Source organism: Plecotus auritus (genome assembly GCF_963455305.1).
Source record: "Plecotus auritus genome assembly, chromosome: X".
NCBI lineage: Eukaryota > Metazoa > Chordata > Mammalia > Chiroptera > Vespertilionidae > Plecotus > Plecotus auritus.
In genome coordinates this window covers 139,074,396-139,145,216 of record NC_137784.1, presented here as the reverse complement: position 1 = coordinate 139,145,216, position 70,821 = coordinate 139,074,396, and the positions used below count along the sequence as shown (strand labels likewise).

Sequence of the window (70,821 nt, the reverse complement as noted above, 5' to 3'; positions counted from 1 at the left end):
TGCCTCCTTTGTCAAATATTAATTGAGCATAGTGGTTTGGGTCGATATCTGGATTCTCTATTCTATTCCATTGTTCTATATGCCTGTTCTTGTGCCAGTACCAGGCTGTTTTGAGAACAGTGGCTTTGTAATACAGCTTGAAATCTGGTATTGAGATCCCTCCTACTTTATTCTTCTTTCTCAGGATTGCTGTGGCTATTCGGGGTCTTTTTTTATTCCAGATGAATTTTTGGAGAGTTCTTTCTAGGTCTGTGAAATATGCTGTTGGTATTTTAATGGGGAGTGTATTGAATCTATAGATTGCTTTGGGTAGTATGGACATTTTAATAATGTTGATTCTACCAATCCATGAACATGGTATGTTCTTCCTTCTGTTTATGTCTTCCTCTATCTCTTTTTTCAGTGTCCTGTAGTTTTCTGCGAATAGGTCTTTTGCCTCCTTAGATAAGTTTACGCCTAGATATCTTAATTTTTTTGGTACGATGGTAAATGGGATTGCTTTTTTAGTCTCTCTTTCTGTAAGTCCACTATTGGTGTATAGAAATGCCATAGATTTCTTGGCGTTAATTTTGTATCCTGCTACATTGCCAAATTCATTTATTAAGTCTGTTAGTTTTTCGATGGAGTCTTTCAGGTTTTTTATGTACAATATCATGTCATCTGCAAATAAGGACAGCTTTACTTCTTCTTTTCCAATTTGGATGCCTCTTATTTCTCCTTTTGTGTAGTTGCAATGGCTAATACTTCCAGTACTATGTCAAATAGGAGTGGTGAGAGTGGGCATCCCTGTCTTGTTCCTGTTCTTAGGGGAAATGGTTTTAGTTTTGCCCATTGAGTATGATGTAGGCTGTGGGTTTGTCATATATGGCTTTTATTATATTGAGGTATGATCCTTCTATTCCCACCTTGTTGAGCGTTTTTATCAAGAAAGGGGGTTGGATTATGACAAATGCTTTTTCTGCATCAATTGATATGACTATGGGATTTTTATTTCTCAATTTGTTTATGTGATGTATCACGTTAATTGATTTGCAAATATTGTACCATCCTTGCATCCCTGGGATAAAAGCTACTTGATTATGGTGTCTGATCTTTCTGATGTACTGCTGGATCTGATTTGCTAGAATTTTGTTGAGGATTTTGCCATCTATGTTCATGAGGGATACTGGCCTTTAATTCTCTTTCATTGTGTTGTCTTTATCTGGTTTTGGTATTAGGGTGATGCTGGCTTCATATAATGAGTTTTCAAGTTTTCCTTCCTCTTGAATTTATTGGAATAGTCTGAGGAGGATGGGTTTTAGTTCTTCCTTGAATGTTTGGTAAAACTCCCCTGTGAAGCCGTCTGGCCCCGGGCTTTTGTTTGCTAGAAGCTTTTTGATGACTGCTTCAATTCTTTCCATAGTTTTTTTGTAAAAAATATTTAATAAATTTTTATTGTTCAGATTATTACAATAGTTCCTCTTTTTTCCCCCATAGCTCCCCTCCACATGGTTCCCACCCCACCTTCTGCCCTTACCTCCCCCACAGCTGTCCTCATCCATAGGTGTACGACCTGTGTCCAGTCTCTTCCCACACCCCCCACACCCGTTTACCCCTGAGAATTGTCAGTCCACTCCCTTTCTATGCCCCTGATTCTAATATAGTCACCAGTTTATTCTGTTCATCAGATTTTTTATTCACTTGATTTTTAGATTCACTTGTTGATAGATATGTATTTGTTGTTCATAATTTTTATTTTTACCTTTTTCTTCCTCTTCCTTTTCTTAAAGAGTACCTTTCAGCATTTCATATAGTACTTGTTTGGTGGTGATGAACTCCTTTAGCTTTTTCTTATCTGTGAAGCTCTTTATCTGACCTTCAATTCTGAATGATAGTTTTGCTGGGTAGAGTAATCTTGTTTGTAGGTTCTTGCTATTCATCACTTTGAATATTTCTTGCCACTCCCATCTGGCCTGCATAGTTTCTGTTGAGAAATCAGCTGACAATCATATGGGTGCTCCCTTGTAGGTAATTAACTTTTTTTTTCTCTTGCTGCTTTTAATATTCTCTCTTTGTCTTTTGCTTTTGGTATTTTAATTATGATGTATTTTGGTGTGGTCCTCTTTGGATTCCTTTTGTTTGGGGTTCTGTGCGCTTCCTGGACTTGTAAGTCTATTTCTTTTACCAGGTGGGGGAAGCTTTCAGTCATTTCTTCAAATAGGTTTTCAGTATCTTGCTCTCTCTCTTATTCTGGCACCCCCATAATTCTGATATTAGTACGCTTGAAGTTGTCCCAGAGGCTCCTTTCACTATCTTCAAATTTTTGGATTTTTTTTTTCCTTTTGCTTTTCTGGTTGAGTGTTTTTTGCTTTTTTGTATTTCAAATCTTTGACTTGATTCTTGCGACCCTCTAGTCTGCTGTTAGGTCTCTGTATAATATTTTTTATTTCTGTCAGTGTATGTTTAATTTCTAGTTGGTCCTTTTTCATATCCTTGAGGGCCTCGCTAAATTTATCGGCCTTTTCTAGGAAATTCTTGAAAAACCTCATAACCGTGGTTTTGAACTCTATATCCAGTAGTTTGCTTTCCTCCATTTTTTCATTTGTGATGTGTTTCTTTGTCTCTGCATTTTCGCTGCTTCCCTGAGTTGGTAGAGTAGCTTTGTGTGCTAGGTTTCCTATATGGCCCAGTGGCTCAGCCTCCCCAGTTACCTGAGGTGGACACTCTTGGTGCACCCCTTTGTGGACTGTGTGTACAGCCTTGTTATAGTTAAGTCTTGATTGTTGTTGGTATCACTGGGAGGAATTGACCTACAGGCCAATTGGCTGTGAGGATCATCTGTGTCTATGCCGGGAGAACTTATGTGCTGGAGACACTCTTATGAGATAAGACTTGCAAAATTGCAAAAGCCTCTGTGCTCAGCTTGGATGGGCGGAATCTCAGGGCGGAGCAGACAGTCTTGGCTTCCCTTCAGCCTTGCCCTAATAGGCCCCTGGGTCTCACTGTCCCTCGATAATCACTGCAAGCACCTCTGAGAAAGCTGCCCTCGAGTTTCACCTGCTGCCAGACAGTCCAGTTTTTCCCCCCAAAGAATCTGCATTCCCAGATTCTTGCCCATAACTGGAGTTCAGCGCTGTTGGGAGCTTCCATCTTCCTCCAGCTAGAGAAAGCCAGTGGCACACACAGCAGTCAGTCCTCTCAGCGCACAGTCACACGTGCGCCTCCAGACCTCTGCCTTTCGCGGCTCCCCTGAGTTTCCGTGCGCTCCTCTCTTTTCCTGACAGTCCAGATTCCCCCTGTATGGGTCTGGGACCCCAGGGTCTTGCCCAGAACTGGGGTTCAGTGCAGTCGGAACTGGGGTTCAGAGTAGTCGGGAGCTTCCGTCTCTCTCCCACTGGAGAAAGCTAGCCAGGCACTCCGCCTCCAGTCCTCTCCACATGCGTGTCTCCATACCTCAGCCTTTTGCAGCTCCTGTGAGTCTCCATGTGCCCCTCTCTTTCGTTCTAGCTGTAGAATTTCCATTCAGCCAGCTTTCCTGTGGTTCTGGATGATGTCCGTTCTGTCTTTTAGCTGTAGTTTTGAAATTGTTGTGCGAGGCAGTAGTTCGGGTGTTCACCTATGCCGCGATCTTGGTTGCTCCTCTGGAGCTGCCATTTTCATTTTTTCCAATTTCTTCCATAGTTATTGGCCTATTGAGATGTTAAGATTCTTCCTGATTGAGTTTTGGAAGGTTGTATTTTTCTAGGAATATGTCCATTTCCTCCAGGTTGTCCAGTTTGTTGGAATAGAGTTGTTCATAGTATTTTTTTAACAATCTTTGTATTTCTGTGGGGTCTCTTGTTATTTCTCCTCTTTCATTTCTGATTTTGTTTATTTGGGTCCTCTCTCTTTGCTTCTTGGTGAGCCTAGCTAGAGGTTCATCAATCTTGTTTATCCTTTCAAAGAACCAGCTCTTGGTTTTGTTGACCTTTTATATTGTTTTTTGGTCTCAATGTCATTTATCTCAACTCTGATCTTTATTATTTCCTTCCTTCTGCTTACACTGGGCTTTTTTGTTGCTCTTTTTCTAACTCTTTTAGTTGTAGGGTTAAGTAATTTATTACCATTGTTTCTTGTTTTTTGCAGTAGGCTGGTAGAGCTATTAACTTCCCTCTCAAGACTGCTTTTGCTTTGTCCCATAGATTTTGGATTATTGTGTTTTCATTGTCGTTTGTTGCCATGATGTTTTTTTATTTCTTCTTTGATCTCTCTGGTAACCCAGTCATTGGTTAATAGCATGCTATTTAGTCTCCATGTGTTTGATTTTTTTGGATTGTTTTTATTGTAATTGATTTCCAGTTTTATGCCACTGTGATCTGAGAAGATGCTTGATATGATTTCTATCTTCTTGAATTTGAAGAGACTTTGCCTGTGACCCAATATATGGTCTATCTTTGAAAATGACCCATGTGCACTTGAGAAGAATGTATATTCTGTGGCTTTGGGGTGAAATGTTCTGAAGATGTCAATTAATTTCATCTGGTCTAGTGAGTCCTTTAGTTTTTAAATAAATCTTTATTGTTCAGATTATTACAGATGTTCCTCTTTTTCCCCCCATAGCTCCCCTCCACCTGATTCCCCCCACTATGCCCTTACCCCCCGCCACTGTCTTCATCCATAGGTATAAGATTTTTGTTCAATCTCTTCCCGCACCCCTCATGCTCCCTTTCCCCCAAGAATTGTTAGTCCACTCCCTTTCTATGCCCCTGATTCTATTATAGTCACCAGTTTATTCTGTTCATCAGATTTTTATTCACTTGATTTTTAGATTCACTTGTTGATATATATGTATTTGTTGTCACTTTGTTTTTCATAATTTTTATCTTTACCTTTTTCTTCTTCCTCTTCTTAAAGAATACCTTTCAGCATTTCATATAATACTGGTTTGGTGGTATTATATGAACTCCTTTAGTTTTTTCTTGTTTGTGAAGCTCTTTATCTTACTTTCAATTCTGAATGATAGCTTTGCTAGGTAGAGTAATCTTGGTTGTAGGTTCTTACTATTCATCTCTTTGAATATTTCTTGCCACTCCCATCTGGCCTGCATAGTTTCTGTTGAGAAATCAGCTGACAGTCGTATGGGTACTCCCTTGTAGGTAACTAACTGTTTTTCTCTTGCTGCTTTCAAGATTCTCTCTTTGTATTTGCCCTTGGCATTTTAATTATGATGTGTCTTGGTGTGGTCCTCTTTGGATTCCTTTTGTTTGGGGTTCTGTGCACTTCCTGGACTTGTAAGTCTATTTCTTTCACCAGGTAGGGGAAGTTTTCTGTCAGTATTTCTTCAAATAGGTTTTCAATATCTTTCTCTCTTCTTCTGAAACCCCCATAATTCGGATATTGGTATGCTTGAAGTTCTCCCAGAGGCTCCTCACACTATCTTCATATTTTTTTATTCTTTTTTTCTTTTTGTTTTTCTGGTTGGGTGTTTTTTGCTGCCTCACATTTCAAATCTTTGTCTTGATTCTTGGGGTCTTCTAGTCTACTGTTGGATTTCTGTATATTATTCTTTTTTATTTTAATAAATCTTTATTCAGAATATTACAATTGTTTCTTTTTTTTCCCCCCATAGCTCCCCTCCACCCAGTTCCCACCCCACCTTCTGCCCTTACCTCCCCTCCACAGTCCTCATCCATAGGTGTATGATTTTTGTCCAGTCTCTTCATGAACCCCCATACCCCTTTCCCCCTGAGAATTATCAGTCCACTCCCTTTCTATGCCCCTGATTCTATTATATTCACCAGATTATTCTGTTCCTCAGGTTTTTAATTCAATTCATTTTTAGGTTCACTTGTTGATAGATATGTATTTGTTGTTCATAATTTTTACCTTTACTTTTTTCTTCTTCCTCTTCTTAAAGAATACCGTTCATCATTTCATATAATACTGGTTTGGTGGTGATGAACTCCTTTAGCTTTTTCTTATCTGTGAAGCTCTTTATCTGCCCTTCAATTCTGAATGATAGCTTTGCTGGGCAGAGTAATCTTGGTTGTAGGTTCTTGCTATTCATCACATTGAAAATTTCTTGCCACTCCCGTCTGGCCTGCAAAGTTTCTGTTGAGAAATCAACTGACAGTCGTATGGGTGCTCCCTTATAGGTAATTAACTGTTTTTCTCTTGCTGCTTTTGATATTCTCTCTTTGTCTTTTGCTTTTGGTATTTTAATTATGATGTATATTGGTGTGGTCCTCTTTGGATTCCTTTTGTTTGGGGTTCTGTACGCTTCCTGGACTTGTAAGTCTATTTCTTTCACCAGGTGGGGGAAGTTTTCGGTCATTATTTCTTCAAATAGGTTTTCAGTATCTTGCTCTCTCTCTTCTTCTGGCACCCCCAGAATTCTGATGGTGGTACGCTTGAAGTTGTCCCAGAGTCTTCTTACACTATCTTCAACTTTTTGGATTTTTTTTTTTTTTTTTTTTTTTGCTTTTTGCTTTTTCGGTTGAGTGTTTTTTGCTTCTTTGTATTTCAATTCTTTGACTTGATTTTTGTGTTCCTCTAGTCTGTTTTTGGGTCTCTGTATAATATTTTTTATTTCAGTCAGTGTATGTTTAATTTCTAGTTGGTCCTTTTTCATATCTTCAAGGGTCTCATTATTTTTATCAGCCTTTTCTAGGATATTCTTGAAAAGCCTTATAACCGTTGATTTGAATTCTATATCCAGTCGTTTGTTTTCCTCCATTTCTTTCGTTTGTGCTCTGATTCTTTGACGCCGCATTTTCACTGCTTCCCTGATTTGGTAAGGTAGATTTGTGTGCTAGGTTTCCAATATGGCCCAGTGGGTCTGCCTCCCCAGTTAACCTTAGGTGGACACTCTTGGTACACCCCTTTGTGGACTGTGTGTACAGCCTTGTTGTAATTAAGTCTTGATTGTTGTTGGTATCACTGGGAAGAATTGACCTCCAGGCCAGTTGGCTGTAAGGATCAGCTGCGTCTATGCTGGGAGAAGTTCGGTGCTGGAGACAGCCTTATAGGATTAGACTTGCCAAATTGCAATAGCCTCTGTGCTCAGCTTGGATGGGGTGGAGACTCAGTCTTGTCTTCCCGTCAGCCAAGACTTGCGCGCACCCTTGCACGCACGTGCGCGCCCTCAGACCTCTGCCTTCCCTGGCTCCCAAGTCTCTGCCCGAGAGTCCAGACTCCCCCCACAAGAGCGTGGGTCCCCAGGGGCTCGCCTGGAACTGGGGTTCAGTGCAGTCAGAACTGGGGCTCAGTGCAGTCAGGAGCCTCCGACTCCCTTCCACTAGGGAAATCCTGTGGTAACCTCCGCAGCCTTTGTGCGCACTGGCATGCGCGCACCTTCAGACTTCTGCCTTCCCCAGCTCCCGAGTCCCCCCCAAGAGTCCAGACTCCCCCAGTAAGAGCGTGGGTCCCCAGCGACTCGCCCGGAACCAGGGTTCAGTGCGGTCGGGGGCTTCCTTCCCCCTTCCACCAGAGAAAGTCAGCCCGGCTCTCAGCCGCCCTTCCTCTCTGCGTGCACAAAGACCCTTTGCCGTACCTCCAATTCTCTGTGAGCTTTTCTCTTTCCTTCTAGTTGTAGAATTTTCACTCACCCACCTTTCCTGTGGTTCTGGATGGTGTCCGTTCTGTCTTTTAGTTGTAGTTTTGAAATTGTTGTGCAAGGCAGCAGTTTAGGTGCTTACCTATGCCGCCATCTTGGTTTCTCTAGTGTATATTATTCTTTATTTCAGACAGTGTATACTAAATTTCTGACTGGTCCTTTTCCATTTTTTTGGCATTGTCATTAAGATCCTTGAAGGTCACACTAAGATCCTCAGAGGTCTCACTAAGTTTCTCCGTGGTTTCTAGAAGATCCTTGAGTAATCTTATAGCTGTGGTTTTGAACTCTATATCCAGTAGTTTGCTTTCTTCCATTTCTTTCATTTGTGACATGTTTCTTTGTCTCCACATTTTGGCTGCTTCCCTGTGTTGATGGAGTAGCTTTGTGTGGTAGGTGATCTATATGGCCCAGTGGCTCAGCCTCCCCAATCACATGAGGTGTACACTCTTGGTGCACTCCTTTGTGGGCTGAGTGCACAGTCTTGTTGTAGTTAAGCCTTGATTGCTGTTGGTACACTGGAAGGAATAGAACTTCAGGCCAATTGGCTGAGGATCAGCTGTGTCTATAATGGAAGAACTGCTGTGCTGGAGACACCCTTATGGGGAAGGACTTGCTTCACTGGGGCTTTGATGCTCACTGAGTCTGCCTCTTGAGTGTGTCGCTTATGGATGTGAAGAGTTGAAATCTTGTGTCGTCTCACACTGACCACTAGGTACACTGGCTCCTGGATCTTCAAGGAGGTGCAAGTCAGCTCCTGTCTGAGGCCACCCAGCAGGAGCTACAGCAAGATCTGCAGATTTCTCCTCTTTGCTTGGGGTTTGGAAGTTTTGGAGCTGACCCAGCTGCAGTTTGTTAGGTTAAGCTGTGATAGGACAGGCCATTCATATGCAAAAGCCTCTGCACACAGTTTGGGTGGGTTTGTAGATTGGGCAGGGCGGGGTCTCAGGGAATCACTAGGGCGTGGCAAACAGCAATAGCTGCCAGTCAGCCATCTCTGTGTCTCCACGTTTCCCCATCCCTGAGTCCCAAGCCACAGCGCAGTAAACAATTATTCCTGCGCACAACTCTGCGAGAAAGCCACCCTCACTTTCTGACCCGATTCCAGACATTCCAGTTTCTCCCCGTAGGACTCTGGGTCCCCAGAGTCTCACTGGAAACTGGAGTTCAGAGCAGTCAGGAGCTTGTGTCTCCCTCCCGCTTGAAAAAGACAACCGCGTCCTCAGTTGCCAGCCCTCTCCGTGCGCCTCCCTACCTCTGCTTTTCTGCAGCTCTGCACCTCCTACACAGACTCAGTGTGCTTTTTTCTTTCCTTCTAGTTGTACAATTTCCACTCAGCCAGCTTTCCCGTGGTTCTGGGTGATAGTCATTTTGTCTTTTAGTTGTAGTTTTGGTATGGTTGTGAGAGGCAGCACGTACAGGTGGATACCTTATGCCGCCATCTTGGTTTCTCTAGTGAGTCATTTAGGATTGATATTTCTTTGCTGATTTTTTGTTTAGAGGATTTGTCCAATGGTGATTGTGGAATACTAAAGTCTCCTACTGTGATTGTATTGCTGTCAATCTCTCCCTTGATATGCTCCAGGAGTTTTTTTATGTATTTGGGTGCTCCTGTATTGGGTGCATATATGGTTACCAGAGTTATTTCTTCTTGTTGGATTGCTCCCTTTAGTATTATCAAGTGGCCTTCCTTATCTCTTTTTATGTACTTCACCTTGAGATCTAACTTGTCAGATATAAGTATTGCTACCCCAGCTTTTTTTTTCATTTCCATTAGCCTGAAAAACCTTTTTCCATCCCTTCACCCTCAGTCTGTGTGCATCTTTTTTTCTGAGGTGGGTTTCTTGTAGACAGCAGATATATGGGTCATGTTATCTTATCCAATCTGTTACCCTATGTCTTTTGATTGGGGCATTTAATCCATTTACATTTAAAGTTATTATTGATAGGTACTTGTTTGTCACCATTTTTATTCTTTACCCCTGTGTTCCTTCTGTGCTTCCTATTTCTTTTTTTACAGCAGACCCTTTAGCATTTCCTGCATTGCTTGTTTGGTGGTAATAAACTCCCTTAGTCCTTTTTTGTCTGTGAAGCTCCTGATTTCACCTTCAAGTTTGATTGATAGCCTTGCTGGGTACATTATTCTTGGATTCAGACCCTTCCTTTGCATGACTTTGTGTATTTCATTCCATTCCCTTCTGGCCTGATGAGTTTCTGTTGAGAAATCAGTTGCTAGTCTGATGGGGGTTCCTTTGTATGTAATTTTCTGTCTCTTTCTTGCTGCTTTTAAGATTCTTACTTTGTCATTGGTGTTTGCCAATTTAATTATAATGTGCCTTGACGTTGGTCTTTTGGGGTTCATTTTGCTTGGGACTCTGTGAGCTTCTTGGATTTGTGTGGGTTTTTTCTTCCCTATATCAGGGAAATTTTCTGTCATTATTTCTTCAAACAGGTTTTCTATTCCTTGCTCATCTTCCTTTCCTTCTGGTACCCCTATTATGCGGATGTTGTTTTGTTTCATGTTGTCCCAAAGTTCCCTTAGGCTCTCCTCCTGCCTTTTAATTTTTTTTTCTAGAAGTTGCTGTACTTGGGTATTTTTTCCCATCTTGTCTTCTAGCTCACTGATGCTGTCCTCTGCTTCTTCCAGTCTACTCTTGATGCTTTCTATTGAGTTCTTTACAGCAACGATGTCCTTTTTCATTTCTTCTTGGTTCTTCTTCATTTCCTCTTGGTTCTTGCTCATATTGTCAAATTTGTCTTCCATTCTTTTCAGCCACCTTATGACCATTTCTCTGAATTCTTTCTCTGGAAGGTTGCTTGCCTCCATTTCGTTTACTTCCCTTTCTGGTGATGCCTGCTTTTCTTTCATATGCGGGCTGCTTCTTTGTCTCCCCATGGTCTCTCTTCTCTGGATGTCTGGTTATGTAGTTCTCTCTCTCCTGCATTGATTTAAAGGCACAAAATACAGCACTACCAGGTACAACACACAAGGCACTGAACAGAAATGTATTCACGATATTAATAACCTTTAATAAAGGTGACCACCAGAGAAAGGCAAATTAGGAGATAGGAGAGAAAGAACAAGAGGAAAAAGAAAGAAAGGAAAAAAAAGGAGTGTCAAAATGAAATTGGGAAAAGGAAAAAAAAGTAGGAGAGACAAGAAAGAGACTAAGAGAGAAAGGGGAACAAATTATATATATGGGGCTAAAACTCCAATAGAACAATCACTAATCCCAGCAAATGCCAGCAACAAGTACCTGGGGATTAATACAAACTACAACACCAACTAATATTGAGTGAGGCAAGGGAAAACAGAAGCACAAAACAACAACAAAAAATAAACAAACAAAAGAAGAATAAGCAAAACAATCTCACAAAAAAGCATAAAAATTCGATATAATCAACATTCAAGCGAACAACAACTAAAGGACAGAGAGAAAAACAATTTTTTGGATAGTTAAGACAGCGAAGAAAGAGGTGTGTATGGACTTGGAGCAGGGGATTGGAGATTAGATATGTAAGTAGGGTGAAATTTTAACAAGGGGTAAACAGAAAGAATAGGGAAAATCTAAAGCAGGAAAGGGGTAAGATAAACAGGACACCGAAAAGGGGAAGTTTAGGAAGAGAGTGATGGCATAAAGTTAGAGTTCAGATAGAGTAAAATGATGCTAAAGGAACAATGAAATTAGAATGTAGAACACTAATCCCAAAGTAAAATGAAGAGAAAATAAAATGACACTTTAAAAAAAAAGATAAAATAGCAGTACTAATAATATGGATTGAAAATAAAAATGTAATAATTAAAAAGGTAAAATCAAGTGAGGGAAAAAGAAAAAATAGTTTCTTGAGTAAAAGATGCAAAAAATGAAAATAAAAAAATAAAAAATAAAAATAAAATGTGGAGTAATGAAGGTCATTCACTTACTCTGTTGTTCTGTTTGGCACACCTGTTTCTCAGTCCGGACAGTATTGCAGTTCCCTGTGTTCCACTGCTCTTCAGTGTTGTAAGCCAGTCCTGATTTTAAGCAGGCTGTGTGTCTTAATTTCTCGTATTTCTTTATTTTTGATTACACAAGAGTCAATTTGTGATTCAGCCCCTGGGTGGCAGTGTTTCTGGATTGACTTCCAGGTCTATCTATGGCCTCTCTAGGCAGTGTTAGAGCCTTCTTTTCCTGTGGCACGCACTACTGGTTTGTGGGAGTGGGCTGCCTCAGAGCTGGCTCTCCGATGGTCACTCCATGCTCCGATCCCCAGGTTCCAGAAAAACACTTTCCCCTGCAGTCTCCCAGGGTATCCCCAACTGGGTGATCCTATGTATTGGGCTTAGTAATCAGAAGCAAGGATTTGAAGAGGAAAAAGCCCAAGTGTGCGAACTCCGGGGCTGCGCGTAAGTCTAGGTAGCCAGCACACCTTTGAAATTCTTAGGGTGTCCCTGCACGTCAGATCAAAATGGGTTGCTTTTTAGAGAGCCCTCTGTTAGCAGTTCTGAGGACCCCCTTCCACATTCACGGATCACACCACCCCAACAGTCACGGAGTTTTCTAGGCACAGACTTCCCTGGTCCTCCAGCTCCTGCAAAACGCGCGTTGCTCTCTCCTGCCGGGACCAGAGACCTCACCTTATCCCAGGCAAAATCTGACCTTTCCATGGTGGAGTGTAGAGCTCCTCTGAATCCGTGTGTTTGCACCAATTGGGGACCGGTGTTCTGGGGCTCCTAGCTGTTCCGTGGGTGCCGCAGTTGTGGATTCTCAGGCTTCCGATAAGCTTCACTTTCCCATTCAAGATGGCGCAAACTCCTCGTCTGAGCCCATAGCTCCAGGAGGGGACGCAGCCACAGTGGGAGCTGCCAGGTCAGGGGAACCCTGTCTATCAGTGCCCCACCATCTTCTGGAGTTTAGCTGTCCCTTAACTTGCCAACAAACACTCCTCGTGCGACCCTCAGCTGTTCTTTCTTTCTGATCCGGGACAAGGCTCGGAACACGTCTGTCTATTCTGCCGCCATTTTTTTCTCCTCCTCCCATAGCATTTTTTATTGTAGCTATATCACTTTTGATTTTTTCCTGATTTTTGCATAGGTTATTAATTTCCTCGTTCATCCAGTTTATGAATTGTATGACCATTACTCTGAATTCTTTTTCTGACATATTGCATGCCTTCGTTTCATTTAGTTCCTTTATTGGCGATTCCTCTTTTTCTTTCCTCTTGGGATTTTTTTGTCTCCCCATTCTAGCTATCACCAGAAGATCCAAGCACTGAGTTGCAGGGGCCGGAGCTGTCTGCAGTGTTTGCATCATGGCACCTGAGCATCACTGAAGAGCTCAGACACCAAGATATGTGGCTTCCATGGATCGGAGAGAGTTATGTGCGCCGAGAATCAGAGTCCCCAGCACTCAGTCCAGCCTCGTGCGCACACCTAGAATCAGGGTCCCCTCATGCATGCACTGAGAAACAGAGTCCCCATGGGCATGTGCCAAAAATCAGAGTCCCCAGGCATGCTCCAGGAATCAGGGTCCCCATGTGCATGCACCAAGAATCAAGAATAGGAGTCTCTGGCACTGGTGCAGCCTCCTGCACGTGCTAAGATTTGGGGTCTCTGTGCATGTGCACACCGACAATCGTAGTTACTGACACTCAGTGTGCACACACTGAGAATCAGGATTCCCATGTGCACACACGACGAAAAACAGACTCCCTGCGTGCTCGTGCCAAGAGTCAAAGTCACTGGTGCTCAGTGCAGCCTCGCACACAGAGAATCAGGCTCCCTGGCCTGCTTGGGGGGCCAGGTTGCACAGGAAGCCTGCTTGCATGCTGTGGGTAGAGCAGGCCATATGCCGCTGTGGCAGGTTGGCGGGGAGGGGGATGCACTCTGTGACTCACAGAAATCTGCGACTGGGATGTCTAGATTGTCAGTATCTGTGGGTCTGCAGCTGTGGTCAAAGGTCTTTGTCCAGAGTGGCTGTAGGGTCCCATTTTGCATCTGAGGTCAGTCTGGGTGGTGGTGAAGCTAGTATCTTAGTTGCAGCAGTTCTGCCCTTCAAGATGGTGTTGTTTCTGTGCCAGCACTGGCTGCACTGGAGGGTTTGCAGTGGCAGCAGGGTCTCACAGTCTAAGCCTGCCCCATCTGCCAGCCCCTGAAAGTCCTGCATGATCTAACTGTCCCTAGCTCGCACCCACACACCACCACACACCACAGACCACACACATAAACACACTCCTCCTTCGCTCCCTCACTCTCACACTCTCTCCCTCCCTGCCTTCTTGCCAGTCACCATCTTCCTCTTCTGCACTATGCTTCTGTAGTTTAGCCTTGGTTGATTATGGTGTCACTGGAAGGGATTGCCCCTAGGTCAGTGGTCAGCAAACTCATTAGTCAACAGAACCAATTATCAACAGTACAACGATTAAAATTTCTTTTGAGAGCCAAATTTTTTAAACTTAAACTTCTAACGCCACTTAATCAAAATACACTCACCCAGGCCATGGTATTTTGTGCAAGAGCCAGATTCAAGGGGCCAAAGATCCACATGTGGTTCGCGAACCACAGTTTGCCGACCACAGCCCTAGGCCAATTGCCTTGGAGGACCAGCTGCCACTATAGCAGAAGAGCTGCTGGACAGGAGCCTACCCTATGGAGCAGGACTTGTTTCAGTGGGGCTTTGATGCTCACTGAGTCTGCCCTTTGTGTGTGTCACTCTTGGAGGTGGTAGCGTTGTAATCTGGCATGGTCAAAGCTGACCGTGGATACACTGGCTCTGCTGATTCCTGGGAAGTGCAAAGTCAGCCACTGCCTGTGCCCTGCCTGGGGCCACCCAGCATGAACGATAAAGCGATCTACAGATGGAGGTGCTACTGGTGTAGGGGTTGGAGGTGCCCAGGAGAGGCCAAACTCTGATCCGAGGTGGTCTGCCACTACTGCCAGGCCTGGGGCTACTTATTTAGAGGTTCAGGGCACACTGAAGGCAGTTGCTGCTTGTTTGGGAGATTTTAGTAAAATCCAAAGCTTGAGGCAAGAGAGGCCATTTGTATGGAAAAGCCACTGGAAATGGCTTGGATGAACCTGCAAGTAGGAATGGGCAGAGTCTCAGAGGATCACCAGGATGGGTCAGAAAGTGTGAGCCAGATGATAGGACTCAGATATGGTTCCCTGCCTGATGGCTCTGTGGCTGGAGGGATCAGAAGAGGAACAATGTCCTCTACCGGGATTTCTGTCTGGGAGAAAGCTGCTCCTCCAGCTCTCGTCCTCATTTCAGGTAAGTTACTTTCACCACGAATGTCCCAGGTTCTTTTCAAGATGCTGCCCCAGTGCTGGAGCTCACAGGATCCAGGAAAGAAGAGACTAATGCCTGGCTTGGCAGGCTGAGGGAAAGAAAGGACCATGTTGTATACAGAGAGATCAGTGACCCAGAGGACGATGACTAAGTACGTAAGTGGCCTTTCCTTCCAGCCCACACCACTGCAAAACACACTGTTCTCATAGTCGCACCTTGTCATTCCTCCCCAAAATCGTTCCTTTGCCAAGACCCTTGGAGTGCAGCATTGAGACTAAATGACCAGGCTTCCCTCCCTCTTTCTACTCCCTGCTCTGTGGAGCCAGGGATCTCCCTACCCAGGATGCCCTGGGCCTCCACCCCCTGGTCGGCTCCTGAACTCTAGGCCTCAGCTGCCTCTAGCCTAGGAACTCATACAACAGGTGAGAGTCCCTGTGGCATGAGCACAAGATTTGCTTTGAGGAGCGTTGGGCGGTGCGTGCACAGCATGAGGTGGGGAGGAATCTGAGTGCTCAGGGTCCTGCAGTCAGATGAGGGGTTGGGTATTAACCATCAAGCAACGGGAGATCACTGCCACTTATTTTCCTTCTCTCTCCTTGTCTCCACCTCAGGGATGTGCCAAGTGCCCATGAAAAGAAGCAGAACCTGGTGGCCCTTCATGACCATGAGCACGACTGTGAACTACTGGCCATCAGGGGTGCAGCAATTAAAAGAAAGAGTTCGCAGTAGTTAAAAGTTTGTTTCTTAATGTGTGACAAATGTTCTGTTAGATGTTAGTTTTGTAACGTGTAGTAATACCTGTAATTAATGCATGTTTCTGTCCGTGTCTCCATTCCTTTACCTCGGGAAACAGCACTGGCAGGTGTCTCTGAAAAGAGGAACCCTACCCTCCCTCTCCCCAGATGTGACTTGTAAGACATTCCAGGAGTTGGATTCCAGATGTTTTTCTCTGCATTTGTACCCACACACCCGGGCATACACACACACAAACACACACACACACACACACACACACACACACACACACACACACACACACTAAAGGCTTGACTATGAGCATCTTCTATTTGCTTTCTCTGCTAAGTGGCCTGGGCATGTTCCTCTTGTTCTGTTTCCTGGTCTGAAGTTGTTCTGTGTTGCCAACCCCGACTACTCATTTACCCTGTATCAGTTACTGTCAGTTAATAAACAGAAGTTTTTTTCTCAGTTGTTTCTTCCTCTCCTTCTTGTGCACAAACCCTGTGCACATGTGTGAGTGGTTCATTTGCACATAAACTTAGTACTGGAATTGCTGCATCAAAGATTTCATTTGTTCAATAAACACCTAAGAGCCATGTACTGGGTATTGAGTGCTGTCCATGGTGCTGAGGAGACATTAGGGAACAAGACACAAATATCCTTGCCCACCTGACCTTGACATTCTTCTGGGGGATATTTCCAGTTTTTACGTGTTGAAACTCTTGTCTTTACTAACTCTGTCAGATATCAGGTTCAGGAGCTAGGATAGTCTATTGTGGAATGTGTGGGATGAGACAGAGGTTCTCTGGACTCTGTCCCAGAACTCAGGGGAGAAGATGTGGAATCATTTTCCCATGACTGGGACCTCCAGGGCAGAACATGCAGAGAGGGAGAGGCAGTGTCCTGGTGATAGTGTGGGCAGGGGAGGACACAGATGCACAGGGTGTGTGGGAGAGTGCCTGGCATAGAGGCAAGGTAGACCCAGGACCCAGTGTGTGCTATCACAGCCATGGAAAGGAGAGGGTGCCAGGAAGGACGGTGTGAGGGGTCAGCATATCCAGGACTGAGGTCCGCCAGAACTAGGAGCACACTTGGGGTGGCGCAGCAGTGAGAGGGGAATCCTGCCTGGGTCAGAGAGGATGCTGCCCCTTTACCCTAATGTAGCGCTGTGTTCCTCAAATGCAGTATTCTGATATTACACATTCTTGTGCATGTGAAAACAGAAGAGAATCCCCAAAATAGATCCTGAAAGATTTCATTTCTCTTCCCCCCTGGGAAGATGGACCCACCAATGGATGCCCAGCAAGGGAGACAATTGCAGGAAAGTTAGGCTTGAAAACACTTAGCAGTCATGAGAGGGAATAACTTGCCTTTGGTATCAAGGTAGATAATGCTTTCCTCCTCCCCTGCTCCATGAAGCAGATCCAGATTTTGAGATGTCAGGAGACTAGGGTTTTGCCCAAACCCAGAAATCACCCTGTACATGGCTCTAAGTCCACCCCCAATTAGCCATGTCCCCCACAAAGCCTGATGCCCTATGTGGATGCATATGCTCTTCTGATGACCTCCTAAATGACTGTTTATACCCTCCTGTCTGTTTTGTTTGTGTTTCAATCATTTTTAGGCAGGTCTATAGCTAATTTCTATTCCCAGGAAGGAACTGGAAAATGCAGGGATGTGCGAGAAAGAGCAGTACGTGCATCACAATAGGTGCCTTCTGAGATTTCTTCACCAAGACCCACAATACACAACACATTTCGCAGTGACTCTAAGCCACATGCTCCATGAAACCATACTGACCCTTTGCACATGCGATACAGCCTGGTATTTTCTATTCTGTTCTGCAATGTGCTATGTTCTTCCATTGTAATTCATTAAAGACATGAAATCCTGCTCTAGTAACATACAGCATTCCATTGGCCTGTTCATGAGTTACAACCTGCAGCTTGGAAAGCCCTTCTAAATGGTCCGTGTGTGTGTGTACCAGGTGACTCCCTGCTCTGAGTCCTGTAGAGAAGGTGAAAGAAGGCCTCATTATTTTTCTCTAAGGCAGTTTCTTGGTAAATGGTGACCGTGAGACTTATTTCTCCCCTGGGCCAGGCCTGACCAGGGGTGGGGTGGATGCGGGAGGCATCCCTGGTGTCTGGGCAAATACTCCAGTGTTTCTTCTTTAGTGTCACCCTACTACCACAGTCAGAACACTTCTGGCTTTTCCCTCACACTAACCTATTCTCTAAAACATCATCATCTGTGTGTTCCACAATTCAATTCAATCCTGACACTAACCAGAGTTAGCTCAGTGCCCACAAGTTAAGGACTCAGTCCTACAAGTCTTCTCCTCCCAGCCCAGATGCCAATTGCAAGTCCCAGGTTGTCACCTGTATTCTGAAAAACTGGCTATAAATCCAAGGTTTCCATGACCCCGCCTCCAGTTCAGTCAACTGCTAAAACGTTTACAATAAGGAATATGATAAAGGATGCAGATGAACAGCCAGATGAAGAGATACATAGGGTGACATCTGGAAAGGTCCAAAGCACAGGAGCTTCTGTCCCCGTGGTGATGGATTTTATTACTCTCCCAGCATATGGATGTATTCACCAACCCAGAAGCTCTCTGCACCTCATACTATTGGGATTTCATCTAGGCTTCATCATGTAGGCAAGATCCATCATTAACTCTATTTCCAGCCCCTCTTCCTTCTCAAGAGAATGGAGGGTGAATCTGAAAGTTCTAAGCTTCTAATCATGACTTGGTCTTTCTTGTGAACAGCTCCCATTCCGAGGCCATCTCAGAGTTGCCTCAATAGAACAAATAGTGCTCTTATCACTTAGGAAGTTATAAGGGATTTAGGTGGTCTATGCCAGGAACCGGGGGAAGAGGCTGGCAAGTGTATTTTTTATGATTTCATACCAGGGTTTATTCTGGTGGGGAGGGATATGGGCTCAGAGCCAACTGGGTTATGCTGAAATGACAGACAACCACAGTTTATTACTTGTGCTTCTTGTCCATCTCAGCTGAACTGGGGCTCTCCTCCACATTATCAACACCCTCATGTCAGGACCCAAGGACACAGAGCAGCCACACAAGTGGCCTGGCATAGAGAAAGGAGAGTGTGGCAAAGCATGAACTGGGTCATCAAATGGCTAAGTCTGACCATAAGGGTGAGATTGTGCAGTCCTCTGGGAGAAGTGGGGGCTAGGTTATAGGTTATTTGTAAACATTCTAAAATCTGCCACAAGGGCAATAAAAAATAAAATCAGTCACAAGGAGGATGGCAGGGGGGAAAGGAGTGTGGATTTTACACCCCCCGAGACAACATTCAACAACCCCCTCCCCTCTGACACCTGTTCTCTATCTGAGTCTGGAGGTGAGTGAAGTTACTAGCATCTAGTCGGTAGATGCTGCTAAACATCTTACAATGCATAGGACAGCAACCCCCTCAAAGAATTATTGGACCCAGAATGTCAGTTGTGCCAAAGTTGAAACCCCTGGCTAAAGGAGTATTTAAATTGAGTGATTTTAAGCGTCAGACAGGAGCTCTCTCCGTGAGGGTAGGCAAGTAGAAGGATGGTACAGTTTCTAAGTCAATCCATTTATCACAAGGCACTTATGAGGCTTTGACTGTGCGCAGAGCTCTATAGTGAAGGCAGATAGGATGAGAGACTGGGTTTCTGTAGTCATCTTAAAGGAGAAAGTTGACGGTGCATGGGCCCTTTTGTCCCCACTACTCTGGGGACCACATCAGCTATATGTAAAGAGTTCCTGTATGGGGGTCTGTTTCTCTGCTTTTTCTTCTGTCTCAGCATGACCCTATGTCAGGGACTGCAACTCCATAATTGACTGATTATCCGGAAAGAAAGTCATCCCACTCCGTCCTTCTTTAGGCCCTTTGCCTCTTCATGTACATTTTATTTTATTGAATTTTTTGGGATGGCATTGGTTAATAAAAGTATATAGTTTCAGGTATATAATTCTATAATATATCATCTGTGCATTGTATTGTGTGTTCACCACCCCAAGTCAAGTCCACTTCCATCACCATTTATCCCCCCTATACACTCTTCTACCTCTCCCCCACTCCCTTCCCCTCTGGTGATCACCATGCTGTTGTCTAGTATGTCTATGAAGGGTGTGTTTTTTCCACTTAATCCCTTCATCTTTTCCATCTATCCCTCCAGCCCCCTCCCCTATGACACCTGTCAGTCTGTTCTCTAAGAGTCTGATACTATTTTGTGTGTTAGTTCATTTTGTTCATTAGATTCCACATATGAGTGAAATCATATGGTACTTGTCTTTCTCTGACTGGCTTATTTCACTTCGCATAATGCTCTCTGGATACATCCATGCTGTTGCAAAAGGTAACATTTCCTTTTTTATGGCCGAGTAGTATTCCACTGTGTAAATGTACCACAGCTTTTTATTCACCCATAAGGTACATTTTAGAATCTGCTAGTCAAGCTCCATGATTTTTTAAAAAACTCTATTGGGATTCTGATTGGAATTCCTTTGAATTTATAGATCAATTTGGGGGATAATGACATCTTTACATTGCCAAGTCTTTCCATCCAAGAACCTGGGCTATGTCTCCATTTTTAAGGTATTTTTGTGTTTTCTCTAATGTTTTATTATTGGTTGCATCCACAGTTTGTACATTTTTGTTTGATTTAGTTTCTGTTGTTAGTCTCTATTTCTCACAAGAACCTATAAGGGTGGTGGGGACCTGAGGCTCAGAGACGTGCTCAGCCCCTACTATCCCACTGACACCTGAAGGAACTGTTAGAGAAAACAGATCTTCTGTTTCTCCATTAGAGGCAGAGGGCTTGAGGGGCACTGCTAGGGGTGTATGACTTTTACACTGAAAGTCAGCCAACCAACCACATATGAGAACCACAGTCATCATGACTTTTCTACTTTTGATGGAACACTAGACTTTAGAAATCAAGAAAGTACTGGATGGGGGACAGAGGAAGAAAGGAAAATGGGAGACAATGAGAAAACTACACTGGCTTCATAATATTGCCTAGATTTAGTCCAGTTCAGTTCACTCTGCTGGCTCTATTAAGTTTATTCTTTCTTAGGGAAACATGTGCTTATGGGAACATTGTTTTTGCACCAATTACATAAGCCAATGGTGCTTTGGGCAACATATTACGTGTTTTATAGTTTTATATGAATATTATATTCATAAAATGTATGAATCAAGGTATCACTGTATGGGACCTGGTTCAGACACTATATAAGGGGGTAGGACACGCTGACCATCCTCTTTTCTTTAGGGTGATTAACCAGGGAACAGATAGGCTGAAGTAGTTCCCTCTCTACAAATGTGCTTCTCTCCTTCATTATTACTGTGATGGGTTGAGGGTACCTCAGACCCTGATGTTCTCCTTTCTCGGCATTACCCACACCCATCTTAGAGGGCCCTTCCTAAATAGTAGGTAGGAAGTTCAGTCATTAAAGGTTATTAGAGTGCCACCTGCTGGTGAGAGTGTTGTAGGCCCAACTAGCCCTTTAGTTCTGGGGGTAGTTCTTGCTTTTTCCATCCATTTATGCTCTGCTTTGAGTTTCTCTGGATATACTCTTATTTTCTTAGGTGATTCCTCCTGCTTATTTTGGCTTCTGGTTCCCTTCACCCTTTTATATCTTATCTGAACTTCTTTCTTTTTTTTAAAGGAATTCTTCAGAATTTCTTATTTTCTAGTACAGATGGTTTCCCCACTAATGATGGTTCAACTTACAAGTTTTCAAATTGACAATAGTGCAAAAGCAATATGCATTCAGTGGAAACTGTACTTCGAATTTTGATGTTTTCCCAGGCTAGCAATATCTGATACAGTGCTCTCTTGTGATACCGGACAGTGGCAATGAGCCACAGCTTCATCAGCCACACAATCATGAGGGTAAACAACTGATACTCTTGTACTGTGTTTTCAGGGTGTGTTTTTTACTGTGTTTTGTGTTTACACATAAATTACATGATAGTCAAAACTTTACTATAAAATAGGTTTTATGTTAGATGATTTTGCCCAACTGGAGGCTAATGTAAATGCTCTGAGCAAGTTTGAGGTAGGCTACGCTATGCTATAATGTTCAGTATTAAATGAGTTTTCAACTTATGATGGGTTTATTGGGGCATAGCCCCATTATAAGTCAAGGAACATCTGTACTTCATTAATTCTTCTGTCATTTCAGTGGATCACTGGGGAGGTAGACAAGTTGGCTCAAGCAGCCATCTTCAGATAGACTTTAAGGATGTTTTATAAAAGTTCCTAGTATAAAATGTTGTTTTAGTTTGATTATATTGTGTTTAGAAAATGTTCCTTACATTTTTCTACGTTTAACGGGGTTCTCAAGGTTGTATTTGTGGCCTATTACATGATCAAATGTTTTAATGTTCATGGTTATTATACAGAAGGTTGGGCAGATAGATTGTTCACTTTCGTTAAAGAACAATTCTTGGAGTTTCATTATAGAGGAGAAAGTGGCAGCTTCTAGCCAATCTATGAGGTGCTGGAGGAGAATCTACAAATGAACTTTTTAAAAATTATTTTATTTTGTTTTATTTTATTTTATTGTTGACAGTATTACAGATGTCTCTGATTTCCCCCTTTTTGCTCCCCTCCACCTAATAACTTACCTAAGGCCCACTCCTGCTCTTTCTCCTTTTTCTTCTTTTTATTCTTTATTGATTAAGGTATTACATATGTGTCCTTATCCCCCAATTCCCTACCACCACCTCCCAGTTCATGCCCTCACCCCCCTGGTGTCTGTGTCCATTGATTAGGCTTACATGCATGCATACAAGTCCTTTGGTTGATCTCTTCCCCTTCCCCCCACCCTCCCCTGCCTTCCCTCTGAGGTTTGACGGTCTGATCGATGCTTCTCTGTCTCTGGATCTGTGTTTGTTCACCCGTTTATGTTGTTCATTATATTCCACAAATGAGTGAGATCATATGATAGTTATCTTTCTCTTACTGGCTTATTTCACTTAGCATAATGCTCTCCAGGTCCATCCATGCTGTTGCAAATGGTAGGAGTTCCTTCCTTTTTACAGTAGTGTAGTATTCCCTCTTTCTCCTTTTTCATTCTGAGATTGGAGTTTTTTATTTATTTTTTTAATTTCTTTATTGATTAAGGTATTACATATGTGTCCTTATTCTCCCATTACCCCCCACCTCCCATTCATGACCCCAGCCCCTGGTGTCTGTGTCCATTGATTAGGCTTATATGCATGCATTTAAGTCCTTTGGTTGATCTCTCCCTCTTACCCCCACCCTCCTCTACCTTCCCAGAGGGAGATTGTTTTTTAAAAAGACTGTTACAAAGAACAGCTCTTGCCTCTGGTGATTTTAACTGCAATTTTGTCTCCTTGGATTTCTCTATCAATTTGATTCCACCTTTCTGTCTCCCAGGAGTGCCTCAGTATTTCTGGTGGCCCACCAGCACCTTTTCTTGTTTTCCTGTACTGTTAAAAAATTATCCTTGCCTGGCCATCGTGGCTCAGTGATTAAGTGTCGACCAGGAGGTCACAGTTCAATTCCCAGTCAGGGCATATACCCAGGTTGCAACTCAATCCCCAGTAAGGGGTGTGCAGGAGGCAGCAGATCAATGTTTCTCTCTCATTGATGTTTTTATTTCTCTAACCCTCTCCCTTCCTCTCTCTCTCTAAAAATCAAAAACATTTTTTTTTTAGTCTCCAAACAAACAATACAAAGAAACCATGCACAGAATAATGCGTGAGAGAGAGGAAGGAGGGAGAATTTGCCTGGCTCATTCCCAGTTTCTTTTCTTAATGGTCAAAATGTACCCAACAGATATTAACTCCCCCATATTTCTAGATTGCATCATCTGGCCCCTGGGGCAGCTGTTTTGGAAACCAGACACCACACTTTAAGATGTAGTGTTTCATACATTCCAAAAATGGTGGAAGGAGTTGGAAAGTCCAAGTGTGCAGCTCATTGGCCTGTCTTTACAGCAGCATCCAAGTGTGAGAACCAAATACCCCCAGGCAAGTCCTAAATTCACCTATTCATTGTAGTAGTCAGCTGTGCTAGCTAATTGCCCTAATCTGAAAGGAAAATTAAACTATCTCTATGACAAGTGACTGAACTATTTATAGCTTGGAGCCAGGCACCCAGGTTAAACTCCCAGGTGAGAGAGTAATGGGGTGCTTATCTTCCTTGACATTATATTTCAAAGAGATGGGTCCAAGGCTCTTAAGAAAGTCATTCGTGGGTTATGGGCTGGCAAGAGACTTATTTAGCTTTTAAAAAGATGTACACACATATCAAAGTGAGTGGTTGGTAGCTGTCTAAATATCCAGTAAGGTTCAAAGTAAAGCAACTATCAGAATTGCAATAGAATGAATTTTTAAATTTGATATAGTACTCACCTTGGGGGCAAAAAGAACTTTAAATTTAAAAAGCATTTACAATGGTGAATGATTAAAGCAGATTCTTGCTTAGCAATGCACAAAAATTCTCCTTCATGTCACCAGGTTGTGCCACCACATCATTAGTTAATCTTTAAACTTCTACTGACTTTCTTGTATTCTCTCCAACATATCCCCCGACAAAAAGCAGGCTGAACTAGTAAAAAAAAAAAAAAAAGGCGTAAATTCCAGGGCTAGCTAAGCCTGCTCACAGGAATCAAATGAGAAAAACAAGGACCACCCTCAAGAAATCTGTTTGCACTGGAAAAATCCAAGATGGCACCTGAAACCCCTTCCCAAGCCAAGGTTGGAGGAACTTTTCTTCATTAGTATACTAAAAATTACATCCAGAGGTGGAGATTTAAAATTAAAATAGGACATGTTATGTATACTAGTAGCTAGATATGTTCCAAACATGTTTGGGAACTGCACATGCTCCCTTGGAAATCCAAAATCCCTCCACCTGTTATGGACAGCTTCTGCAAGGGAATGGGAGGGGGCTGGCCCTACCCCTGCACAGTGGGGGACCTTTTGAGTGTCAGGGGACCTCCAGGTCCTTGACTCACCCAGGAAAAATGTCACGGAAGAATTGAAGTGAGAACAAAGCAAGTTTATTCAGATAGAGAAAAAGAAAGAGGCCAGGGTGTGGGCACTGCTGTGAAAGAAGCAAGAAGTATGCATTCAAGTGGACATAGGCCAAACCACAAGTTAGGTGTTCTGTGGTCAGTTACTTCTTGGGATTTTGTTTCTAAGGGGAGGGTTGTCTCCAAGCTTTGTGGCGCCAAATTCTGACTCCACCTTCTGGTTGGGAGGGGGCCTTGTTGTGACTTCAATGACCACCACAGGAGTTTCCTGCCATTAACTGTTTCCCTTTGATCAAGCCCAGAGGTGGGGGCTCCAGTGAGGGGATGTGGGTTCTTACTTCCTCACTACACTTGTCAGTATCTTTCCTGAACTTCTTTCTATCCTGCCTCACACCCTTTCTTGGGAATCCCCACCTCTGAACCCACCTACCCCACCACCACCACCACCACCATTTAATGCTTTCCTAATTTCCCAGAATCAAGGAGAAGGAATCATTAGGCATTCAACTATCCTTCTCCATTCTTTGGCCAAGCATAAAGTTTCTGACTTGCTTTGCCGAATATTGTCTGTGAACAACACCCAGCAGGACAAGCACCATTAAGGGTGGGGTGTTATTCATTGTAATTGCCTACCCCGAGGATGAAGGGCTAGGGAAGGAATGCCTAGTTACTAGCCAGCCAGGCTGAACTTTTCTATGAGCTTTTCAACCCCACTCTACCTTGATGTGACCATGCCCTCAGACTGGCACTAAGCCAGCCCTACCACTTTCTACTCTGTGGTGTTTACAGGACAGGTAATGAGCCTTCCCAAAAATATGAGCTTTTCTGGATACAATTAGAAAGCTCCACCTCAGCTTATTCTCTATCTGTGGCTTCCGTTTTCCCACTCTAAGCCATCTCATCCCCCAATGAGGACCAAACCATCAAGTTTTATTGCTAGAAATAGTCCTGAAATCCAAACACCTCCTCACCTCTTCTGTGGCACCTGCAAGCCTGGGTTTAGGGAAGGAAGCCAACAACTATTGGCTTTACATTTTAATATTAAACATTTTTAAGTCATTACTAACAACAATAAAAATATACATAGCACTTATCACATAACGGGTGTTAGTCTAAGGTGTTACATATATTAACTCATTTAATCATTGTAGTAATCCAATTAGTTGGATACCCTAGTTATCCCTCGTTTACTTGAGTAGACTGAGGCACAGAAAGGTTATTTGACTTAAAAAAGGTTACACAGCTAGTAAGTTGAGAAACCAGATTTGAAACCATGCAGCCTGGCTTTAAAGTTTACACTCTAAAAGGTAAGTGCTCTTAACTATTCTACAATTCTACCATTAATTAGAATCTATATCCATCTCTTTTTTGTTGTTAATCCTCACCCAAGGATACTTTTTCCACTGGTTTATTTAGAAAGAGTGGAAGGGAAGAAGGGGGAGAGAGAGAGAGAGAGAGAGAGAGGGGGGGGGGGGGGGGAGGAGAGAGAGAGAGAGAGGGAGAGAGAGAGAAACATCCATGTGAGAGAGGCACATCAATTGGTTGCCTCCCGCACACACCTGGATCGAACCTGCAACCCAGGTACGTGCCCTTGACCAGGAATCAAACCTTCAACCCTTCAGTGCTTGGGGCAACGCTCTAACGACTGAGGACACTGGCCAGAGCAATATATAAAACAAGAACTCTTTTCTTGCCCTGACTGGTTTGGCTCAGTGGATAGAGAGTTAGCCTGCAGACTGAAGGGTCCCAGGTTCGATTCCAGTCAAGGGCATGTACCTTGGTTGCAGGCACATCCCCAGTAGGGAGTGTGCAAGAGGCAGCTGATCGATGTTTCTCTCTCATCGATGTTTCTAACTCTCTATCCCTCTCCCTTCCTCTCTGTGAAAAATCAATAAAATATATATATATTTTTAAAAAGAACTCTTCTTTCCTGTCCCTCCCCTCATCTTCCGTGTTTATATTACCTGGAACTTTAAGATTTTAATTTTTAAAATTTACAATCAAAACTTAAACTTTTAGATAAATGTTGTTTTTCCCCTCACCATTGCTTATTAGAACCCCCTCCTTCCTCCTAAATCCATTTTTTTCTTCTTGCTGAATCACATACTATAATAATCCTTTCAGAAAAGACATGTACATGATGAATTTTCTGAAATATTTTTGCTTTCATGTGGATTATCTTGGCTAGATATAGAAATCTAGGTTCGAAGTTATTTCTCATCATCTCTTTGAAGAACGTCTCCATTGTATTTTCTCCTCTTTTTTCTCTGGGACCTTGCGGGATCTTCACCTTATCCTTTAAAATTGTCTCTTAAACCTAGAAATTTTATTTATTGAGTGTGTGTGTGTGTGTGTGTGTGTGTGTGTGCGTGCATGCGCACACACATGCCTGTGTGCATTAATCATGTTCAGAACTTAGGGCTAACTTAGGGCTCTTTTCAATTTGAAAATTCAAGTATTCCTTCATATAATTTTCAAGTGTCACAAATTATTCTTTTGATTTTTTTTCAATCAATTAGAAATATGCAAACCATTCTTAGTTCAAGGGCCAAAAATAGATCGTGGGTTGAATTTGGCCTGTGGGCCATAATTCTCCCATTCTGGTGCTAGAACATCAATTCCAGGGCTAATTGTCTGCTTAATTCACTGCTGTACCCCTGCACCTAGAACACTGCCTGGCACCTAGTAGGCTCTCAATAGATGTTTCTGAAATGAGCAAGTGAATGAAACAATGAGTTGGGTAGCAAGTTACTGAAGGAGTGGAGAAGTGAGCGAACATATGAGAGTCGGCTCAATACTACTCTCAGGGTCTCAGTTTACCCCTGTCTGAACCTAAGCAAGCTCCACCAAGAAGTTTTAGAAAGAGATCAGAAGGCTGAGGCAAGCGTTGCAAGTAACATCTTTATTTTCCCCTTTACCTTGAGTGTAATCCTGCCAGATTCTACCAGGAGGAGGCAAAAAGGACTGGGCTGGGCAGGGGCTCTCTGAGGACCTGGCCTCCTCCTGCTCCTGTGGAGTTGAGATTAGGACCGTGATCCAAGCTTAGCATCCCTGGGGAGGACAGTGGACCACTCTGCAGTCTCTGTGGCTGCCTACTTCCGACAGCTGTGTTAATGGGAACCAGCCACCTTCACACACCAGACAAGAGGGACCTGGTAGAGTGGCCCCATCTTCCTCCACACACAGGAGTCTTGCTGGAACAGGGCACGATCAGTGTCCAGACACATGGCTCCGGCCTGTGGCCCAGTTGAAAAACATGAAGCCTAGACTGATCACCATGAAGAGGACCCCCAAGACACCAAAACACAGAGCCTATGGACAAGAGGGAGACAAGATGAGACTGGATGGGTCACCACAGCAGAGCTCCTCCTGAGAATGTTCTTCAAGGCCCCGCCCCCCCAGAGTCCCCATTCATTTCTGACTCTCCTTTGTTCTCCTCTTTCCTTAAATCCAGACCATGCCTTGAATCTTCCTTCCATCTTCCTAGAACCTTTTAGGGAGTACTCTCCTCCATCCTCCTTGAAAGTTCTCCTGACTCTCTTCTAATAGTGCACCTTCCATCTGGAGAACACTCCCTCTATGCCAGCCCCTTATTGAGCGCCCCCTCTGTCTTCCCAGACCCTGCTGGTGCTCTGTTTGCTCAGCCCCTTCCTAAGACAATCTTCTTCATTCTTTCAGACTAACCACCTTTCTCTCTGGATGCACCATCTTCGCCCAGGCCCCTCTTGAAAAAGTTCCTTCTATCTCTAGCCATCTTGGAGGGCTCCATCCTCAGAGCACCCACCTTTCCCCAGCCGTCCCCTGGAAAACTCACCTGGATCTTGGGCCAAGAGGAGAGGGGCTCCACCTCAGAGGGTACAATACGGAGGTAGAAGACACTGGGAAGGATGAAGATGAGGCTGGGGGCTGAGGTGGACCCTGAAGTATAAGCAGGAGGAATAAGAGTCTATGTAAGTTTGGGGTACAAGGCCCATATTAGATGGGGACTGGGGTTTGGGTACTGACCGATAACCCCAAAGATATCCCGGATGGTCGGTACGTAGATGACAAGGACATTAACGAAGACGAGCAGAATCACGGCTATGGCCACATGCCGTGGCCAGCTGAAGGCTTTGCTTGGGAAGAGCAGCTGCTGTAGGGCCCGGCGGATCTGTAGCCAGAGTAGGGTGGGACACAAGTCAGCGCCCAAATGCTGCCTCCCCCTCCTTGTGGTCATCTGTCTTTGCCTCCACCCTCTGTCTGAGATCCCTGATTTCCCTTCCATCTGACTGTCTCCACTTTATCTGACCATACGTCTGTGCCTTCAACTTCTGAATGAGCATCCACCTCCCTTCTGATAATCCATACCTTTTTCTTTGTCAGATCATCCATCTATGCTTCTACCCACTGTCTGAAATCTTTGCCTCCTCCTCTATCTCTCCTCCCCTGACTACCCACTTGTCCTTCCATCCTATCTGAGATCCCTGCCTCTTTCCATCTATCTCTCCCCTCTTTCTAGTCATTCCACCTCCTCATCTGAGAGCTTTGTCCCTCTTACACCTTACTACTTCTGCCTCAACCCTTTTTCTGTCCAGCCTGTTTCTTCATTCTGACTGTCCATCTATGCCACTACCCTCTGTCGGACCACTTTTGCCTCCCTCTTTTGTCTAGGCAGACATCTGTGCCTCCTTCCTTCAACTACTACCCCTGTGCCGGGGCTGACCGGCAGACCCTGAATGATGGATGAATGATTACTCTGACACACGTTTCTGTGAAAAAGAGGCTAAGGGGCTAGTTGGCATAGGAGCCAAAAAAGCCTTGATTGCCTGCCTCATTAGCCTTGTATTGTCACAACAGCTTGAACTAAAATTAACCTCTAGATATAACCAGCAGGGTAGGTATCCTTGAGAAAGCACATGCTTCTACAAGGTCGTGTCTAAAGACTAAACATAGAGATTCTAGCAAAACACCTGGGGGATCAGACTTGTTTGGAAAAGTTAAGGTAGGGGCTGCCACCTTTGGCAAGGTCCCCCCAGAGTCCCCTGATCTTTCGAAGGATCCTCCTTACAGACATTACAACCAAGTCCCGTGTTTCCCCACACCCCTGTCCTCCCAACTGTCTCTGTCCTACCATATATTTTTGCCTTCTCTGTCAATCTGACAACTCTGCCTTCCCTGTCTGTCCATCCCTGCCTCCTCCATCCATCCCTTCATCCACTCCTATCTCCAACATCCATCCAAACATCTATGCCTGTACCCTCTACCCATGTCCCTCTGCTCCATGGCCCCCCTTTGTCCCCACGCACAGGGAATAACACAACTGGCACAGTGAGAGTGACTGCAAGCAGCACCGCCAGGCGCACACAGAGGATGAGCAGGTCCTTCTGGCTGTACATTTGTAGCATCTCTGCCTCCACACTGCCTGGGCCATGGGACATGGGACAAGGGATGCTGGATGTGGCAGGAGAACCAGAACCAGTGTCCCTCCTCCCTTCCCCCCACCCCACCCCACCCCCCCACACACACAAAGAGTAACAGAATACATGTGTGATGCATACCGTCCATTTGGAAACTGATGAGTCCGGAGGCATGGAGGGAAAGTGCTCAGGCTCCTGCCCCACCAGCCTTCCCAGTCCCCACCCCAGCTGCCACCCAACCCTGGCTCCAGCTCCACTCACTGTAGAAGGTAAGGTATCCAAAGGTGGCTGTAAGTGCATACATGCAGAACATGGCACCGATGGACACGTTGGCTACAGCTTGCATTCTGCGCTTGGAGGGCCTAAGGTACAGAGGTCATAGAATTCTAATGCCCATATCCCTGTACTTGGTCCAGGCCCCTCAAAACCAGCCTCCACCCTCCAGATCCCCTTCTCCCAGAGCTGACATTCAGCTGGCACACTCTTGGATTCCCATCTCTACCTCCCTTGTGTAACTAGCCAAGCCTCCCTGCTCTGTCCATCCATATCTCATCCCATAGGACCATCTTTGCCCATCTCCTCTGTCTGACCATCTCTGCCTCTCCCTTCCATTTGACTGTCACTGCCCCTCCCTTATATCTGACCATCCATACCTAATTATCCACACATCTCCTATCATATCATCCCTGAGCCCCTTTTGTCCTGTCATATCCCTGTCCCCATCCGTGCATGCCACCACCTCCATCTGATTATCTCTACTGCCCCACTCTGTCCATTAACAACTGTATTGGATGTTAAAAGAGTAAAATACTTGAGCCCCAATCAATAAACAGTCACTTTCCTGTGTCTCCCAAGACCTCCTGACCACCTCAAACCCCTCCCTTTGCACAATCTACAATCAACAATCAAGTTACAGTCCCAGAACTGCTGTAGGGATTGTCAGACATTATGACTATCACACCACCTATCACACATGCCCACTTTCCTGTCTACTCACCGGCAGAGCTCCGTGTAGATGGGCAGCACCTCAGGGTGGCAGACAAAGGCAAAAGCCATAATGGGCACTGTATAGAACATCTGGGGGAATGGCCAAGTACATCAGATCAGAACCTACAGGGTTCCATCCCCTATTCTCCATACTCCTGGCCCCACCACTGCTCTCCATATCAGATACTTGGAAGCCCCCAATGTCCAATACATGGCTCCAGAGGGCCTGAGTGTGGTGCAAGCCCTATTAACCTACATACCCACCTGTGAGTCTGCTGTGAACATCTGGGCCTCACAGCTTATGTTGAGCCCCTGGATGGAATGGACTGGTGGGCTCTTACTCTCTACTGCTGTCTCATTGTGGCCCACATCACAGCTAATATGGAACTTCTTATAGATGACCTGAAGAAGAAAGGATGGGAAAATGAGGTTACAGGGAAGGCTGTGTCCCAATGCCCCAAACTCTCTCCACTTCTTCAAGTCCTTCTCTCAGACTCACCGAAATGAGGAAAAACAGCATGCAGGTCAGAGAAAGACCACTGGTATATCCAAGGTAGCCTGCAAGGAGCAATAACACAGAAACTCAGAAATCCAGGGACCCCCTACAGCAAGCATGTCAAATTCACGGTAAGCGGACTACATGCCTTATTTATTTGGCCCGCCAGCCGCGAGTTCGACATGCTTGCCCTACAGCAAATATTAAACCCCTAGTCTAGCCTTCAAGACCCCCTCAGCCCAATTATGCCACACCTTTACATAAGCTTTTACTTCTGCCTGGACCAGCCTCCCCTCCAGAGCAAACTCCTATTGAGCAAACTCCTATTCATCTGTTAAAACCCACATCGAAAAAGCTCTCCCCTAGTGTTCAATAGCCCTTGAAAATGGGGTTCTCTCAATCTGGCTACCCTTCTCTAACCCCACTATCCAATGACCAACACAGGAAGCCTCTTACCCAAGTGTCTCATGAGGGCCAGTGGCAGGATGATTAACACACTGACCATGATGATGAGAAGGTTTCCATTCAAGAACCAGCTCCTAGATAGACAGGCAAACATAGTGACTAGTTGCCAGCCAAAAAAAAAAATTGTCAGGCAGACATAGAAGATGGCTGGACAGACAGATTTCTGCCCGTAATCAGGAGATGAGCCAACACCTCACCTGTGAGAAGTCATTAAGGTGGTTACAATGATGGCACAACAAGATTGATAGAAACAGCCGACTAATTATCAGACTATCTGTCAGACACTGTCAGAGGGGTACATCTAAGAACACATGCACAGCTAGACAAAACTGTGCTGTCAGACTCACAAGTGAATACACAACCAGATGGGTAAACAACACCCCAAGTCAGTCAGACTCACATAGTCCAACACAAAGTTCCAGACACAGAGTGAGCCATGACCCTGGTGTCTAACAGGTAGAACAATAGTCTGATGATTTGGCTGTCTGGCAGACAACGATGCAGAGTCAGACAAAAAATCAGAAGCACACGTGTGGTTGTTTGAACAGCTCAAGGTTTGTTGAACAGTTGAAAGTAGCTGGGCTGATTTGGCCACGTGACCAAAGACAGAAATAGAGACCATATGAATCAGCCAGCTGGCCACACTATTGGAACCACACTCAAAGACTGGGATCTCTATAGATATTGGAGGGAGGTGCTCAGACAAGACAGTTAATACAGAATCAGTTGAACAACTGCTCATTTGTTCAAAAGAATTTTATTGGGAGAAACCAAGATGGCGGCATAGGTAAACACCTAAACTGCTGCCTCGCACAACAATTTCAAAACTACAACTAAAAGACAGAACGGACACCATCCAGAACCACAGGAAAGCTGGCTGAGTGAAAATTCTACAACTAGAAGGAAAAAGAAAAGCTCACAGAGAATTGGAGGTACGGCAAAGGGTCTTTGTGCGCGCAGAGAGGAAGGGCGGCTGAGAGCCTGGCTGACTTTCTCTGGCGGAAGGGGGAAGGAAGCCCCCGACCGCACTGAACCCCAGTTCTGACTGCACTGAACCCCAGTTCTGGGCTAGCCCCTGGGGACCCACGCTCTTACAGGGGGAGTCTGGACTCTCGGGCGGAGACTCGGGAGCCGGGGAAGGCGGAGGACTGAAAGTGCACGCGCGCCAGTGCGCACAAAGGCTGCGGAGGTTGCCACAGGCTTTCCCTAGTGGAAGGGAGTCAGAGGCTCCTGAATGCACTGAGCCCCAGTTCTGACTGCAGTGAACCCCAGTTCCAGGCGAGCCCCTGGGGACCCACGCTCTTGTAGGGGGAGTCTGGACTCTCGGGCAGAGACTCGGGAGCCGGGAAGGCAGAGGTCTGAAGGCACGCACGTGCGCGCAAGGGCAAGGCTGACGGGAAGCCAAGACTGAGGCTCCACCCCATCCAAGCTGAGCACAGAGGCTATTGCAATTTGGCAAGTCTAATCCTATAAGGCTGTCTCCAGCACCGAACTTCTCCCAGCATAGACACAGCTGATCCTTACAGCCAACTGGCCTGGAGGTCAATTCTTCCCAGTGATACCAACAACAATCAAGACTTAATTACAACAAGGCTGTACACACAGTCCACAAAGGGGTGCACCAAGAGTGTCCACCTCAGGTTAACTGGGGAGGCCGACCCACTGGGCCATATTGGAAACCTAGCACACAAATCTACCTTACCAACTCAGGGAAGCAGTGAAAATGCGGCGTCAAAGAATCAGATCACAAACGAAAGAAATGGAGGAAAACAAACGACTGGATATAGAATTCAAAACCACGGTTATAAGGCTTTTTAAGAATATCCTAGAAAAGGCCGATAAATATAACGAGTCCCTCGAAGATATGAAAAAGGACCAACTAGAAATTAAACATACACTGACTGAAATAAAAAATACTATACAGAGACCCAAAAACAGACAAGAGGAACACAAAAATCAAGTCAAAGAATTGAATTACAAAGAAGCAAAAAACACTCAACCGAAAAAGCAAAAAGCAAAAAAAAAAAATCCAAAAAGTTGAAGATAATGTAAGAAGACTCTGGGACAACTTCAAGCGTACCAACATCAGAATTATGGGGGTGCCAGAAGAAGAGAGAGAGCAAGAGACTGAAAACCTATTTGAAGAAATAATGACAGAAAACTTCCCACACCTGGTGAAAGAAATAGACTTACAAGTCCAGGAAGCCCACAGAACCCCAAACAAAAGGAATCCAAAGAGGACCACACCAAGACACATCATAATTAAAATGCCAAGAGCAAAAGACAAAGAGAGAATATTAAAAGCAGCAAGAGAAAAACAGTTAGTTACCTACAAGGGAGCACCCATACGACTGTCAGCTGACTTTTCAACAGAAACTATGCAGGCCAGACGGGAGTGGCAAGAAATTTTCAATGTGATGAATAGCAAGAACCTACAACCAAGATTACTCTACCCAGCAAAGCTATCATTCAGAATTGAAGGGCAGATAAAGAGTTTCACAGACAAGAAAAAGCTAAAGGAGTTCATCACCACCAAACCAGTATTATATGAAATGCTGAAAGGTATTCTTAAAGAAGAGGAAGAAGAAAAAAGTAAAGATAAAAATTATGAACAACAAATACATATCTATCAACAAGTGAACCTAAAAATCAAGTGAATTAAAAACCTGAGGGACAGAATAATCTGGTGAATATAATAGAATCAGGGGCATAGAAAGGGAGTGGACTGATAATTCTCAGGGGGAAAGGGGTATGGGGGGTTCATGAAGAGACTGGACAAAAATCATACACCTATGGATGAGGACAGTGGTGGGGAGGTAAGGGCAGAAGGTGGGGTGGGAAATGGGTGGAGGGGAGATATGGGGAGAAAAAGGAGAAATAATTGTAATAATCTGAATAAAGATTTATTTAAAAAAATTTTATTGAGTGCCTACTATGTTACATCTCATACATACACACAGTTACACTGACATAAACCAACAAAGCATCATTGGCCATGTATACAGTGGGGGCTGATTATAATAATTAGACACACCTAGGTACACAGACTGCCAGCTACCTGGATGGGTTTCAGAATCAAACCAAAAATCTAACAAGACACACAGAATCAACCATCATCCAAACAACTGAACAGACTCAGCCAGCATATGGATCCAGAATTTTAAATATGCAGTCATTTGAATGCATACTCAGAACAACAATCAAGCTTACATGGTTGGAACAATACAGAGGACATGTACAGAGTTCTAGGTGAGGGTCACTCACACACAGCCAGAGAGAATTTGCCAGAACAATGGTCACTAAACAGAGATGGAGTCTATTGGCACATACATTTGGAGAAAATCACATATACATAGTTGGCACCACAGTATACTCACACACATACATACACACTGTTGGAGTCAGTGACCACACACATAAGCGAGACAGATTCAGCCAGCCTGATGGACCCAGAATCAAAGAGAATCTGTTGAACATGGAAAGTCAGAGTAAACAATTGTCAAATACCCATGGTTGGAATTACAGTATACAGGACACAGCTGTAGTCGGCTATCAGACAGCTGACCAGAGAACCTGCCAATACAACAGTAACAGAAGCAAAATCCACAGAGTTTAGATCTGCTAGGCAGGGGTCCTCAAACTTTTTAAACAGGGGGCCAGTTCACTGTCCCTCAGACCATTGGAGGGCCGGACTATAGTTTAAAAAAAAAACACTATGAACAAATTCCTATGCGCACTGCGGGCCCGGGATGCGTCGGCTGCTAAGCAGGACAGGCAGCGGCACCGGGCGGGCCGGATAAATGTCCTCAGTGGGCCGCATGTGGCCCGCGGGCCATAGTTCGAGGACGCCTGTGCTAGAGAGTAGTTGCATGATCAGCATGAGAGTACACTGGACATACAGATTCAGCCACCAGATGGAATCAACCAGAACAACAGTCACAGAAATCAACACCGTCTATTAGATTCCTAGAGTCAGAGCAGCAGTCACACATACTGCTGGCATCACAATACACAGGAATTGCAGTCTGATCAAAGTGGCCAACAGTCTCAAAGTAGAACATTTGGGACACAGAGTTGAAGACAGCAGCCAGACCTGACAGGCGGAGTCAGTGGCCTGTGAATCAGAGCCAAGGGGTGTTGCTCACTCACCCCTTAGGGTCCATGTCCAGGAAGGTGCCAATAACCAGGGGGAGTTCGGATTTGATGATGAACAGGTAACTGGACATGGCTGGTACAGGTGGGGGGAGGTGTAAACAAAAGGATTTCCCTCACCCCATTTTCCCCAGCCCAGCCTGGGGAAGCCCACCTCACCCCACCCTCTTCCCCCAAGCTGATCCCTCCACTTCCCAGAATCCTCACCCCCAACATTGTGCAGACAGATGACCATGGCCACCACCACCTTCCCCACAGGCCCCAGTGCCCTCTGTCCCAGCTGCTCATAGGCTCGGATGCCTGTGGGGAGACAGGAAGGAACAGGTTGTGGTCCAGGAAGCCAGGGGTGAGGTTGGGGGCCAAAAGGTCTGGGAGTTGGGGAGTTGGGGTTTAGAGTAATTGAGTCTGATTGATGGGGGCCAGGGATGAGAGTTAGTTACAATTGGGCTTGGGGGTGGAATCTGGGAGGTGGGATCTGTGGTCAGGAACTGTGGCCAAGGAGAAGGTAGGAGGTGGGCTGGAGTTGGGTAGTGGGGATCTTGGTAGCAAATCACATACACATGGTCTGAGTCCATGGTGGGAGTAAAGTCTGAGATCTGGAGCAGTGGAAGTTTAGAAGCTTGGGTCTGAGGACTAGGGGGTCTCAGGGTTCTACAGCTAGCTGGCTTCCATGGTTGTGGGGACTAGAGACTGAAGGGAGGGGTTAGAGGTGGAATGTAGTGGTCTAGGGATGAGGAGGGTCTGAACAATGGGGTTTATGGCCAGACTGAGGGCTGAGGGCTGGGGATTGGGAATTGGGGATCTGGGAGATGAGGTCTGAGGGCCAGGGTCAGTCTGGAGTCCAGGGAGTTAAGTGGGGTTTGGGGTCCTGAGTCCAAGATCTGGGGTCAGGGTGGTATGTCCAGAGTCGGGGGTTTGGGTTGAAATCTGGTGTCTCAGGTCAGGGGAGTGGGTCAGGGGTCTGGATTGAGCTCTGGGGCTCACCTACAACACCAGCACAGGTCAGCAGGAGATGGATGGAGTATGAAGACAGAAGAGCAATGCACAGCAGCAGGGCCCTGTGGCAGATGGCACAACTCAGACTTGGCCCCAAGGCCTCCCGCCTGCCCCCAAACACTCCTGCCCCCCAGGCTGCTTAGGACTCACAAGAAGAAGAGGACCCCTGTGTGGGCCATGGCATAGGCCAGCCCCAGGATGCCGCTGCCCATGATGGCGTTGCTGAGGTTGAACACTGACATTCCAAATGATGTCTTCCCCTCGAACTGTGGGTAAGGGGCAAGGCCCAGGAACACATGGGGAGGGGAGGGGGCAAGTAAGGAGACCAGCTCTGGGGCCCAGAAAGACTAGGGAGGAAGTGACTGGGACAGGAAGAAGCCCAGGAAGGGCCAAGGGAGAAACCAAGAAGTTAGGAAAGAAAAGGAGTTGAAGATGGGAAGGAGCTGGGAAAAGGAGAACCAGGAAGGGGAAAACTAGGAGAAATTTTGGAGGGGAGCATCTATAAGTGGAGAGGAACCAGAGAGGGTGGAGCAGCTACCAAAGGCAAACAGCTGGGAGGGGAGTAGCTGGAAAGAGGGAAGAGTAGGGGAGGAGGTGAACTGGGCAAGGTGCAGCTGGGACAGATCCTGTAGGGTCACTCACATCCATGAACTCAGCTGACTTCCTCCCAGGAGCAGAATTATGGCTGTGCAGGAAGCCCTCGCGTTCCTGCCTGTAGCTGGAGAGGGCAGAGAGATTGGGGCTGATGAGAGGTAATCCTGACCCTCTGACCCAGACCCCTCAGGCCCTGACTCACCCCACAGCACCCGCAGGAAGGTCTCCATTCATCTTTGGGTCCTGCAGTTCCATCCTATGGGCAGGGAAAGGGGGTGGGGGTCAGAGATGGAGCAGGGGGGGCTACAAGGTGGGAGAGCTAGGTGAAGGGGTAGGGGTTCATTCAGCCAGTGGTTCTCAACCTTTCCAACGCCGCGACCCTTTAATACAGTTCCTCATGTGTGGTGACCCCCAACCATAAAGTTATTTTTGTTGCTACTTCATAACTGTAATTTTGCTACTGTTAATGAATCGTAATGTAAATATCTGTGTTTTCCGATGGTCTTAGGCAACCCTGCTAGTGGTTCTCAACCTGTGGGTTGCGACGCACATGTTCAGAGCCGCTGCTGTAGAGCCTAAGACCATCGGAAAACACAGATATTTATTTGCATTACGATTCATAACAGTAGCAAAATTACAGTTATGAAGTAGCAACGAAAATAACTCTGGTTGGAGGGTCACCACAACATGAGGAACTGTATTAAAGGGTCGCGGCATTGGGAAGGTTGAGAACCACTGAAGAGGCAGAGAGGTAGAGAAACAGAAACAGAGAAGAGGTGAGGGAAACGGGAACAGAAGGATGACAAGACAGGGAAGTAAATGGAGAGAACTGAAGAGTAAAAGGCTGAGGTGGGTACTTGAAATATCAGGGGGATCGCTTTGTAAAGTATACGAAGCTATGCACCTATGATGTACACCTGGAACTAACACAAATCATACTGAATGTAAACTATAAAATTTCCTTTAAAAAGTAAATTTTTTCAAAAGAGTGAGAGGCTGAGAGAAGAAGAGATGAGAGCGAGAAGAGGGCATCAGAGGAAAGATACAGTTACTCATACTTGGAGAGCTAAATACGGAGGAAAGAGAAAGACAGAAATAAAGAGAGAAAGCAACCTCACAGCAGACGAGATGGCCATCTGGAGCTGCGATAGCCTTTCCTCCCAACCCTCACACTCTATCTTCTTGCTGTACTATCTCTTCCCTTGCCAGGTCTCCCTCAAACCGACCCCCACCCCCAACATCCCTTCACCCTCACCACATGGCCAGATCTCCACTCTGGCCACGTGTCTGCTGACTGCCCCACTTCTCACAATGCCTCCTACCCGCCTCCTTCCCGCCTGGGCCCCAAGCCTGGGCCCCAAGCCTAGCCCAGAGCTGATGCAACCTGTCCACTGGGCTGGGGGTGGGGACTGGCTTGGAGACCCCAGCCCCTGACTTGGCAAACTCTCTGCCATAACTCTGAATATCCTCACTAGATGCCAGAGACAATTTCCCAACTGAGCCCCCTTCCAGGGACAGAAGTGCCCTGGAAACCTCCATGAATCCCCCTTGTAGGAACCAGAGGTTTTTTCTAGATCCCCTGTCAAGTCTTAAACACTCTTCTTCTGGCAGAAGGAACTACAGTCACTTCCAGACTTGAGACCCTTCCTGGGCTCAGGGTGTCTCAGGAATCTTGCCTGAGCCCTAATTTCCCCTCCTGAGGAGGAGCTGTCTCTGAGACCTCATCAGAAACCCCTTCCAGGACCTGATGTGTTCCTAGGGTAGGGGGTGTCTCTGTGATCCCCAGGCCAATCTACAGTTCCTGTCTTCTATGCCCCCATCATTGCTAAAACTGCCTCCAGGAGACGCCCGCCCCAAGTCCTGAGTCCCTTTCCTGGGACGGGGAGGGCTCTTATGGAGCACCATCCTCAGCCCTGAGCACCCTCTGAGGACTCCTACCCACTCCTGAATTCACTCTTGGGAGCCAGTTACCAAAGGACCCCTCTCCCATTCAATTCCCCACTAATGCTAAAAAGGTCTCCAGGGATCCCCTGAGACCCCTTCCGGGACCCCCATTCGTGCCTTGGGGTCTCCAAAGCCCCCCACCCCGGCCAGCGCCCCCTCCTCACCTCTCTGCTCTTCTCAACTCCACCAGTCGCAGGACTCAGACTAGATAGAGCTCAGGGACCCACTGCCGCGCGGCTCTCTAGAACCCTGCCCCCGCCCCGCCCAGTGGCCAATCAGCGCAGCTCGCGCCCCTTCTGGCCCGCGGATTTTTTTTTTTTCTGGGAAGAAGTTTTCATTTTAATTCTGTTTCCCTCCTTGTGGCTTTGGGCGGGGGGCGGGGAGGAGAAGTGAGGAGAGGCGGGAACCCCCCTCATCTGGACCCACATGGAGGGAGACTGAGGTGTGTGTAGGTCTTGCTTGTGGGGAGGGGCAGTGGACAGAAAGACTGAGGGAGTAGATCCACACCCAAAGAAAGGGCCAGGCAGGCAGAGAGAATTGACTTAGGGGTCAGCCACACAATGGGATGGGAGATGGATGGAGGGAAGAGATGCAGAGAGGACAGACAGAGATAGTAAGAGAAACAGTCACAAATAGAGACAGGCAGGCACAAGGACAGACAACAGAGAGGACAGAAAGAAAGGGTATGGGGGAGTGGTAGATAGACAAAGGGGCATTCACTGGAAGAAAGAGACTATAGACAGACTCAGAAACTAACGGGTTGGGCCTGTGCAAGCACGTAGAGGCAACAGGCAGGCCCAGTCGTAAACAGGAGACACAACTGGCAGATAGGTGGACACAGCCAGATACATCCCCAAACAGGGGTTGGAAACAGGCACACCAGCCCAGAGAGACAAGGGGACATGGGAAGTGATGGAGGCAGAGGGACACCTGAAGGGACAGATGACAAGAGGCAGAGAAAGTCAGATTCAGGCAGAGGGGCACACAAGGTAGATGGACAGACCTGGAGACAGCAGTGGAAAAAGTGCAGGATAGACAGACACAGCCAGGCCACTATAAATTGACCTCAGACAGGCAACCTAGCTGAGAGAGAACCCTAGATCTTGGAGGTCCCCAGAGGTATAGGCAGGGAAGACATTTATGGTTGGATAGGGAGGGTGGACACACACTGTCTGCAAACTAGGAACACCTTGAAGTCCTGGACCTAGCCCAGGCATTTGGTGAGGCCTATCCACACCCTAACCTAGGAGCTCTACTGTCTGTCTGCCTGTCTTATATGGGTTGGGGGGTCTGTGCACTCCCATCCAGGCATGTGGCAGGCATATGTTGCCAGCAGGAAATCGGACGGGGTGGACTTGGGGTCCTGGCCCAAATTTACTGAGCTGCTTAAGGCCCTGGTGGACAAAAGGCCTCTGTCTGGGCCCCTCCACCCACCTGTCCACCCCCCATAGGGAGCACAGAATTCCCGGAAAGGCCAGGGGCTGGCTGGGGTTCAAAGCTAACCTAGATGCCCCCACCCCAAGTGCAATTGGAGGAGGGCGAGGGATGGGGCGTTTACTTCCCCACAGCAGGAGAGAGACTCCCCCACACTCAGCTCCATCCAGGGGCTCAGAGATAGCGGCAGACTTGCCATCACCCACAGAGATACAAACTTCCATGCAGACCCACAGCCACACACACAGAATATGTGCTGACAAATATGAATGCACACAGACTGCACATGGAGAGCCCAGGCCATGGTAGTCACACACTCACAGCCGCACAGAGTGACTTAGTCTTGCAGACTTCATCACCCACAGCCCCAGACCACACCCAGAAAGCAGAGAGTGGCACAGGAATAGGCTCACACCGAACCACTGAAGATTCATGGACATCATGGCCCACAGACTCACAGCCACATACAAAGTGCGCAGACAAATCTGATTTCACACAGCCAACAACAGCATACACAGGCCCAGTGCCTCACACACACACTTCCACGTTCAGAGAGCCCTCGAGGCCAAAGTCCAGATTCAGGCTTTATAATGACACCTGTGTGCATATGAACTCATGTGTGAACCTGTGACCACATCCAGCTCTGGTGGCAGAGAGAGGTACTCACAGCAGACATGATTGTACAGACAGAGAAGCCACAGCCACAGACTCGCACACAACTGTATTCAAGCAGGTAGCTGCACACACAGTGTATGCACATAACTATTGACATATCAAGTCAGAGAAGAAACACGTGGGAAACATAGACAGGCACTCAATCAGGAAAATCAGAATATAGAGTGTTCTCTTCCTATTGTTATAAAAAGGAAATACACCTAAAGCTGCATAAAGAAGAAACAAGGGAACCAGATGGTACATATACAGTGGCACCAAAGGAAACATCCGTAGTGCCCTGGCCAGGTAGCTCAGTTGATTAGAGCATTGTCCTGATACTCCAAAGGTGGTGGCTTCGATGTCCAGTCAGGGCACATACAAGAATCAACCAATGAATGCATAAATAAAGTGGAACAATTGATCTCTCTCTCCCTTCTTCTCCCCTTTAAAAAAAATCAATCAATAAATAAAAAGAACCAAAAAAAAAAGAAATACCCATAGAGCACACATACCTATAGCCAGCCACTCACCAAAGAGAGACAGAAGCACAGTGGCAGAGAAGAAAGACGCACATACATAGGAGACACACACAGAAGAAACACACTAATCACCCACAAGCATTATAAAGGAGACACATAAACAATCAAGGAGCGCACATGCACACACACACACACACACACACACACACACACACAGTCCCATATAGATGAATTGCCCAAGTAGACAGTACCAATACACACAGGTGCTAAAAAGGAAACACACAAATTGGACAGGCAGCCATAGACATAAGATGCAACTGGGTAGACATAATATACAACCAGGCAAGTTACATAGGAAGACACATGTGGAGCTCACAAATGTATGTTTGTGGCTGAGAACATGTACAGGTAGGTGAGATGCTTTGGAGGTATTCACACACACACACACACACACACACACACACACACACACTCCCCTGTCTATCCTGGCCTACTCTGATGTCTCTCTCCTCTGATACCCCACCCCCTCAGAGCCATTACACATCTGTGCTACAGGCAGGCCTGGGAAAGAGACACCTGTTAGCAGAGGCCTTGGCCCAGATGGCTAAGGGGGTAGGGGGTGCGAGCTAAGCAGCTGTCTAGATTTCAAGAAAAGTCTGTAGCGTCCTGCCCAAAGAACTAGGTCCTACCTTGGACAAAGAAATGCATACCCCCATCTACCACCACCCCCCAGCAGCTTCCTACTCTAATCACTCCCCTCCACTCCCAGGCCCTCCACCATTGCCCAGCACAGGGCTACCAGACTCGTAACAAGTGCTCAATAAATGCCCCTTATTAGTGTCATATTATCATTATTATTTTGTTTATTTCTGCCAAGTGAACTCTTCTAAGAGAGGGACTAACCTTCACCCAGCTCTATACCCCATAGCTCAGCTAAGCCTCAAGGCACTGCAAATAGCAGGTGCTCAACATATGCTGGTAGGGAAACAAAGAGAAAGGGAAATCTGACTGTGCAGGGAAGCTTGCTTTGGAAGGAACAGATGTCTTTAAGCTTGACCTAGGTATTGAAGCTGTGTCAGGGATAAGAATGCTTTATTAGTTCATCACAGTAGGGCCCTTCCTCAGTCATTTAAAAGTTTTGTTGGTTCAGGAAAGCAGGCTCTTGGGTGACATTTGGAATTCCTAGTGAATCTTTTAAAAGTCCGTTTGGAAAAGAAAAAAAAAGTCCGTTTGGGTTCTTGTCAGTCCTTCCAAGCAGACCCCTGCTTTTCATTAAAACAGGTCACTACTCAGCAGCCTTCAGGGGAGGGAGCAGCAGAGCGCAACAGTTAACAGAGGAAGCTTTCCCTGCTCTGCCACTTTGTAGCTGTTTGGCCAGGAGCAACTTGTGAAATCTGACAGTTTCAGCTTCCCCTAGGGCGTGATCATGCCTGGGGCCGTTGGTAAGGTTGAATGAATACTGGTAAATCACTTAGAACAATGCTTGACAACATAGTAATTGCTCAATAACATATTTGTGAAAGGAATTCATGAGGACAACTCCTGCTGTGAAAGCAGTCTCTCACAGGTTGCATTTAGGGTTCTTATCTCCCCTTTCATGCAGGCCTCCCACTGAGTAACTCTTTGGTCCCTCAAAGCAGCCCCAGGGCAGCAAGGCATTTGAGTCAGTGAGTAGCCCCTACACCTGGACCACCCGCGTCTTTCCCTCAAGCTGTGAGATGTTCTCCAGTACAGAGCTGGCCTGGCAGCTTCCCCTCCTTGACCTCTTCAGGAGACCATGGAGAGGACACCTTTATTCTCAGTGGGGTGTCGGGTGGGAGCTGCAGGCCGACACCCTACTTCAGGAAGAGCCTGGGGAGTTCAGAGCCTGGTTCCTGTCCTCCTATCCCCTGGCCCTGTTGGAGGAAGCAAGTTTCTTTGCAAAAAAAAGTAAACATCCTCTTTGTGAGAGGCAAGAAAACAGGACATGGAAAGCATCCCACAGGGTGAACATGTCTGCATGGGTCCCCATTGCCTGGCAGCCTCTCCTCTCAGTGGAGCAATGGCTGGTGGCTGGAATCCTTGCTGTCTCACAATTGCTTACTTCTGCAGGCAACCGTGTTCCCACCACCCCCACAAGTCCCTGGAGCTCCCCTTGCAAGCTCTTAACTTCCTCCCTGGCTCTCAGAGACTCCAGGAGGTGTCTCTCCCTGTCTCTGTATACGTCTGTCATCTGTCTACACCTCCCAGGGCCCCACATAAATGCAAAACACACCACTGAGGAAGGAATGAAGAAAAAATTAACAAAAGGGTGGATTCAGCAAACATGCTACCTAACACCCACTGTGTGCCAGGCCCTCGTCTAGGTGTTTGGGAGGTAGCAGTGAACAAGAAAGAACAGACACCCCTGTCCAGTGACGCTCGCGGTTCTAAGGAATGATGATTCCATCATTCAGTTATTTTAATACTCACCACCCTTGTTTCCACTTCAGGGTCTTTGCACTTGGTGTTCCCTCTGCCTGGAGTATTCTTTCTCCAAATATTGGTAAGGTGTGCTCCCCTTCAGGTCTCAGCCCAAATGTCACCTCCCCAGAGAAGACTTCTCTGACACATAACCAAAAAAACAGCTCAATGCCTCTCCATCTCTTTCACCCCACCTTATTATTCTTTTTTTTAATATATTTTATTGATTTTTTACAGAGAGGAAGGGAGAGGGATAGAGAGATAGAAACATCGATGAGAGAGAAACATCGATCAGCTGCCTCCTGCACACTCCCCACTGGGGATGTGCCCGCAACCAAGATACATGCCCTTGACCGGAATCGAACCGGGGACCCTTTAGTCCGCAGGCCGACGCTCTATCCACTGAGCCAAACCGGTTTCGGCACACCCCACCTTATTATTCTTCATAGCTTTTATACCACCTGATATAACATTAGATACTTACATATTTAATAGTATGTTTAGCCCTGGCTGGTTGCTCAGCGGTTAGAACATGGGTTTGATTCCTGGTCAAGGGCACCTACCTCAGGTTGCAGACCCAATCCAACCCCTAGTCAGGGCACATGTGGGAGGCAACCAATTGATGTGTCTCTCTCATGTGGATGTTTCTTTCTATCTGCAGGTGAGGATTTTTTTTAATGGTATATTTATATTTAGTACAGTTATTTTAGTAAATGTATATAGATACTAGCATATTTATGCTGTGCATGTATTTTACATATACACTATACAGAATGCATAAATATATGCTATTATATATTTTCTTATATTTACATATAGTAGCATATTTATACTTATGTTTGATTAATAATATGTAACTTATATACTAGTAAATATTATATGTCACTATATTTCTATATAATCACATATATATTAAATAGCATATATGTTTATATACCTAATATATATATTTGAGTACAAGTGGTCCTCAAATAACATTCTTTTGTTCAATGTTGCTTTGTTATACCATCGATGAGGGGAAAGAAGTCAATTCTCATTGGGGCCATTATGTGGCATTCACATGTTCTCCCCATGTCTGCATGGGTTTTCTCCAGGACTACAGTGTCCTCACGCATCCCAAAGATATGCACATTAGGTGAACTGGCATGTCTACATTGTCCCAAAGTGAATTAGTGTGGGTGTGTATGTGAGTGCATCCTGTCCAGGGTTGGGTCCTACCTTCCACCCTGAGCTATGGAGATAGACTCTAACCACCATGACCCTGAACTGGAATAAGTGGGTTAGAAAATAAATATCTTATTTGTTTTTATTAATCTTTCTTTTTTATTATTATTATTGATCTTTCTTAAATGTATGGATAGCTCACATTTATTTCAATGTTTAGTATTACAAGTGTTTGGGGTCTTTGTTTTAGAAGTTTGGTCTTTATTTTAGGAATTGATTTTTTGCTGTAGAAACTTAATTCTTGTTATATCAATTAGCCTATGGTAAAATTGGTTTGTTCATTATATGTCATTTCACTTAAAGTCCCAGTTTCCAAAAACATATTTACAATGTTAAGGGAGGACTTACTATACACCCTCCCTTGTCTCCGTTTCCTCATCTATAAATTGGGGATAATTACAGTAAGTTGCTCATATGGTTGTTGTAAGGATTAAAATGAGTTTAAGGAAAGGATTCAGCGCTGCACTGGAACCTACTTGTACAGATTGTTTGATCAATTTTCAGGAATTTTGTGAACTGGTTGTTAAACACAGCTGCCATTAAAAACAAAACGATATAAACTTACAATTAAATAAATTATATATTTGTAAAGATAATAAATACTCAAAACTCACTTTCTTATTTTCCTACATTTCACTATTCTCTATGCTCTTGGGTTTAGTTACCCCTATTTTAACTTTAAGATAAAAATATTATACAATGGTGCACTTCAGTGTTCCGTGACAACATATCAGTAACTTGAAATCTAGCAAGATGACAGTTGTGTAAACCATGGACATTGGCAAATGTTTGAAATCAGGGCTTCCTCCCTCTCTCCCCTCAAATAGTTGGTTGTTAACCATTTACCAGCACACCATTGAGAGCACTTAGAATAGTGCCTGGTACATGGTAAACTGTATAATAAATGCTTCCATTATATTTGCCTTTGCACTGGTGGGGATGTATAGGGTTGGATTTTGTTTGTTTGTTTTTATGGGTCGCAGTTAAAAATGCTTGAAGAACACAGAATTACCCAAGGCCAGTGTGTAGTTACGCCCTAGGCCTGTAACTTCTTTAGTGCAAGGTTTTAAGCCAGCCCTGTCCACTATTCTTGTGCATCTCGATTAACACATCTTTGAAATATCAGAAGTAATACCCTCCAAAGGGGGTATTAGCCATCAAGAGAAGATATAATCTTAACTATCCTGTAATCCAATCCCTGCCTTGCTTTCTCCAATTTTCCATGTAAGCTTTCGCCTTCATTTCAAATGCATAAAAGCAGCTGCAAAACTGTTATCCTCGGGAACGTTTGAGATCTTGCTCCCCAGCATATGCTGTCAGTTTGGCTCAAATAAACTCTTCGAAAATCCTCCACCGGTCTAGGCGTTTCTTTTGTGGAGAGGTGTTTAGTCTTCCCGATAACTCTGTGAAATCTGTAGTACTTATTTCCCCATTTCACAGGTGGAGAAACTGAAGCTCTAAAATGGGCAGCATCACGTTGAGGAAGTGAAATGCAAAGATGCTGCGGAGCGAGCTAGGGCACTTGAACGCACATTCCCTCCTCTCCCGCCTACCACCCAGCCTAATTTCACTTCGCAGCACTCCTAAAATGAATGGGCGCTGTCGTGGTTCGTTGCATTTTGGGAAATGTAGTCCACACACCGCCCACTGAGAAGGAAGGAGCGGTGGGGAGAAAACCGATCTTAGCCTTGGGACAAAAGAACAAAGGCAGTTTTTGTCCCCTGTGACGTTTCCACCACGCATGCGCCAGTTCAGCAGCTTTGGTCATGCCCTTTGCATGCTGGGAACCGCAGTCCTCCCGTCCAGCTACGTCGACACAAGGTGACGGGACACGCGCTGTAAGTTCGGGTCGGTCCGGACCTCGCGGGAGCCTCCGCATTCCACGATGACAGGATTGCCCCGCTGCAGCAGCCCGCAGGCGTGCGCGATCGGCATTCAGAGCAACTGAGAACAGAAACTGAAGCACTAAGATTCCTCACCGGTTTGACTCGGGGTCTGGCGGACCGGACTCTTGCGTCCCACACCTCCCCACTTGGAAAGCTACGGTAGGCCCTGGGGCACGGAGTGCAGTTGAGGCACGACTGCACTGTCCCGCCAGCGAGGGAAGGAGAGAAGTTCGCCCTCGTCGCTGCAGCTAGTAGTCTGGCCGGCTGACACCGGGGAGGCTGCAGACCCCAGGTTTGCGAGTAGAAGGGGACTACTATATCGCGGGGTGGGCTGGGGGAGTCAGGGGTCCAGATATCAGTGGATCCGCCTTGAGGGAGGATCTGAAGGCCCCAGTAGGGACATGGTCTTTGAGTTAATATAGAGGAGGGAACAGTGGTGTAACCAGAGGGCTGTTAATTGGGGAAGGCATGAGTGTACGGAGCTCTGGTGGGGCTGTGATGGAGGGATCAATAGGGGCTAATGGTCGACATGTTCGTGGGGGCCAATGAGGGTGTGGTCATTGATTAATGAGATGGTGGTAGAGTGAGCAACTAGAAGGTAATGGAAGGCAAATGGGGGTGTGATCCCTGAGGGATTGATGGAGGTATGACTTCTACAGGTTAATGAAGAGTGCTGGGCATAGTAATTGAAAAGATAATGGTGAGGCTATGCAGGGAATAATAGAGACCAGTGGGGGTCATGATCAAGGAACTAAAGGAAGCAGTGATCAAGAAAAGGAAATGTGTTGTAGTCAAAGGCTTTTAATGGGTGATCATGGCATGATCATTGAGGAATTAATGGTAATTGAGCAAAGAAAGGGTAATAGTAAGGTGCTGGGAGGTGATCATCAAGTAATTATTGGGGGGCAAAATGTGCAGTGAGGGGAGAATGGGAAACTGATCATCCAGGATTAACATTAGTGTGTGGTAATGAAGGAATTACAAGGTACAAATGGTGTGATCTATGAGAGATCAATTGGAGGGCTGAATTAATGGGGACTGATAAATCATAGCAATTGAGAGCTTAATGGGAACTAATAGGCCATGATCCTCCAGGCATTAATGGGTGTTGATAACAATGTAGTAATAAAGGAATTACTGGGGACCTAATCATTTCAGGGATTAATAAAAAGTTGGTAGGGAGAGAGATATTAAGGGGGTGGGGAGTACAATGAGATAGTATTAAGGGGGATGAAACAAGGGATTAATGAGGGACTAATAGGGCTATATTAATCTAGGGGCAATGAGGACATCTGGGGAGACACTGAGATATTAATGGGGATAAGGTGGGCAGAGAAGGGTTGATAGAGTCTTGGGGTGTAATATGTGGAGTGTGGGTGACAAGAGTGGAGGTTGACAGGATCAGTAATGATTCATCTATGAGATAAGTTTGGGGTTTGGGGGATCAGTGTGGTGAGTGATGGGTTCTGTGGGGGTGAGTGGTGGAGCCTAGGTTCAGTCTGGAGTTCTTCAGGCTCTGTGAGGTCAGTGGGATCGGTGACTGGGTTCCAGTCTTCTGATCTGCTGAGTGAGCTGTCACGTGGGCCAGATGAGCCCAGTGTGATTTTTCACTGACCCACAGAGACAGGTGGTGGTCCACTCACCCAGTTACTGATACAGGATGGCATCAACTTACTGTTGGCAGGTCCCTAGGCAAACAGTGTGCAAGATGGGACGGACATCGAAGGACAAGCGGGATGTCTACTACCGCCTGGCCAAGGAGAATGGCTGGCGTGCCCGCAGTGCCTTCAAGCTGCTACAACTCAATGAGGAATTCCGACTCTTTCAAGGTCCTCACCTGGCAGGCAAATCACTGGGGGATGGGGCAGGCACAGGGAACAGGCAAATGAACTAGGTCTGCAGAGCGATCTGTGGTGGGTGGGCTAACTTGAAGGGTCTGTGAGGCAGGGGCCAAGCAGGAAGGTGTGCACATACTCAAGAAGTCTTGGGCCCCTGGGCAAAAGATAGATGTGGGAGCTCCCCAGGGGAGAGGGATGAATTTTGCAGGATCCCCAGGTTGGAGCAGTAGGTGCATCTGACACTACACCTTCCTATGTGTGCTCAGGTGTGACACGGGCAGTTGACCTGTGTGCAGCCCCGGGCAGCTGGAGCCAGGTGCTGAGCCAGAAGATTGGGTGAGTGTGGAGTCCCAGATGGGGGGTTCCTGGAGGGCAGGCTAGGTGGTGGGCGGGCCAGGAGTGAAAACTGGGCTGACATGGGTCGTGTTGTCCACAGGAGTCCACAGGGGTCTGGCCATGTGGTGGCTGTGGACCTTCAAGCTATGGCTCCACTACCAGGTGTGTTACAGATCCAGGGGGACATCACCCAGGTAAGAGCATGGCTGAGGGTGTGGGAGGTGTTTCCTGGGTGAAGATCCTCTCACCTGGGGGCTACAGAAAGTGGAAGAGACAGAGAAACAGACTGAGAGAGACAGAAATAAAGTAACCGAGAGAACCAGAGAGAGTGTGACAGGGAAGCAGAGAAACAGAGCCAGCAGGCTGTCATCCCAGAGAGATGGCAAAAAATTATGGGACTGTGTCCTCAGAGACCGAGTGTGGTCTTAGGCAAAGCATGAGCATTTGTCTGACTCTGGACCTATGGGTTAGGGCCATGGACAGGTGGGGTCAGATGGCCACAGCATGCGGGGACCTTGGGGCTACTCATCCGCCCTCTCTTCCATAGCTGTCCACTGCCAAGGAGATCATCCGGCACTTTGAGGGCTGCCCCGCGGACCTAGTGGTGTGTGACGGGGCTCCCGATGGTAAACACGGGTTGGGAGACCAGGTGGGGGGGTCCCATGTGTGTCTTTCTGTATCTCCCATTTTGTTGGCTTCTTTCACCAAGTCAACTCCCTGCCTCTCCTCCTCTGTCAGCTGTTTCCCACATCTGGCAACTTCTCCCTACCCTGCTGCCTGCTCTCTGCCTCTGTCTTCTCCCTCCTACCACTTCAGTTTTGTCTGTTGTCCACCTTTCCCTCCTTTCCTATCTTGTCTTGCTTCTCTCTGCAGCTCTCCAATCTATCTTACAGCCCATTCATTTCTGTCATTCAGTCAGTCATCCATTCAACACACATTTACTGAGCACCTATTGTGTGTTGGGCACTGTTCTACATGTTGGGAAAACATTTGTGAATAAAACTCCACTAATCTCTGACCTCATAGAACTGGTGGTCTAGTGGGAGCAGATGGAAAAGAAACATGATTGAGTTCTGTGGCATCTCAAAAGGTGATAAGCACCATGGGGAAATCAATGAAAAGGGGAAGGAGGGAGTACCTATTGGAATATTAAATGAAGTGGATAGGGAAGGTCTCACAAAGACCTAAAGGTGAGAGAGTGGGCCAGAGGCATGCCTGGGAGGAAGAACAATCCAGGCCAAAGGACCAGGCTGTGCAAAGGCCCTGAGGTGGGAGGGTGCTTGGTGTGTGTGAACACCCGTGTGGAGATCAGTGTGGTTGGATCAGAGTGAGGAGGGTGGTAGGAGGTGAGGTCATGAGGTGACAGAAGGACAGATCCTTGTGTGGATCCTTATGGGTCACAGTAAGAACTTTGACTTTTTCACTGAAATGAGAACTCAGAGAAAACCATGAGAGGGTTACGAGCAGTGGAGGGCCATGCCTGTCTCTGGGTTGTGACAGGATCCCCCTGGCTGCTGTGAGCAGTGTGAGGGGCGAGGATGTAAGCCGGGGGTGGGGGGGGGCCTGGGGAGGAGGAGGCCATTGCAGTAATCCAGGTGAGTGATGACAGTAGTGATGAGAAGAGGGTCCGTTCAGGAGATCTTTTGAAAGTAGGGCTGACAGGATTTGCAAATGGCTTGAATATGGGTGTGAGGAGAGAATGGAGCTTGTCAAAGGTAATGAAGGTTTTTGGTCTGAACAACTGGCAGGGTCAGATGAGACAGGGAAGATGGTGAGAGGAACAGGTTTGGGCAGGAAGGGCAGGAGTTTGGTTTTGGACAGCTCAAGTCTGAGATGTCAACTCTGATTTGAGTCTGGAGTTTAAGAATCTGAACTGGAGGTAAAAATGATGATAAAGAAAATTGCAGATAAGGTTGTTTTGAGAATTAAAATGAGCTCCTAGGGGTTAGGAGCTCAGAATGTGCATCTCGTTGAAAGGTATTAATTTGCATGCAGAACCTTAGCAATAAGAGAGCCTGGGAAATGTTTTTAGCCTTCTAACCTCTCTGGGACAAGAAGATAGCTAGAACTGGATGGCCCCCCTAATGCCGTTCCTCTTGCCGCAGTAACTGGCCTCCATGATGTTGATGAGTATATGCAGGCCCAGCTTCTCCTAGCCGTGAGTAACCCTGGCTGCCCTTGCCTCAGTTTGGCCCCCTCCTGGCTATCTCTGCCTCAGCCTTAGCTATCTGCCCTGTCCACAGGCTCTGAACATTGCTACACACGTCTTGAAGCCCGGGGGCTGCTTTGTAGCCAAGGTAAGCCTTGGGAAACCTAGTGGGGGACAGAGATGGGTCCCTGAGGGTCGCCCTCATGCCTCCATCTCTGCCTCTCCACCCTGCAGATCTTCCGAGGCCGGGATGTGACACTGATCTACAGCCAGCTACGTGTCTTCTTTTCCAACGTGCTCTGTGCCAAGCCTAGGAGCAGCCGGAACTCCAGCATCGGTCAGTGGGGTGGAAGGGCTGGGCAGTCAATGCCATCTCAGGGACATGTCCTGCCCCGAGGTGGAGATGACAATCGCCCCTCACTCTACTTTTCACCCACAGAGGCCTTCGCTGTCTGTCAGGGTTATGACCCCCCTGAGGGCTTCCTGCCAGACCTGACCAAACCCCTGCTGGACCACTCTTACGGTGAGAGCCTCGTGCTTGTCCCTGGGGAGACTGCCCCCTTGTGGAATTTATGTTTCAGGAAGACTCTCAGCCTCACTCCCTGGTAGAGACTCTGTTCCTAATGGGAATTCTGTCCCTAGAGACTCAGCCCCACCCTCTGGTGGAAATCCCACCACCACCACCATCTGGATATTATATCCCAGGAGGATCTTCAGCCCAGTCCTCTAGTGATAACTACCCTTGGACCTGGTGAAATTCTGTCCCAGGAAGGTCTGAGCTCTGCCCCAGTTGAGACACCCGCCTAAGGAGATTATAGCCTAAGAAGATTCGGTCACACCCCCATGTGGAAACCCTACCCATGTGGGAATTTTGCCCCATGAGGTTCTTACGCCTGGCCCTTTTTTTAGAGAGAGAGGCAGGGAGAGGGATACAGAGATAGAAACATCGATGAGAGAGAAATATCGATCGGCTGCCTCCTGCTCGCCGCCTACTGGGGATGTGCCTGCAACCCGGGGATGTGCCCTGACCAGGAATTGAACCGTGACCTCCTGGTTCATGGTTGATGCTCAACCACTGAGCCACACCAGCTGGGCTCACCTGGCTCTTAATGGGAAAGGGCACAGAGCCTGCTCATGTAGCAAGCATGATTGAGTGAGACAAGGTTCAGGCTGTATATGATAGAAAGGCAGATAGACATGAAAGTACAGTGTGGAGCCCTAACCAGTTTGGCTCAGTGGATAGAGCATCAGCCTGCAGACTGAGGGGTCCCAGGTTCGATTCCGGTCAAGGACATGTACCTTGGTTGCAGGCACATCCCCGGTAGGGGGTGTGCAGGAGGCAGCTGATCGATGTTTCTCTCTCATCGATGTTTCTAACTCTCTAACCCTCTCCCTTCCTCTATGTAAAAAATCAATAAAATATATTTTTTTAAAAGAAAGTACAGTGTGGAAAAAAGCAGTGGGGCTGATATTTTAGAAGGGGTGATCATGGAGGGCCTCCCTGAGAAAGTGATCTGAACCAAATAAAGGATTTCCGGTGGAGGAGTGTGAGAGTAGCTGGTGGATAAATGGGGAGGCCTCGGTACCCATGCTGCAGCCCAATTCATGACTGATCCCAGGCACCCCAGCCTTGTCCTGTCTTATTTCTCCCTGCTTGTCAGATCCAGATCTCAACCAATTAGATGGACCCACCCGCATCATTGTGCCATTTGTAGCCTGTGGGGACCTGAGCTCCTATGATTCGGACCGCAGTTACCCACTGGACGTGAGTGCCCAACTGACAGTAAGCAGATGGAAGGAGGGTGCTCTCCTAGGTTCCCAGATCCTCACCATCTTCCTGCTGTGTGTCCTTGCAGCTGGAGGATGGCTCAGAGTACAAGTACACGCCACCCACGCAGCCCCCCATCTCACCGCCATACCAGGAAGCCTGCACGTTGAAGAAGAAGGGGCGGCTGGCCAAGGAGATGCGCTCCCAGGACTGCCCCATCAACACAGTGGACACATTGCCCCAGTCCCTGGCTGTCCCACAGCGCCACACCCTGATGGCCTCTGAGGTCTGGAAACATGTGGCCCAGGGCACTACTGTGCCCTTTCTCTGGGCCCATAGTGACCCCTCCCAGTACTCCTCTTTCTGCCCCCAAATCATGTGGCTTCCGGGGTCAAAATTCTCTTCCCTGCCTCCCAATAGCTGTAAAAATCAATGGGTAAAACCAACTATAGTGAATGGAAAAGCTTAGCCAAGCATCTGACACTCTTTTCTTTTTCTTGAGTAGGTGGAAGACAGTGGAATGAACTGTTCACTTTAACACATCAAGGTAAATCTGCCTTTTTATCTAAGAGTTTGAGTAAAGGACACCTTTAAGAAAAAGATCAGTAAAATTTCACCTTTGACATTTTTACATCAACTGATAAGATTTCATTCAGCAAACCTTTACTAAGCATCTGAAATGGTATGTCAGGAACTGCTTTAAGCATTTTACATATTACATATTGAGGCATTCGGTAAACATTTATTAAACCTGTACTGTGTGCTGGGCATTGTTCTAGGTTTGGAGGTAGAGTGGGGAAAACGGAAATACCATGGCCCTGGTAGAGCTTCTAGTTTGGGGAAGAGGTAATAAATAAAACGGTCTGAATGCCGGAGTTGCCCTCCACACATATATACACACGTATAGCTTGCATTTCACTATGTATTTATATAGCTTGCATTGTAACATAATGTGTTTTATATAGACATATCTATAATAATAAAAGCATAATATGCTAATTAGACCAGACGACCTTCCGGACAAAGCCGGGGCTGTGAGGGAGATCATGGAGTATGGAGTGCCAGAGGGAAGCCCATGCCGGCATCCGGGGGAAGGAAGGCCTACTCTTGCACAAATTTCGTGCATCGGGCCTCTAGTATTTTATATATAATATGTAAAAGTAATATTGGCCCGGTCGATGTTGCTCAGTGGTTGAGCATTGGCCCCTGAACCAGGAAGTCACAATTAGATTCCCAGTCAGGGCACATGCCCAGGTTTTGGGCTAGATCCCCAGTAGGGGGCATGCAGGAGGCAGCCGATCAATGAGTCTCTCTCATTGATGTTTCTATCTCTCTCTCTCCCTCTACCTTCCTCTCTGAAATCAATAAAAAAACATATTTTTTAAATATTGGATATGAAAAAAGTTTAAAGCAGGGTAAAGAGAATCAGAAATTCTGGGGGTGCCAATGTGCACTTTCTAAAAGTGTTGGCATGGCCGAAACCGGTTTGGCTCAGTGGATAGAGCGTCGGCCTAAGGACTGAAGGGTCCCGGGTTCGATTCCAGTCAAGGGCATGTACCTTGGTTGCGGGCACATCCCCAGTGGGAGGTGTGCAGGAGGCAGCTGATCGATGTTTCTCTCTCATCGATGTTTCTAGCTCTCTATCCCTCTCCCTTCCTCTCTGTAAAATATCAATAAAATATTTTAAAAAATAAATGAAAGTGTTGGCATGGAAGGCCTCACTGAGGTAACGTTTGAGCAGAGACCTGAAGGAGATGAGGGAGGGAATCCATGTATCTATCTAGGGAGAGCATTCCAGGGAGAGGAAATAGCAAATGCAATGGCCCTGAGGTGGAACTGTGCCTGGTATGCAAGGGAGCAGTGAGGGGCCAGTTTACCTGTAGCAGAGTGGACTAAACCTGTCAGCGCCGGAGTTTCTCATCCTGAGGCCCTCAAGTTAAGGGACATCCCTTTCTGACAATGGCTTATAAATAAGTACTAAAATTTCCTAGTTGGCACTATTTGTAGGACCCCAGGACTAGAAACAGTGCAAACATCCATCAACTGAAGAATAGATTGTTAGCCTGGCCAGGTTTGGCTCAGTGGTTGAGCATCGACGCAGGAACCAAAAGGTCACTGGTTTGATTCCCAGTCAAGGCATATGCCTGGGTTTCGGGCTCCATCCCCAATAGGGGCCATGCAGAAGGCAGCCAATCAATGAGTCTCTCTCATCACTGATATTTCTATCTCTCCCTCTCTGAAATCAATAAAAATAAAAAATAAAAAGAATGGTTTATTAAATCATGGTTTATTCACGGCAGAGCATTATTGGCAATGAGAATGAACATCCTAAAATTATATGAAATAAGACCCTATTATTACTCATTAAACGAAACTTATATGTGTTTTATGCATTTTTCTGTATGTCACTGTTTGTAATAAAAGTAGGGAGGAGTCCTAGCTGGTTTGGCTCAGTGGGTAGAGCGTCAGCCTGCAGACTGAAGTGTCCCAGGCTGGATTCCCATCAAGGACACATGCCTGGGTTGTGGGCTCAACCCCCAGTAGGGGGCGTGCAAGAGGCAGCCAATCAATGATTCTCATTGATGTTTCTGTCTCTCCCTCTCTGAAATCAATAAAAACATATTTTAAAAATAAAATAATAATAAAATAAAAGTAGGGAGGAAACTTAACAAAAATGTTAATAGCCGGGTGAACAATGATTAAGTAGAAGAAAATGAGGAAATGCGTTTTTGTTTAAAACTTTTTCTTTAACCTTTTAATAGCTGGCAGTCTGCGACAACTTGGAAGCTGTTTGCTGTCAGGAGAGCCAGAACTTGTGTTAATGAACTTGTTTTTCAAATATCTCGTCACTGGGTCCTGAACACAAGCTTCGAGTGGGAACCTGCAATGACCACCAGGAACACAGCCAGGAAAGAAACATCATGGAATGTTCGTTTGAACTACAGAAAGGGTTCTTGACTGAGATCTTGCCTCTTCTCTGAATCTTCCCAGGGGTATCCATTAATTTGATGGAGGAAAATAGTACATCTTTATTTTCACTAATATGACTAAAATTTAGCTATATTCCCAAATTTGAATTTCTAGCAGTAAATCATGGTTATAAAAGCAGTGCCTGCAACTTTCCTGCCAAACCAAATCAAATCAGTTCATTTTTATAGTAGGGTTGTACGGGCATCATGAAATATTGTTCACATTCGTCACTAATTGGAATCATGGGATATCTTATAATTTGATTTATTAATAAAAATGCCATCTATTATTACATCCCAATGTTGTTTCATTTTAATATAGACGGCAGCCCTGGCCAGCGTGTACAGTGGTTAGCGTTGACCCAAGCACCACAGGGGCATGTACCTGGGTTGCAGGTTCACTCCCCACCCCCAGTTGGGGTGCCTGTGGGAGGCAGCCAGTTGATGTTTCTCTCTCACATTGATCTCTCTTGGCAACTTTCAAATACACAATACCATATTATTTTTTTAATATGTTTTTTATTTCAAAGGAAAGGAGAGAGAGAGAAATATCAGTGATGAGAGATAATCATTGATCAGCTGCCTCCTGCACACCCCACACTGGGGATCAAGCCCGCAACACGCGCATGTGCCCTGACCAGGAATCGAACCGTGACCTCCTGGATCATGGGCCAACGCTCAACCTCTGAGCCACACTGGCCGGGCCACAATACCATATTATTAACTATAGTCACCATGCTATACATTACATCCCCATGACTTATTTATAACTGGAAGTTTGTACCTTTTAACCATTCACCCATGTCCCTTACCCCACCCCCACCTCTGGCAACCACCAATCAGGTCTCTGTTTCTCTGAGTTCATTTTTTAAAGATTCCACGTATAAATGAAATCACCTGGTTTTGGTCTTTGTCTGACTTAGCTCCCTAATCCTAACCCTCAAGGTCCATCCATATTGTCACAAATGGCAGGATTTCATTTTTTATGGCTGTACATTCTAGCAGTCAGTTCTTAGGAGTGGAATTGGCATACATGCAGCTTTAATATTTCATTGTATGCATACACTATATTTTCTGTATTAATCCATCCGTCGACAGACACATAGGTTGTTTCCATATCTTGTGTGTTTTGAATAATGCTGCTGTGAACGTAGAGGTGCAGATATCTCTTTGAGATAGTGTTTTCATCTCCTTTGGATAAATACAAGAAGTGGGATTCCTGGCTCATATGGTAGTGCTATTTAACTTTTTGAGGAACCCCTGTACTATTCAATTGGTTTCATAGTAATCTTTTGTATCTGAGTGTGTTTTTGCATGTGCATGCTTTGTGTGTGTGTGTGTGTGTGTGTGTGTGTGTGTGTGTGTGTGTGTGTGTGAATTCTCACCCAAGGATATTTTTCCCATTGATTTTTAAAAAGAGAGAGTGGAAGTGAGTGAGGGGGAGAGAGGGAGAGAAACATCAATGTGAGAGAGACACATTGGTTGGTTGCCTCCTGCACATGCCCCAACCAAGACCAGGAATCAAACCCGCAACCCATTGGTGAGCAGGTGGACGCTAACCACTGATCACACTGGCCAGGGCTGCATATGTATGCTTTTTAAACTATTCTTTTAATAGGTCCACAGATCAGACCTGGAGAGTATTATGCTAAGCATAATAAGCCAGTGAGAGAAAGGCAATATCACATGGTCTCACTCATATGTGGAATCTAATGAACAAAATAAACATGAACAAAATAGATCCAGAGACATAGAAGCATAGAACAGACTGGAATCTCAGAGGGAAGGCAGGGGAGGGTGGGTGGGTGGGAAGAGATCAACCAAAGACCTTGTATGCTTATATGCATAACCCATGGACACAGACAATAGGGTGGTGAAGGCCTGGGGCAAGATGAGGGGCTAGAAGAGGTCAATGGGGGGAAAAGGGAACATATGTAATACTTTCAACAATAAAGATTTAACTTTTTTAAAAAAGAGGTCCACAGATTTAACTAGATGTCAAAGGGTTTCACAGAACAATTTTTATGTTAAATCCCTTCTGATAGCCTGTCTTGACTGCAGTCTTGAATTTCTATAGTTTAGCAAACAGGAGCTGACAAACGCATCAGCTACCCGGACAGAACCGGTTTCTGCAACTCACTTCCATATCTTTTTTATTTTTTAATATATTTCATTGATTTCAGAGAGGAAGGGAGAGGGAGAGAGAATAGAAACATCAATGATGAGCCCTGGCTGGTTTGGCTCAGTGGAGACTTCGGATTGTGGATGGAAGGGTCCCTGGTTCGATTTCAGTCAGGGCATATGCCCAGGTTGTGGGCTCCATCCCCAGTGGGGGGTGTGCAGGAGGCAGCCAATCGGTGATTCTCTCTCATCATCGATGTTTCTCTCCCTCTCCCTTTCTCTCGGAAATCAATAAAAATATTTTTTTTTTAAAAAAAGAAAGAAACATCAATGATGAGAGAGAATCATTGATCAGCTGCCTCCTGCACGCCCCCTACTGGGGACTGAGCCCACACCTCGGGCATGTGCCCTGACCAGGAATTGAACTGTAACCTCCTGGTTCATAGGTCAACGCTCAATCACTGAGCCACACCAGCCCAGGCTCACTTCCATATCTTTTGAAACTCACCTTCTGCCTGGCCGGTGTAGCTCAGCAGTTGAGCATCAACACAGGAACCAAGAGGCCACCATTTCGATTCCTGGTCAAGGCACATGCCGGAGTTGCAGGAGGGAGCTGATCGATGATTCTCTCTCATTGTTGTTTCTATCTCTCTCTCCCTCTCCCTTCCTTCCTCTCTAAAAAAATCAATAAAAACATATTTTTAAAAAAATTCACCTTCTTTGTCTACACCCCAGTCCAGTGACCTCAAGATTCCCTACATCCCACTCTGTGACCCTAATTGTTTCTGCACCTGACTGTGTGACCCTAGGAGTGTCCATACCAAGTCTCTGTAACCCTTGGGTTGGGGGACACACCACAGAGTATTAACCTAGTATTCTTCCCACCCAAGTCATTGTGACAATAAGGAAGACATGACTGAAGAGTCCACACAAAAGGCCCAGTGACCATCGGAGTATCCATGCTCATGACTGTAAGAATCCAGCAATGTCAACAGGTCCCAGGAGTGAGCACACTCCCGTCTCTGTCACCTGAGGAGTATTCACATTTCAATTTCCAGGAACATAAACACAGCCTTCTCGACCTCAAGAGTGTACTTGCCTCAGGCTATATGTCCCTAGTTGTTCCGCCCCCATCTATGTGACATTCAAAGTATGCACATGCAAGTAGCTGTGACAGGAGCAATGTCTAATCTCCAGTCTGTGTGACCCAGTGGTGTCTACACTCCCGTGTGTGTGGCCCAGGGGGGAGCAGTCTGGCCCAGGCCGTCTCTGACCCCAGGAGCACCCCTCTCCATCTGCCCAGCCCTGACTGTGACTCCAGGAGTGTCCACACCCCTCTGTGTGACTTCAGAACTTCCCACACCAGAGTCAGTTTGCCCACAGAGGTACATATGACCTCAGACCGTGTGTCCTCAGTGGGGTGCTTCAGTCTGAGTGGCTCCTGGAGTGTTTCCACCCCGGTCTGTGGTGACAGAAATGACTACTTTCCATTGTGTGTGGCCCCAGGTTGTCCATAACCCAGTCTGTGTCACCCCAAAAGTATACATGCCCCAGTCAGTTTGACCACAGGTTTGTCAATTATTCAAACTGTATAACAACAATGAGTGTCCATTTCCCAGTCTTTGTAACCTAAGGGGTACCACACCCTAGTCATTCTCAACCCCACAGGGGTGTCTACAACACAGTCTCTCTCCTCCTCCCCCTCCTCCTCCCCCTCCTCCTCCTCCTCCTCCTCTCCTCCACCTCCTCTTTCTCCTCTTCTATGTAAACATATCCTTAGATGAAGAAAAAAAAAGTATTTTGAAGTGAGAGAACTGTTCTATGTCCTATTTGTGGTGGCAGTTAACCAACTATTTTTGTTTATCAAGCCTCAGATAACTGTATGCTACAAAGGGAAAAGTTTTCTCTATGTAAAATATGCCTCAATAAACATGACCTTTTTTTAAGTGCAATACTTTGCAAGCAATAAAGAATTCTACGTGTACAAGAGGGTTCTGATCGTGCCTGTTGTTATGTCTCCTCTGTGTGGTGTCTGCACAGACATGTCTCAGGAATGCACCTAAGGAAAAGGAGACGCCTTGAGCATCCTGAAGTTCTTTAAGGTAGGGGTTTGTTACCCTGGCTGGTGTTGCTCAGTGGTTGGAGTGTTGGCCTGTGCGCAGAAAGGTCTCAGGTGGCAGGTTCGATCCCCCACCCTGGTCAGCGGGTGCAGGAGGCAACCAATTGATGTGGCCCTCTCACATCAATGTTTCTCTTTCCCCCTACTCCTCCTTCCCTTCCACTCTCTCTGAAAATCAATGCAGGGAGTGTCTTCAGGTGAGGATTTTTTTAAAAAGGTAGTGCTTTGTTTATTGACTGTTAGGACCTGAACTGTGTCCTCTCAAAATTCATATGTTAGGCCCTAACTAACCCCCTAGTGGCTGCATTTGTAGATAGGCTTTTAAGGAGGTAATAAAGGTTAAGTGATGTCATAAGAGTATATATCCCCTAATCCAGTGGTCGGCAAACCGCGGCTCGCGAGCCACATGCGGCTCTTTGGCCCCTTGAGTGTGGCTCTTCCACAAAATACCACGGCCTGGGGGAGTCTATTTTGAAGAAGTGGCGTTAGAAGAAGTTTACGTTTAAAAAATTTGGCTCTCAAAAGAAATTTCAATCGTTGTATTGCTGATATTTGGCTCTGTTGACGAATGAGTTTGCAGACCACTTCCCTAATCTGATAGGACTAGTGGCATTATAAGAAGAGGAAGAGACACCAGTGTGCTCTTTCCTCACACACATGCGCAGAGGAAAGGCCATGTGAAGACAGTAGAAAGGTGGCCGTCTACAAGCCTGGAAGAGTCCTCACCAGAAACCAACCCTGCTGGCATCTTGATCTTGGACTTACAGCCTCCAGGTCGATGAGGAAATAACTGTTTGTTGTTTAAGTCACTCAGTCTGTGGTATTTTGTTATGACGGCCTGAGCAGACTAACACATTGCCTCTCAGTTTCAGATCTGACTTCAAGATATCTCGGCCATGTGTGAGGGAAGCAGGCATTCAAGTGAAAGAAGGGAAAATTCGGCACGTCTTCTTTGTCTAGTTGAAGGGGAAGATGTGAGGGAACAGGTGCGCACGTGGCTGAGCCTGGGTATCAGTACACATGTACTCCTGAGAGCCTGTGCCTGGGCATGTGTGTGGCATGGGTGCAGGTATTTCTATGGGTATTTTCATGTCCCCGGGGGGGCTCATGAAAGCACACGTGTGTGCATGAATGCACAAGCATCCAGTAGTCTGGACTGTGGTGTCTTTGCACAGGGACCTCTGGGCAGCCATGAATGTGTGTGTGTGCAGAGTGCAGGTGTATCTGTGGGTTCAGGCCTGGGCATCTGTGCACATGTACCCCTAGGTGCTCATAAATGTGTGTGTGCACACAAGTGAGTATTTGTCCATGGGCCTGGGTCTGGGTGCTTGTGCACATGGACCCTGTATGAATGTTTATGTGTGGACGGGTACAGGTGTGCACATAGGCCTGGGCCTCCGTATCTATGCATGTGTAACTCTGGGTGCCCATGCATGTGTGTGTGCATGGTTTCAACATGTAAAATATGTGCGCATGGGCCTGGGTCAGGGCATGGATGTATGTGTATCCCCAGGGGCCCATGCATGGGTATGGTCATGTGTTCAGATGTGCCTATCTGTGGTCTTGGATCTTGGTGTCTGTGCACGTGTCTCCTTGGGGGCCCACATATGGCATCTGTGCATGCATGTGTGGCTGTGTGGGGGGGGTGGGTGTGTAGCTTCACTTCCACCTACACCTGGCTGAGACAGTAAGGAAAACCAAGGAATGCACTTCCTCTAAGAATCCAGGTTTCCACAGAGCCAGAGGAGTGGAAGTCAGGACCACTTCCCTTTTCTCAAACCTTGATACTTGGGACAAAACTGGAGCTTGGGAAATGCCCCTTTCTTCATTCCACACTGTGCTCCTGACTTGAGCACTGCACTGGGCTCTGTTGCAACCCAGAGACAATGTGGCCAGGCTCCAGACTCCGGGAGAGATGAGCAATGCTTGTAAGTCACCACGATATGACGCAGGGGTGCCAGGAAACTGCTCAGAGCAGGGAGAAGAGCCTCCGGTAAGGCTTCCTGGGGGGCAGGGGCGGAGGGAGGGGAGCCCATAGCAATGGAATGGGGAGCCTGGACACGCAGGTATGGGAGTAGGCAGACAGAAGTCAAGGCAAGGAAAACTTGTGCCTCCCGCACAAGCCCAGGGCCAGGGATCCAGCCTGCAACCAAGGTACGTGCCCTTGACCAGAACCAAACCCACGACTCCAGTCTGCGGGCTGATGCTTTATCCAGGGCTAGGCCTCAGTACTCTTTATTGCCAAATAGCTCGCCTGTCTGCAGCCGAGGCCCAGGGAAGCGTCTAACCTAAAAGAGTAGCTAGCTCACAGGTAGTGAGCAGACAGGTGGCTACTCCCCAAGATTGGGCCCCCTCCTGCTCCTCTGAGTCCTCACACCCTGCCTCCAGGGACAACGCTTAGAAATGGGCTGGGGGAGCCACGCCAACTGGCCCAGCAGCAGCAGGTAGGCCAGACCTGGTGCAGGCACAACCTGGACTAGGAGGGGCACCTCCACCACTAGACCCAGTCCCCCACCAACCCACTGGGGTGCCGCAGGGGAAACACAGGCTCTGGTTGAACAAGGGGTGACCGCTGCTCCTGAATTCCAAGTCTGACTCAGAGGTAGAGCAGGTTTGGAGAGGGCAGAGGGGTCTCTCCTTCCAGTCTCAGCACCCCAGCCCTGCCTAGCTTCCACCCCAAAATCCCCTCAGGTGCAGCATCAGGACCTATCTGGGCCCCCACCTCAACCCCAACCCGATGACTTTCTTTTAGTCACTGCTGACTGTGGACGTCTGGCAGCAGGCCACTGTGCGCAGTTGCACAGGCTGTGCCCTGACACAGAATGCCTGGCCCAGGAGGAGAGCAGGGACAGAAATGCAGACTGGGCCCCTCTTGCATCCCTCTTGTTCTGACTTAGGGCTGAATCCCTCAGGAGGAAGGGGCCTCTTTTTCTGAAGTTCACCAAAGCACTATGTGAGCAAGGTCTTTAAAGGCAAAGAAGTCAGGAGATGAGTCAGAAAGTGGTCACAGTCTGAGGGCTGGGCACGCCTCAGCCCAGGGTGCCTCTGAGCCGGAAAAGTCTCAGCCATTGTCTAGACCAGTCCTCTGTGTTGTCAGGAAAGACTCTGAAAGGCTTTTAACGGACAGAACTAGCCCCAGGTGTCCCTTCAATGGAATGCTGATGTGTAGCCGACCCAGCTCATCTGTCTCTGGGCCTGTACAGACAAGAGTTAACATGTGCAGGGCTGACAATTCCCATTCGTAAACATGCAAATGCATTTGGTCCTGTCGAGATACATTTCATTCTGCCCTGTAGAAGAGATGATTAAAAATATTCTAGTGCATCTATTGGCAAATTCATTTCAGTATCATGGTAGCCTATACATGTATCTTATGCAGATTTTCCTTCAAGAATTGCTAACATCTTGCCAGTTCTTTCATTAATAAAAGACCTTCGATGCATGTGCATTTTACATTTGTATGAGCAGTGATACTATCATTTTGGAAGTTATCCTTTAACTGCATCTACCAGCTCATAGTATAGCTGAGATCACCGAGAGGGAGGAGACTTGCTTCAATGACTCAAGGGCTGGGACTGGGAGACAGAGCTTAATCCAGACCATTCTGGACTCTGCCCTGCTCCTAGAGGGAGGGGGATGTGCTTTGCATTTCTGTCCCTGCTCTCCTCCTGGAAGCTGAGGGGCGCCACTAGCTTGCTCACATAGTGCTTTGCTGTGACACATCCCCCCACTCTGAGGATGTGGAATGACCCCTTTGGCCTCCCACATTGGTTCCCACCCTTTGTTCTCTGCCTTCATTCAGATCCAAGACACAGACAGCTCCCCACCTCCAGTGGTAGTTTGGGTGGGTTTATTTAGGACATGCAGGTGCTGAAGTGCCCCATTGCAATCCTGGATGCTGTGCTGGTGACACCGTGAGAAGGGCTTTATTCTTGGGTGGGTTGTTTCAACTGCTGGGCCTCCTCAGTTTCCTTATCAATAAAACGCATGTAATATGGTTCCTGCCTGACAGTGGTGTGGAGAAGATTAAATGAGATAGTGGATGTGAAGCTCTTTACATAGCTCAGTATACAGTAAGCTCTCAATAAATACCAGCTGTCAGTCATTAGGTGTGTTCACTTTGCAGAATTTCCAGAGGCAGGCATTTGGGAAAGGATGCTTGGGACTCCTTCCAGATGCTGGCCCAGGAGGAGCCAATTGCTCCATCCTTGGCTAAGACACTCAGCAAGCGCTTCCTGGGTGATGGATCAGGGGGTCAGGTCCCTGGCCAGTAAGGTTATGCCCCACCTGCTCTCTCTGGCACTCCCATGCTCCCACCCAGGGGATCCTGGGACCTGGAGGACAAAGGGGGAGGAGGATAAGGAAAAGTGAATTCCTTACAGGTAACTCTGTGGTGCCAGGGGGCGGGGGAGTCATTTCTAAGGGCCTTGGTTTCTCCATCTGCACTTTAGAGCTGGGAATTGCTGAGGTCCTCTGCAGCCACCTTTTAGGAAAAAACAGATGGTCTCCAAGAACATACCAGTAACAGCTGGAAGCTGAAGGTCTCCCAATCCAGGCTCTGCTTCTGGAGACAAACCAGAGAAGACAGGTAGGGGAAAGGCACTCCCCTCCATACCACCAGAAGTCACCTAAATACACTGAGTGGCCAGATTATTATGCGTTCAGAGATCATAATAATCTGGCCACTCAGTATATATATATTAGAGGCCCGGTGCATGAATTCGTGCATGGTTGGGGTCTGGCCAGCCTGGCCAAGGGGAGGGGACATGGGCGGTTGGCTGGCCTGCCTGCTGGTCGAACTCCTGGTCGAGGGGACAATTTGCATATTAGCCTTTTATTCTATAGGATATACACTGAGTGGCCAGATTATTATGCGTTCAGAGATCATAATAATCTGGCCACTCAGTGTAGGTTGAAAGGCAGAGTTGGCCAGGAGCCCATGTTCCCAAGTTTCTTGGCTAGTGAAGAAGAAGGCCTGCCTGAGAAACTTGTAGGTACCAGAGTGGTGGATTCAAGGCCTGAGCGGTCCCTTCCAGGCCTTGGAACTGACTCCTAGCTGTGGCATTTCTGTGACCTCAGAGGACCAACATTTAAAATGAGCAAATAAAATAAAATAATTGAATAAATAAATAAGTAAATAAAATGAGCAAATAACTCCACCGAGACATGCGAAGGTAGGAAGATGGATGTATACTTCAGAGATTTAGGGGTTGTAAGTGACAGAAGCACAAATTAAACCAGCTGAAGAAAAAGAGACTTAGGTAACTGAAGAGACCAAGGCAGAGTGAGCATGGGGTATGCACCCCACATCTAAGAACCCTACCTTTCACTGGAAGTGGGTTCTACTTTTTGACAGCTTCACCCTCAGCAGGCTCTTCTCATGTGACGGCCACCCATCACGTTGGGCCACCTCACCTTCACCTGAACAGCTAGGAGCCCCCAAGTATAGAAACACCTCTTTCCCTGTAGTGCCAGCTTTATAGGTCATGTGGTTGGGCTTGGGTCACATACCCACTCCTGGCTCTGTGGACGGGATGACAGATTGCTCTATCAACTGTGCTAGTCAAGGGTCCACTCCTAGAGTTTTGGAAAGGGCTGGGGGGGAGTTAGTCCCATAGGAACTACATGTGGGGTGAGGTGTGTCACCAAAAGAAAATAGAGGGTGGTGTTTAATAGAAGAGGAAGGGCCCTAACTGGTTTGGCTCAGTGGATAGAGCGTCGGCCTGCGGACTGAAGGGTCCCAGGTTTGATTCCGGTCAAGGGCATGTACCTTGGTTGCGGGCACATCCCCAGTGGGGAGTGTGCAAGAGGCAGCTGAATCGATGTTTCTCTCTCATCGATGTTTCTCACTCTCTCTCCTTCTCCTTTCCTCTCTGTAAAAAATCAATAAAATGCATTAAAAAAAATAATAATAGAAGAGGAAGGGGTGCTGAGTTGACAAAAAGAATACCTGCCTACCACAATAGGCCACCACTGAATCCTTAAACATAATCACTGGCAGCCTTGGTCCCTCTCTGCCCAGCATTTGGACAACCTCAGGTTTATGCAGTAAAGTTACCTCATCTCTCTCAGCCTCCTGTGACAGATTAGAAGATAGTTTACAGGAAAATGTCAATGTCTCCCAGAAGTGGTTCAACATGTTTGCGGAAGAAGGCAAAGCCTCACTGGAAATGGTGAGATTAATCTAATGGGAGAATTTAGGGCAGCGTGAGAAAAGGACCGGGAGGTCTCCAGGGAGACTTCCAAGTACGCAGTGGACCTAACGGTACAAAGGCAGCCCAGGAGGAAAGAAAATCTCCTTCCCCTCTTAGGTCTCCATTCAAGGCAGGTGGCCCTCCCAGGCATGTGAGAGCTCTAGGCTCTTCTGCTCCCTTCCTCGTATAGGTAAGCATCGGTTTCTAACATTGAAAAAGGATCTTTCTAAAGAAGGAGGTTTATTGCTCTGGACGGTTACAGATAAGTTCTGTGTGGCAGGGTCAGGTGGTCATTTGCATGGCTTGAACAATGCTTGTGTTCTATCGGTATGCAGATGTGATTATGGAGTGGTCTTGTTTTTAATCTCGATCTACCCCAGTCGCCGAGTGGTCTTGTCTGAAGCTGATGGTCTATACCAGTGATCGGCAAACTCATTAGTCAACAGAGCCAAATATCAACAGTACAACGATTGAAATTTCTTTGGAGAGCCAAATTTTTTAAACTTAAACTTCTTCTAACACCACTTCTTCAAATAAACTCTCCCAGGCCCTGGTATTTTGTGGAAGAGCCACACTCAAGGGGCCAAAGAGTCGCATGTGGCTCGCAAGCCGCAGTTTGCTGACCACGGGTCTATACAATTGTTCATGTTCAGCAGGAAGACACCAAGGTCTAGCTGTGAGTGGGAGGCCAGCTCCTGGATGTGGGGGCTGCTTTTCTCTTTCTCAGATTTTCTGGATCAGATTTTCTGGGAAGCCTTGGATCCCACAAAGAAACAAATGCTTACTCTCTAAAATCGCCTGTAGCCCAGACAGACAAGGTTTGAATCACAGATCCCGGTCCGTAGGTGGCCCCTCATGTGGCTTATTATATCTGACCTCAGTTGCTGCCTCCGTGAAATGGGCGATTCTGATGGCAGAATTAGGTTGTTGGGGGGAGGGTGTAACCACCGACAGAGGTTCCAACAATGTTGGTGACATTTAACCACTCTGTAAAAGCCAGGCTTTTTAAAGTTAAATCCCTCGATCTTAAAACCAACACGGACTACTAAATGGCAGCAAGAAAGACTGTTTGGTTTTTCTTATGAATAGCAGCTTTTCTTCTTTGTGCTTTTCAAAATGTCCTTTTTATAACCCCAACGGAAGGGAATTTGTCATCTAACAAAAATGAATATGTGTTTCTCTTTTGTCCCAGCAATCCCTCTTCTGGCAATTTGCCCTAAAGATAAACTTCCAACAATGTGCAAATACATATGCACAAGTTTATTCATTGTCGCTTGGCTGATAATTGGGGGGTGGGGTGGAGGGAAGGCAACAATGTCAGTTCCTAGGCGTAGGCAGTGGTTGAATAAACTGTGATACATTCACACAATGGAATCCTACACAGCAATGGAAGAAAACTATGAACTGATGAGGAGTGGCTTCCAGAACATACGGTTAAGTGAGAAAAAAACAACAGCAAGCAAAATGCACACCAGTATCTATAGTATACAAGCCTTCATGTAGAAACCAAGATGATATAAGTGCCCTGGCCAGTGTTGATCAGTGGTTAGAGCACTAGCCTGTGCACCAAAGGGTGGCAGGTTAGATTCTTAGTCAAGGGCACTTACCTGGGTTGCAGGTTCAATCCCCGGTCCCAGTCAGGGCGGTTCAGGAGGCAACCTATTGATATGTCTCTCTCACATAGATGTTTCTCTCTCCCCCGCCCCCCTTCTTTCCAGTCTCCCTAAAAAAAAAACAATGGAAAAAATATCCTTGGTGAGGATTAACAAGAAAACACGTATATTTGCTTATCGTGACAAAAAGAAACAAAGGAAGGATAAACCAGCAACTACTGAGATTGGTTGCCCAGAGGCACTGGGTGGGAGCAGACTAGAAGGAACAAAGTGATACTTCTGAGTTTACTTGTTGGAATAGTTCTGACTTTTGAAACCATGTTCGTGTTTCCCATACTAAAAAAATAAATAAAAATAACAAGGATGGGAGGGGGGGACCCTAAAACAGAACACAGTCAGAAGCAGATGAACCTTAATTGCATTTTATTTTATTTTTTTAAAATATATTTTGTTGATTTTTACAGACAGGAAGGGAGAGGGATAGAAAGTTAGAAACATGGATGAGAGAGAAACATCTATCAGCTGCCTCCTGTACACCCCGTACTGGGGATGTGCCCGCAACCAAGGTACATGCCCTTGACTGGGACCCTTGAGTCCGCAGGCTGATGCTCTAGCCACTGAGCCAAACTAGCTAGAGCCTTAATTGCACTTTAAACACAGCCTCAAAGGGAATGGGAAGAACTAACCCAAGTAACTTTTGATCATGGTGTTCATCAGGTTAAAGACAAAAAAGACTGTAACAAATATTGACCTCTAGTTAGTAGATTTGTCTTCTATAGTGGTATGGGTAGTGAATCTGAAACTATTTTTTAAAAATATATGTTTTTATTTCAAAGAGGAAGGGAGAGCCCTAACTGGTTTGGTTCAGTGGGTAGAGCGTCGGCCTGCGGACTGAAAGGTCCCAAGTTTGATTCCAGTCAAGGTCATGTACCTTGGTTGGGGGCACATCCCCAGTAGGAAGTGTGCAGGAGGCAGCTGATCGATGTTTCTCTCTCATCAATGTTTCTGACTATCCCTCTTCCTTCCTCTCTGTAAAAAATCAATAAAATGTATTTTAAAAAAAACCTGTTAAGGGCTGTGGATACCTTGAATCAACTTGAATTATTATTTAAAAAAAAAACAAAGAGGAAGGGAGAGGGAGAAAGAGAGATAGAAACATCAATGATGAGAATCATTGATCGGCTGCCTCCTGCACACCCCCTACTGGGGATTGAGCCCACAACCCAGGAATGTGCCCTTGACTGGAATCAAACCCGGGACTCTTAAGTCCGCAGGCTGACGCTCTATTCACTGAGCCAAACCAGCTAGGGCATGAATCTGAAACTACTGAATGTGTAACCTAGGATTGACAAATAAGTAAAATTCTTGTGGATAATGAGAATTAGGTTTCTCACTGTTGGAGAATGCAGTTACAAATACAGAAAAGGGAAAAGCTATGATGAACACCCTAGTATGGGGTTGGTATTATAGATATCAATAGGAATTCATGTATTTTTATATATAAGTAGATATACATATAAGATAGATGCGTGGATGTATTTACATACATATGTGTCTACGGTTTCACTACATATGGTACATATATAGGAGATTACACATATATCCTAACTCTGTCCACTGAGAGAGCCTGGAATCAGCCACACTACAGAATCAGTAAGTACTTCTAGTGCCCAGATCTTGGTTTCCTGGATGCCATTCTTCACTAAAAGGAAACAAGGCTTCTTGGGGGAGATGGCTGACTCCACGACCAGAACTGGGAAAGTACAAGATGAGCCTGAAACATCCTGATGTAATCTAAAGGAAAGCTATGCTCAAAAAATGATGGAGATATGCCAAAAGGACACGGGAGCCAACTTGAGGGGACTCCCACTGGTCACATCTAGAACAATCTGAGCATTGTACAACTATGTCAGGTGAAATTTATGGTATGTTAATTATACCTCAATTAAATGACTTATTTTTTAATATATTTT

At 46.2% G+C, this 70,821-nt stretch overlaps 2 protein-coding genes across 8 annotated transcripts; one reads left to right on the top strand and one right to left on the bottom strand.

The window, feature by feature from the left end:
• Positions 1 to 27,474: 27,474 nt before the first annotated feature.
• Positions 27,475 to 39,839, bottom strand: SLC38A5 (solute carrier family 38 member 5). Its single transcript, XM_080652759.1, has 16 exons — positions 39,787 to 39,839; positions 37,881 to 37,934; positions 37,727 to 37,802; positions 37,235 to 37,350; positions 37,073 to 37,146; positions 36,296 to 36,388; positions 36,086 to 36,164; positions 31,928 to 32,010; positions 31,475 to 31,533; positions 31,240 to 31,377; positions 30,986 to 31,065; positions 30,250 to 30,350; positions 29,878 to 29,993; positions 28,598 to 28,742; positions 28,407 to 28,510; positions 27,475 to 27,904 (listed from the first exon to the last, which is right to left on the bottom strand). The coding sequence occupies exons 2-16, from the start codon at positions 37,931 to 37,933 to the stop codon at positions 27,803 to 27,805; spliced, it is 1,419 nt and encodes a 472-aa protein (XP_080508885.1). The 5' UTR covers position 37,934; positions 39,787 to 39,839; the 3' UTR covers positions 27,475 to 27,802.
• A 7,805-nt stretch (positions 39,840 to 47,644) lies between these two features.
• FTSJ1 (FtsJ RNA 2'-O-methyltransferase 1) lies at positions 47,645 to 57,096 on the top strand. 7 transcript variants are annotated; one of them, XM_080652735.1, is made up of 13 exons: positions 47,645 to 48,033; positions 49,426 to 49,570; positions 49,846 to 49,915; positions 50,016 to 50,109; positions 50,463 to 50,541; positions 52,021 to 52,073; positions 52,159 to 52,212; positions 52,299 to 52,401; positions 52,504 to 52,587; positions 53,732 to 53,829; positions 53,921 to 54,118; positions 54,338 to 54,379; positions 56,595 to 57,096. In XM_080652735.1, the coding sequence occupies exons 2-12, from the start codon at positions 49,450 to 49,452 to the stop codon at positions 54,368 to 54,370; spliced, it is 987 nt and encodes a 328-aa protein (XP_080508861.1). In that variant the 5' UTR covers positions 47,645 to 48,033; positions 49,426 to 49,449; the 3' UTR covers positions 54,371 to 54,379; positions 56,595 to 57,096. The 7 variants fall into 7 exon arrangements, with proteins under 7 accessions (XP_080508861.1, XP_080508859.1, XP_080508863.1 ...); XM_080652733.1 differs by having other exon boundaries at positions 47,664 to 48,033; positions 53,726 to 53,829; XM_080652734.1 differs by having other exon boundaries at positions 47,672 to 47,900; positions 53,726 to 53,829.
• The last annotated feature ends 13,725 nt before the right edge of the window (positions 57,097 to 70,821 follow it).

Bases quoted from the DNA above. Each gene is read 5' to 3' on its own strand.
- FTSJ1 (XM_080652733.1), top strand. From the start codon at position 49,450: ATGGGACGGACATCGAAGGACAAGCGGGATGTCTACTACCGCCTGGCC. The intron at 50,110-50,462 runs GTAAGAGCATGG...TCTCTTCCATAG, and splicing joins TCCAGGGGGACATCACCCAG to CTGTCCACTGCCAAGGAGAT. The intron at 52,213-52,298 runs GTAAGCCTTGGG...TCCACCCTGCAG, and splicing joins GGGGCTGCTTTGTAGCCAAG to ATCTTCCGAGGCCGGGATGT.
- SLC38A5 (XM_080652759.1), bottom strand. From the start codon at position 37,933: ATGGAACTGCAGGACCCAAAGATGAATGGAGACCTTCCTGCGGGTGCT. The intron at 37,803-37,880 runs GTGAGTCAGGGC...TGCCCTCTCCAG, and splicing joins CTTCCTGCGGGTGCTGTGGG to CTACAGGCAGGAACGCGAGG. The intron at 28,743-29,877 runs GTGCGTGGGGAC...CTCTGGCTACAG, and splicing joins TGCCAGTTGTGTTATTCCCT to ATCCGCCGGGCCCTACAGCA.